A 72,089-nucleotide genomic window follows, 5' to 3' on the forward strand; every position below is an offset into this window, starting at 1 on the left:
TGATAATTATAATGAATAGTAGCTATAGCGTTTATACCGTGTAGTAGATGTTCTGATTAATGTCCTTTAGCCTGATCACACCATTGCAATTATAATAAAGTTTTGGGTTTTTTTTTTTCTTTGCTTACATATATATAGTTTAGTTTGCCATCCGTAACCCTGCAGGACATTTATCACTGCTGGGTTTTTTCAGGTTTTCCAGTGTATTGTCTCATACTTTTTTTTTTTTGGAGGGAGGGGGCTTGTGAATTTAATAACACACAAAGCAAAACTGTTACAAGAAAAGCTCCTAGAGCACCTGATTAAACTTGTAGCCCATTTACCTCTTTATTCTCTTTCCTCCTGAGCCTTCTCCAAGCACATTGGTTTCATAGTTTTGCGGTTGAGCTGCAAAGCTGAAGCTCTACAGCAGCACCTGTCTACCTGTGGCTCTCAAGGCTCCACCAGCCAGGATCAGCATTTCATATCAGATAATCTTGTTAGAGGGTGGGAAGAAATGCAGGCTGACAGCAGGACAAGCAGGAGCAGCAGCAGAGTTGTGGCGAATTCCTGGTATGTGGGTGTCCCACAGCGCATGACAGGACCAGTCTCACAGGGGACAGCAATGGCGCGAGGATGCAGGAAGGGCATCCTGTCTTTGCTGTGGAAACCAGGAGCTGCTCTGAAGTAAAATAGGCTACTTGCTTGGAGGCTGCTTCTATTTGCCAATTAGTAGCATCTCCTATCTAGGTAACAACCTACAAGACTAAGTGATGACCCTCCCTTTAGGGTCCTCAGCAGGGAGGCTCACAAGTGCCTAACTAACACTGCGGGGTCAGTGAGTCACAGGACAAACTGAGAAGGAATAAAAGACCTCGCAAGAGCTGGGAATTCAGAAGTCACTAAAGATGACTGGCAAATGAAAGGGACTGATGAGGTGGTAATTGCAGCAGAATCACTCCCTCTCTGGTCTAAATAGGTCCAGGGCTAGAGACTAAGCAAGAAAGAAGAGCTATGATCCGATCTGATCGGGTCTGACTCATCTCTGCGAAGACAACATTCACATGACAGAGAAAGGAAATGGAGTAGCTCTGGAGGCAAGGTTAGAAAATGCAGGGAAGGGACTGAATTTATGTAGCTGAAAGACACTGAGGAAGATGCAAATTGACTCTCAAGCTTTACATAACACAGGCTCTTCTGGACGACATTGTTTAGTCTGGCCATATTTAAATATGGAATAATCTATTTGCATTTGTTACAGGCAATCACCTTTCCAACAAGTTAGCTACACATATCTAAGGAAAAGAAGTAAAAGTGCTTAATCAGTGTTATGAATCAGATAACTGCTTCCAATTTACTGATATGAAGTGTATTTACCGCGCTCTGGACTGTTTCAGATACAGATAGATGAGCTGAAAAAGCCATTCTGACTAGCAAAATATTTCTTGAATTATTACTTGTGTTACAAAACATCATCTTTTATTTTAGGAATCTTTCCAATTTTTCTGGTTTAGCAGGAAACAATCCGCTAAGTGTAGCTCACTGATACAAAAATTTGCAACTGGCCCGTGCTGACCAAGGCGAGAGGCTAGGAAACAAAGTAGGGAATTACAAGGGTAAATTCATGCACCCGAGATATGCCAGCCAAACTGGATCACCCTGAATGTGGTTTTACACAGGGCTGTTATACCCTTCAGCCATTCAGGTACAACACAATTTGACTAATTACTAAGGCCCACGCTACTGATTACTAATCACAGTAGAACTTTGCAAAGCAACTGTATTTCTGCAGCATGCTTGCTGCTTGTCTATTGATCCAGATGTCCCTGGAGTCGGTCTTGCTCAAGTTACTTATCTATGATGCCAGATGACACTGGGAGGGTTTCAAAGATGTGCTAGAGGGGCTAGGATGCTGGCTTTATCTTGGTTGTCCGTGGGTATCCTTTATCCTTTGTGGACAGCTCTAAGCTTCCAAGAAAGCCCATATTTCCAGGGACCGGTTGTCCTTTAGTTGGTTTTACATAAGCATGAACAAATACCAAAGTCTCCAGTAAAATTCCACTATCTCATTACATTGCAGTGTATAATGTGAGCTAATATACATTAACAAAGTTCATACACTTTCATGTTATAAAGACTGATTGATATAATAGTTAGGGAAATGAATTTTCATTACACCACTCAATCACCTCTGCAGAGCAGCTGAGACAAGTCAGTAAGTGCAAATTGTCCCTGGTGGCTTTCATGGGATCCACATACACAATTCCCACCTATAACTGTTTACATTACAATGCACACTCGTGATTTTTAGTCCTTTGTTATATCAAGTCATCTTTTTTTTTTCAGACAGAAGCTTACTTAGTTGTTCCTTACGTGAAAGCTGAGAGCAAAGTACCTTTGATCACCCTTTTTACCTTTCACTGAACCTTTTCCACTACTGTTCTGTCTTTCCTGAGCTGAGGGAACTCGGAACCACACACAGCTTTCAAGATGTGGTCAAATCATGAATTTACAGAGCAGCACAAGGATGCTTTGTTCTCTGTTTCTTTTCAAATCCCAGCATACAGCTTGTATTTCTGAACTCTATTAAGCACTGAAGTGAGGTTTTCACAGAAATGCATTGGTAATTCCAAGATTTTGCTCCTGCACAGTACTAGTCAGTTTGGAGCTCATCATTTTATATTTGAAGCTAGGATCTTCTTCCCCACTGTGCATCACTTTTATCTCTCCAGAATGTAATCTGCCATTTTACTGCCTAGTTATTCAGGCTCATAAGGCCCTTCTGCAGATCTTCAGTGGGCTTTTAAGTCACTGAAAAGCTTGAAATCACCAGAAGGCAGTCACTTGAGTGCCCAGCTCCTTTTCCAAGTCACTTGTGAGCATGTTGAGCAGGGCCAAGCACAGATCGCTACAGCAGTGCACCTGTGACCTCTGTACAAGTACCGCACACCCACTCCCACCCCCTGCGCTCCATCTTTAGCCAGTTATTCATTCCAAGACACTTTGGTCGTATGCCATTACTGCTTAGTTTCTTTGACAGCCTTTGTCAAAAGCCTTCTAGCAATCCCAACAGGCTCTGTCAGCCAGAAGACCTTCACAAATTTTAAGACTGTCCAATAAACTACAGTGTTCCAAACTCCACTATTAACAGTGTTTTGTTGCACTGCTGATCAAAAGATGTAACAGGCTCTGAGGGCAACATCTCATTTTGTAACTAAAAAATTAATAGTTGAAAGGATTCTTTTTTTCCCAGAGTTCCCTGTCTGATAGCTTTCACCTTGCCTTTCCTTTTTTGTGACCTGAAGAGTTTACCCCAAAATCTGAGATTCCCTGAAGATCCGTGTTCACGTCTAGACAACCGTTAAGGGCAGGTCAAGCCCTGATTCCAATCATTCCAATACGGAATTGATTGCAAGATGTAACTTACTTGTGGTTCCTCTTATCACACAGAAACCATGCTAACAGGACAGTCAGCAAAAGAGTTTAACTTTGAAGTCACGTACCAAAAAGTTCCATTTTAAAGACGACATCGGAAAGACTTTGGCCCCTATATTAAATATGGCTTTCTGTTTAAGCGGCGTGGTTAGATACTGCAGTGACTTTAAAGGTACTGTTAGAGGGCAAGATGCTGGTGATTAAAATCCTATTTTGTCCCTTCAAATTTTACTAAGAACAATTTATTTAAAGAGAAATTTGGATTTTATAGGAAGCATCTGAAAATATGCAACTACTACATCATCATGCTACTTCACTGAGCAATCCCTGGTGAAATGGATGCCCGCACCATACACTAATACAGCCCGGTGGTATCAGGGGGAATGTAGAGAGATTATTAGAGAGATCTGTAGATATAGATTATATAGATATATAGATTTATAGATATAGATTTATAGATATATAGATTAGAGGGATATGTAGAGATTAGAGGGATCAACAGCTCCTCCTTCGGCCTGTGGTCTTGTCGGAGCCCTTGAGGGATGGCCAGCAGGCAACAACCCTCCGGCCGGCACACCTTCTTCAATACCCTCGCCTGCCATCTTGCAGGTGCTTCAACGCCGGCCCAGCCTCTTCCCCATACGGCCCGTACCGCCTTGCCTGCGCGGTGCCGGGTCCCCACACGGGTGCGGGGGCTCCTCGAGGTGTCACCTCAGGCCCGATGCCCTCCCCGCCGGGCCGGGGCGCGCACGGCGCCTGCGCGGCGGCGCGCGGGGCGCCTCAGTAGAGCTCTACACGGCGCCGCCGGCGGGAGCGTTGACGCGGCGCCGGCCAATGGGGGGGCGCGGCGCCGCAGCGGCCGCTGAGGTCAGTTCCGTCGCCGCGGTGGGGCCGTGCTGAGGCGGCGGCGGTGGCGGCAGGGGGCTCGCCCTCGCCGGGGTAAGTACTTCAAGGCTGGAGCGGGCGGGCGCCGCGAGCCGGGGAGGATGAGGGTCGGCGTCGCTTTTCTTGTGCTCCTGGAGAGAAGGGGAGCTGCTGGCGGGGTTTGCCCCTGAGGGAGGCAGCCCTTTTTTCCCTCCTCTGAGCCAGGTAAGGCCCCCCGCCCCCCAACCCTCGGCCTGCGCCGGCCGGCCCAGCGCCGTGGCTGCCGGCTGCCCGCCGCCGCCCTGCCAGCCCGCCCGTCCCGGGGGGGCCGGGGGTCCCGCTGGCGGCGAGCGCGGGCTGTGGCCCGGCGGCCCGCGCGATGCTGCCCCCTGGCGGCCGGCGGTGGCGCTGCGCGGCGGAGCCGCCTCTCCGGTGGTGGTGACGGCGGCGGCGGCGGGCGGAGGTCTGTGAGGCCTGCGGAGGGTCCGCCACTCGCCCGGGCAGCGACGGGGCTCGGCCTCCGGAGACGGGCCCTGAGCGAGAGAGGCCTCCTTTCCCCGGAGAGGCGGCAACACTTAAGCGCGGGTGGGCTGGATGCCCAAGAAAATGGGATTATTTTTTTGGTGTTGGCTGGCGGGTGCTGCTGGCTTGTGGACGCCATCAGGCTGCTTTGGACTCGACTGGACTGCAAAGCTGTTGTCCACGTTTGTCGTCTTGGTCTTCTTCCTGAAGAAGAAAGACGCTTTCGGGTTAGTAAGTGTATTGCTGAGCAAAATAGAACATCCTGTATTTTGTATGTAAATTGTATTCTTTAGACAACTATTGTTTAGAGAGTTCTATTTGGGCATAAGATCCTCTTAATTAAATCCTACATTAAATTTTCTTGCAAGAGAAGTCATCATAAAAAAGTACTACACTGGACACTCAAGATAATTTAGATGTATAAAATGACTTGGATTTCTTCGAAATAAATGATCTGAATAATCTAATGTTATCACAGATGTAGTTTAAGTGTCCCCAAATATACGTTTAATAAAAAAGTCTGGTTTAGTATTAAGACAACTAGTAGTATTCCACAGGATTTTGCTAGCATCCTCTTCTGCATTGTTACTACAGTAAAAGGTTAGTTAAGGTCCTTTTCTTACAAATACTTCTGTGTGCGGCTAATTTTAGCAGGAATTAAATCTGTAGAAATGCGTTTTAGCATCTACATGAGTGTTTTTAGAACTGGACAGAGGGGAATATGTACTTTTAATGGGACTCTCCCCCCTCCTCTCCCATTTTCTTTTGTGCCATACTTCATTGCTTTGTTGCTTGCAGGCCGTAAAGCTTAGAGTAAGGTAGTGCTAAATCCTAGTCAGTGTGCTTTGGATCTACAGATGGATTTTTTTTTTTTTTTTTTGTGAAATGCTGAAATGTGCAGCATGAATTTAAAAGTTGTTCATACATGTAATGATAAACAACTGTATAAACATCTCTCAGTACTCTCTAAAACACTGCTTTTGATGTAGTAGTTATTTGAGAGTGTGTTGGTTAGCTTATTGGAAGAAGACCACCAAGCAATTGAGTGGATATGCCAGAAATGTGTCTTTCAGGCACAAATAAAGCTAGGCCTCAGTCCTAGAGCCACAGAGAAGCAGACCTCCATTTCAGTAGAGTACTGTGTAGTACATACATGTATATACCTGCCTTTATACAATGCCAATAAATGCCAAACAACTGGATGTTTTTTCACTTGTGCATTTGAAAAATAGTGATTTACTTTTAATCGGTATTTTGCATAACTTTATAATACAGTATTAAAAATCTTGAATGTAAGTAGTTTTTTTCTGTAGAGTGAAATAACTGTATTTTATAATAAAAGTGAGCTCTAAAAACCTGATGCATGTTCCTTGCTCTTCTTAATTCTCTGCATTGTCATTCTTTATTCATTTTGATGGAAAAACTTGTGTGTGAATTTCAGATGCAAAAAGTGTTATGACTGTGTGATTAGCTGTTATTGTAAAACAAAGCATCTTTTTAAGAAGAAACAATTTTAGGTAAAACTTCTTTGTTGTATTTAACTTGTTTGTTTTTAATGCGAAATCCATTCTTTTAATTCATACAATATGTTACACTTGAGTGAAGCACTTTGGATCTCTCCCAGTCATTGGGCCTAAAATCAGTGATTGATAATTGGTGTCTGTGTAGTTGGGTCAGTAAAAACAGTTAGCTTTGCTTAACAGAGAGAGTCAGTTGACGTTAAATGGGTAGTATGTGACATATACATAATTGTAAGATACAGACAAGATAATTTTAAACTTATACAGAGATTTAAGTTTTTTACAGAGACTCAAATTGTACACACTGCATCTTCCTGATAGTGTCTTCCAGTTCTGTTTAAACGTCTTTCTCTTAGGAGATAATTTATATACCAACGTGGGCCTTGATTGTTGGATGCATTCTGTGAACTTGGTGTGTGAGGTGTGTGCTGTGCTGAATCTTTGCTGATCTTATTTATTTGATCACATATGAAGAATGCATGCTGCTCAGCCCACCCGTTTCATTGTTAGCAGAATTGAGATAAAAAAAGGAACTAAAACACTGGAAAATGAAATATTTTTCTTTGAAGTGATAAACAACGTATTAATGTATTTGAAGTAAATGGAAATTTCAGGGGTAGACACTGGCAATTCCTCTCTGAGTGTGGCCACATTAGTGGTTTGTAGTCTACTGCAGTGCAGAAAATCTTCTATTGATGAATTTAGCATAGGCTGCAGAAGATGTCTTCCTATTTTTCTTGGTTTTAGTTGATCTTTGTGTTCTAACCTATTTACGTACATGAGATAGCCACTGTTTAGAATGCGTTTTGACTCCTGCGGATCTATTGATCGCTTTGTCTTGAGCAGCAACATTCCAGATACACCAGTGTTGTGTGAAAGGTGGGACTATTTGCTTTTATTAAGTGCCTGACTTTTTAATGTCACTGTATTGCGGGTGTTTGGTAGAAGGAGTACATGAGAAAGTTTGGTTTATATTCCTTCTGTTGTCCTTTTTCCATGTACCTCCTAAGTTTTTTGCTTCCAATTTTTTTCAAAACCAGGACCTCTAAATTTTTTTAATTTTTCGTAATTCAGGTACCTTATTGTATTTAGGAGTATTTTTACAAGCTTTTTCTGAATCCATTCCTGTCAAGACAGTGACTGGAATTGATTTTAACACTCCTAGTATCTCTTACTCCATTCTTCATCTATCTTGTTCTTGTGTTTGCCATTCAGATTCCATATAGACTTTTGGGTCTTCCTTTAATGATATCTTTGGATTGGTTTCTGTGCTCTGCACTCATAACTTGAAAAATCATGTATGTGTCTTCTAACTCAATCTTTTGAAGCATGCCTCTGCTAACCCTTTAAATACCAAAACAAATCTTCAGGGGAATTAATTCCATTCGCCACCCTCTCTTCCCCACTCCCTGCATTGGTACGGGGTGAATGGATGCAGGATCACACTACCTGTCTGTGTACATTGATGATCTCATTTTTCTGAAGTAACCAGAAAAAACAAATAGTTGTTTTTCAATATAAGAATGAAATTAGAATGTATTTTTGGGCTTGTTTTATCCAGGATAATGATAAAATGGATCTATTTGCATTAAAATGTGTCTTATTAACTAATCGATGTTTGGGAAAGATTGGTGAATAACTAGGGAGGCAACAGCGATGTCACTTCAGCATCAACCTGTTATTCAGTTCTTTTTCACATTGTACTGGGTTTGGCTGTGATGGAGTTAAATTTTTTCATAGCAGCCTGTATAGTGTTGTGGATCTGTGGCTAAAACAGTGTTGATAACACTGTGTTTTGCCTGTTGCTGAACAGCATTTGCACAATGCCAGGATTTTCTCCCCCCTCCTACCTCTGCTACAGTGAGTAGGCATGGGGTGGGCAAGAGACTGGGAGGACGTAGCGCTGGGAGAGCTGACCACATTTGGCCAGGGGGATAGTCCATACCATATAATGTCATGCTCAGCAAATGAAAACTGGAAGTAGAGGAAGGGGGAGGGGGGTTGGCTTCTAAGGTGGCTGTTGCTTGGAGACTGGCTGGGCATTGGCCTGCTTGTGGAAGGTGGTGAGGGATTTCCTTTGCACCACCTCCCTGTGTCTTTCCTTCACCTATTAAACTGCCTTTGTCCCAACCCATAAGCTTTCTCCTCTTTTTCTCCAGTTCACTTCTCTTCCTACTCAGGGAGGGAGGGGTGGGGAGCCGGTGGGTGGCTGCGTTGCTGCTTGGCTGCTGACTGGGATCAACCCACTGCACAGCTGTTATGTAGGTGCAGTAGCTCCAACAGCATTCAAAACCTGGATTCTAGCAACGTGGTATTTGTCACAGGTCTGAATGAAAGCTTGGTTTGGGAATTATATACCTATTTGTTTTCACTTTCATATATAAAGCTGTTTTATTTAGGAAAGTTTAGAATGATTACTACACTGTTCTTTGAATTACCTCTTTTAAATGTTTTTAGTGTCCTCTTGGACTGAGTAGTCCAGATCTGTCTGGTAAATTGGAGTGTTCTTAAAATGTTTGACAGTGTTTCTTTATTGCTCTTTAAAGGTGGTGGATCCTTTCTCATGTTGTCCTATAAGGTGAAGTTCGCAGTATTTAAAAACATCTAAGAAAAACTCCGTGTTTTTAATACTGTGTGTGTTTGGTGGTGTTTTTTTTGTGGTGGTGGTTTTTTTTTTTTTTTTTTTTTTTTTTTGTGGCCAAGGATGTTGATGGCATAAAGTGCTTTATGCTTATCTTTTGGTCAGTTCATATGGAGGGCAGTTTCAGTATCGATGGATAGCTGTTAACAGAAAAAAAAGGCAAATATTGATCTAACTTCACCCTTTCATTTCCGATCCAATTTTTGTTCTTTCTTAAAGCTGCATAGAAATCTTCAAAGCATCTTTGGTCTGGATCTTGATCTTATCAAGAATTCTTACTGTCTTTCTCATGAAATAAACCAGTGGATCTCCTGAACATAGGCCTAGCATCACAGTTGTGCATCAGCACAAATGTCTTAAGCCTAAGAAGTGATGTTGGCAGGGGAAGAATTGTCCATCTGATACTACCAGAAGCTTTTGTTTTTCTTTCCTCTTTAGAATCTGGATAATAGAGAGCATAATGTTACCAACATTAGAATTGCTTAAAAAAAAAATCTTCAGATTATGATACAGTAGTCATATATACTTTCCTTCTTCCTGGGAGGCTGCCATTGATTGTTTTTCACATTGGGATGTGAAGGTTTTTAACATAGTAATCTCATCCCATTGCAATGCAGACAGCTGTACATGCCTAAGAGCTGCCTTCTAATGAGTTTTACAGGTGCGCAGGCACCCATCTGCTAAAGAGTGAAAAGCCCATTATGTTGTCCCTAACCAGTTTTCTAACTTGTTTTTACTGTTGTTTGATGTTACGTTGGTACACTTGCTCATTGCAGAGCCCCATCTTTAAGGCAGCATTCCTATAGCAGTCAGGGATGTTGGCAGATGGAGCACAGGGAGAAGCAAGAATAACTTTCTGGATCAGGTGCTTACTTCTGTCAAGCCAATGTGGAGGTGTACCATAGTGTAAAGTTTTCCCTCATTCATGTAGGGTTATTGTAATAGGATGCTACTTAGGTGCTTTTGGAGTCCAAATCAGACCCTGCTCTCTGTAGGTAGACTTGGACAGGAGCTGGATTTCAGGAGCTACAGAAGTAGAACCCTTCTGTATAATGTATTGAAATGTGAAGGAATTTAGAAATAACCTAATGAAATAGGGTCTATATGTGAATGTAGATCTGTGCAACAGTATAAATGAGAGTGTTTAAATAAAAAAGATGTTGAGTTGATAATACTGGTTACTGTTAGCTCTGGACTTTGTTTTATGTATGTCTCAAAAGGCTAATTTAGTTTTTGATTTTCCAAATAACAGTGGTCTCATAGTCTTGGCAAAAGCTTGAAGGCTGAGATCTTGTTCATGTTAAATACAGAAAATAGGCAGTGAGAGTGCTGGAACCTGTGGGGCCAAATATACTATACAAGTTAATGTGGTGGTTTTACACTGATACTACTGTTCTCCTTCTGCCTTCCATGGCATTGCTTATTTTGCTTGATTGACACATTATGTATCATGAGGATGGAGTGAATTATTTATATGCTTGTCCACATACATAGAAGTGATTACACTGTGCTATTAATAGAAGTGAAAGTAATTAATTTTGCAGCCGCAGATTGTTTTGACTTCATTACTTTTAGAACATGTGAAGTATAAACCACATCTTGTTATGAATTAGCATCAAGGCTGTTTGGATCTGAAACATTGGCACTGATTAGAAAAGAACTTCCTTCTGTACTTTAGGAATAGCCATGCTAACTTAAAAATTCCTTTATTTAAAAACAAACTTGCAGTTGTGTGTTTCTAGTAACCATTGTAGTCGCTCTCCTTTTTCCTGCTAGGATTCACAAACAACTGTCACCTGTAGTGTTTCATAATATCTTTTCCTGAGTTAAGGGCTGTATATGAACTGAAATCATATTCTGCTGCTCGGTTCTGTTACCAAGTGTCTTCCTTGTTAGGCTTATAGATTCATTTCTTAAATGTAAAATTTTTCATGACATGGAAGAAATAGCATGAACTCTTTGGGTTTTGATGCATAGCAGATAATTTTTAAGAATTTATGAACATTTTGAATAAGAGCCAACGCCAAAGAATTATTTGATTTGGTATGTTTTGCTTAGAGTTAATGGTTGTATGTGCAGAATACAATCAGTGGTATATTAACAGTAGACTTGCACTCTGTAATTCAGCTGTAGTCCACTAGTAGTTCAATTACTAGTTTGTTGTATTTCAGCTATCGGTGAATAGTAACTGACTTAATCTTCTGTTTTTTATTCCTTAGTGCTGCAAGTTGATTGAATAAAATTAAGAACGTGGAATATAATATGGATGCAGTTCCTTGAGCACCATTTCCTCCAAAGTGTGTATTCTGCAGATTGGTGACCTGAATGATTGATTGATAAGCAGCATACACAAGACTAATATCAAGAAAACATTCTGTTGCTGCTGTGTTTGACAAAACTGGTGCAAAGTCACGTCTTCTGAAATGCAGTTGAAAAAAATGAGGGAAATTTTACCAAGATTGTACCCTGGACAAGTTAATGATAAAAATAATTCCTTAACTACGTCCCCAAAGCAATCTTCTGAGGATAAAACAAATCCATCAAAAGGGGATGATGACCAAAACTGCTGTTACCAAGGCACTGAGGCTGAGAACAATAAGTTGTCACTGATAAGCTGTATAAAATGCAGAAATGTTCAGAAAATTTCAATGCAAGATATAGAAAAGCATAAGAAACTTGGGTGGACTGAAGACAAAAATTTCATCTGTAAGAAGTGCAGTCATATTACACCACCAGCTTTCCATTTTGTTCCCGAGGGTGCCAATGGTGTAGACTTTGAAAAACTTGAAAAAAAATCCCCAAGTAAAACCCAGGAAACATTTAAAGTTAAAAACTTTCTGCCAGGTAAATACTACTGTGATAAATGCAGATTTTCAACAAAGGATCCTTTACAGTATAAAAAGCATGTAGGTCAACATGAAGAAATTAAATTTGTTTGTTCTTACTGTAGTAATGTATCCTACACCAAAGGAGAATTCCAGAGACATTTGGTGAAACACACTGGAACTTTTCCATATCAGTGTGAATACTGTGATTATGGTGCTGTTAGACATGACTATATAGTAAAACATACGAGAAGAGTACACGAAACACCCACAAAACGGCTGTCAAATACTATTATAAACCACAAGCAAAAGAAGCTGAGTCGGAGCACTTTATTTGAAAAGCACAAATATGATAAAATTCCTTTTCAGAATGAAGTTTCAAATTCATCTTCAAATATGGTTTGCGACATTCCAGGTAAAGCAACTAAAACAGTCTCTTCGTCTCGTGATGTAGAATGTAGCATAAACACAGCGTCAGCCCAGGATAAAACAGTATTGGAGCCATCTGAAATAAGCGTGTGTGAGAATCAAAGTGTGGAAGTTGAGGTTTATTCTCCAAAAACAGAGCCTTTACAACCTGGGATGCCTTTAACAGTAATTGCACCGTCTGAACTTGTAGTTCCTTCTAACTGTTTAGCTCAGATAGTAGAGATTAAAATAGTGAATGGAGCACAACAGCTGGTTCTTAAACTAATTCCTATGAAAGAAGCAACTTACAAACCTGTGAATGGTGCTGAAGAGGACCATGAGAATCAAGGTATAGAACAATCGGCAGAAGGAAAGAAAACATCTTCTGTGTCTCAAAATGAGTTACTAACCATGGAAGTGAATGTAGACAAATTATCCAGTGTTAGTAACCAGCTTAATTTGGATAGTACGTATGACAAGAATTCTGAATGTCTTTGTTTTTATGATTCCCAACTCGCAGACTCTAACTCTGTACCAATACAGAGGGAAGATGCGTCAAAATTATGCTTTCATTTGGTGAAGGGTATTGATGTCCATTCAGGTGTTATAGAACTTTGTTCTCCATCTCTGGTGATAAATAGTACTGAAAAAAAAAGTGATCTTAAATCCTCAAGATGGGAAGTAGATGGAAAAAACTTACATTACGACTTGTATTGCTATGAAGAAGCTGTGGATATACCCCCTCCAAAATATGCTGCTGTTTCTGAAGATAAAAGTTCCAAGAATGTTTCAGTAGAGGCTGCTCAGGAGGGCAAAAATTTCTCCTCTTCTGCAGTCCTTAAACAAAAGGATGCATTGCCTCTACATAGGGATGACAAAGAATGTAGGAGTCTGGCAGTCAGCTCTACAGAAACACATTTAGCTGGTAAGGGTTTTGATAAAAAATCTGTTACACTTTCTGAAGCAGGAAAAAACTTTCATGTCACTAAAACTCCACTTTGTGAGGACATGACTTCTGGCTTTAGCAAAGTAAAGACTGCTGTAAGTCAAAAGAACAATCTTCTGGAATCATTAGAACTACAGAAGGTAGAAAACAAGGACAACACTTTCGAGGGACCTGTTATTTCGTCTGTATTTTCTCTTAGCTCTGGGTCTGAAAACGTTCCAGAGGGTATCAGATGGGATGACACAACATGCAATAAGAAGTCAGCAACAATCCTGTGTAGAAAGATCGCTCAGCTCATGTCTGCTGCTGAACCTAACATGAAATCCGTGCCTTTGAGATGTCAAGCTTCTAGTAAAAAGGTATTTTTTCCTCAAGAAAATTCAGCCAGCTGTGACAGAGTTGTTCCTGCCACTGAGCTGGAACAGTCTTTGCCTCAAGTGCACGGTGGAAGCAGTGTAATTAGTAATGAAGAACACAGTAAAGATCAGTTGCTTACATTTGCTAGAACATCTAAAAGCAGGGTAACTAAAAATTCCCATGTCGCTACTCCAGTGTTTATCCCCAAAGGGACAATGCTGAGAGTGCTGAATGCTACTAGCAGTCAAAACTCAAACGGAATGGAAAACAGCAGTGAAACATCAGCTCCTTCTGTGTATTGCAATGAAATGTTTCTGCCTCGACCGGTTCCTGTCAGTGTTTCTGAGACACGTAGCAGTGATTTGCCATGTTTGCCTAATCAGAGTGAACCAAATGCTCAGTCCCGAAGTATAACACTCAGGCAAAGACCAAAGCGAGAGGCAAGTGTTAAAAATAATAGCAAACAAACTGATGCAAGTAGGCAAAGCAAACACTATTCGAAAAGTCAACTAGGTCCTAAAAATAAGGCGAAACAAGCAGGCTGCAGGGAGCTTCCTAAGAGGAAAGCAAGAACTCAGTCGGAAACCAGTTCAGGTTCTGACACGATGTATCTGTTGACAGCAAGACGTCTTCGACTTGTCCCTCTGAGAATGGATCAGCTGATAAAATGTCCTCGTCGCAACCAGCCAGTTGTGGTACTAAACCATCCTGACGTTGACTCGCCAGAGATAATTAATGTCATGAAGACTATCAACAAGTATAAAGGTCAAGTCCTGAAAGTGGTTCTGTCAGAAAGGACAAGTAGTTTTCTTGGTGTCAAACGCTATCGAAAGCGTCTTACTCTTCAGAATGCTGAGACAGGAAATCAAACAAAAAAGCAGAATATGCTAAAAATGAAACTGAAAAAGACCCATAAAAACAACTACCAGGTAGTGGAATCTTCGCCAGCTGAAACACTTCACTGTATGTTTAAGTGTTGGTTTTGTGGAAGAGTATATGTGGACCAAGAAGAATGGATAAGTCATGGGCAGAGGCACTTGATAGAGGCAACCAAGGGTTGGGATGTTCTTTCTCTTCCAGCAAAAAAGCATTAAGTGAGAGACTGGGAGGTGGAGGGGGGGTTCTCCTCTTAATGAGTATTACTAACTTGCCTGGAAAGGAAGATTGAAATAACTGCTTTATTTTGCCAAAAGGTCTCTACTGTTAGCAAAGTGGGAGAGGAGAGCAGGGTTAGATACAGAGAAGTCAGTAGTGAGGGTTGAGCACTGCTTTGCACTCTCATATTTGAAATTTGTTTTGGAGGTCAACTTCATCTGTTTCGTAGGAGAAATTTGAAAAAGATTTGCTATGCAAACATCTTTCTAGTTACCATTCTGTGTGCTAGGATACTGTGCTGTAACTGGTTTGTGCTAGGTCTGTAGGGATTAAAATCTTAGAAGATGAGATATTTGTAAATTTAACAGGGTTTAGTTTGCTTTATTACAGCATGATGTTTCAGAGATTGAGCATACGTGTACTGAAAAACACCTTTGATCCTCTGGGCAGCAAATGTGTATCATAGATTTTACTGGTAAATGAAGCACCATGCATAAAAAGTAAAACTGAAATGCAGGTACTCGTTTCTGTGAAACACAAGCATTTCTGCGGGCTTCAGAGGAGATACAAGGTTGTAAATGAATCTATGGGATCAGAGTTACTTCCACTAGGTCAGATGGCACTAAAAAGTTTAATTTTGTTTATTTAGTCTTAGTCTTTACCTAGCCTGTATTGCGTAGATCTGAGAGAGCAGAACGCTGTCAGCTTTGTCCTGAGCAGGCAAAGCCAGAGATATCATCAGGCTTGGACAGGTAGGAGAGCACTTTTCTCTGTATGGTCTCAAGGCTGTTCTGAAATCAAAGGCAGTAATGATCAGACATAAACCCTCTACCACCATGTGTGTGTGGCCTGATAGAAACACATTTGCAGAATAGGGCATTTGGTTAGAACTCTAGTTGGTGAGTTAATGCCTATTTACATGAGGAACTCGCTGAAGATGAAGACTTTTCAAAATGAAAAACCGTGTTGCACAGCTTTTACATTGACAGTGTTGAACCAGGTTTTCAATGCAATCTTTCATCCTTCTTAATATTAAGAATTTAGAGGTTGTTAGAATATATTTTTTGTAGGCCTCAATTCATACAAGCATGTGCCTAGTTACATATGTAGATCTAACGTATATCTGCTGACTTCAGTGAAGTGTAAACGATGCTTAAACACTTTCTTAATTCAGGGCCAAATTTCAAGTTTTTAGTGAAGAGGAGGGATGGATGAAACTGAAGTCTAATGTTTCTGTATGTGAACAATAAATGTTTTTCTTCATCTTGTGAATTTTAAATCATTTTAAAATCATACAGAGTGAACTATATTGAAGCACATATTTGCAGTTAAAATAACTTACATTTTTACAGATACGAAAGTCAATACTGACTCTAATGCTGGATGTGTGTTCTGTGTTTGAGCTGGGGCTCCTCTTGGAAAACCTGTTAATTCCTAATGCTTTTCACTGTTGGTGCAATTTTGTAAACAGTTTAAGCTGGGAATATATTTTTTTAATATACTCCAGCAGATTATACGTTGTTTTGATAAGGTATGTAGCGTATCTGCATTGAAATGTAAATATTTTAAAACTACATCTGACTGAGGCTTATTTTCAAAGCAAGTTACAACATTGCTTTCCCATCATTTTGCAATACAGTGTTAAAATCCTTCAGATAGTTGGTGCTTTAAGTCAGATCTTTTTTGTCATGTACACATGGAGAATTTTTCTATCATTTGTATCTGACTAATATATTTCACAGAACAAACTTCCTTTTGTCTGTTTTGTCAGTAATAATGAAAAGACAGTTCTCATTTTGTATCCAAATGGAATTATATTTTTTTAGATGGGTACACTAGAGGGTTTTTTTCACTTCATATACTTTGATGCCAAATCTAACAGTACTATTTGCGTTTTGGATCGTGAAAACAGCTTCCGTTGAAATTATGGCATTTCACATATAATAAATACTGAAATCATTAACATAAGAAAAGAAAAAGGTTAAAATTCCTCCTTTGTTTTAACTCCTTCAGTCCAGGTTACCGTTTGAGTTAATTTTGCTTCTGTAGAAGCTACTAAATAAATAGTTTTGAATTTGCTTGGTAAGAGTTGTCACTGGCAAAATTAGAACATTCCTCATGAAAGCTGTACTGGGGGGGGGAATGGGGGAAGTGTTGCCGCTCAGCTTTATAAACTCTTCAGTGGTTTGAGCATACTAGTAATGCTTGTCTTTTGTAAGCAAGTTTACTGTTTGAGTAAACATATGCAAAGCTTTGTATGTCACTACCATAATCTACTATCTAAGTTGTTAAACTGTGGGTTTTTTTCTCATGGGTTTAATTTAGAAAATATTTGTTTTGTTTTGACATGAAAACCTTTTGTAAGTTAAATTGTATGGTGGCTATGAAACTCTTAAAGCAGATTACATCATGTCTCTCTTCCTTTTTATGAGCTCTGCCAAACTCAGCAGCTTATGTTTTGTTAATTTTCATTTTTATTATTAGATAATGTCATGTCAGAATAATTTCCTTCAAGTTTAACAGTCTCAGTGGTTTGAGAGAAATAATTATAATGAATGTTCTCTTGCAATTTTGATGCAGCATTTAGAAATAAAAAGATTGCAAGGAAAAATAACAGCCAACTGCTAAATTTTTTTAGAGCTAGTTTGTGCTAGTACATACTATACCATAAATTGGGTTGGAATATCATATTTTGGGCTTGAATGTTTTTATTATTCTTGTTCCTGTTCTGTAAGGATAAAGTAACTGAGGTTTCTTCCTTGCTATATTCCAGTTACCAAGTCAAACTTGTGAGTGTGCTTAGAAAGGAAGATTATGGATGCTTTGCAGAAAAATACTGAAGTTTGCCTTTCCTATTTATAATGAATTTAGTTAAGCCTTCCAAAACTCAAATTATATGAATAAATATTACTGTTGTTTGCTTGAAAAATACCACCTTCTTGTTGTCTTTGATACTTATTTGAACATATTTTCTTGCTGAGTTTGAAGCACGTCTGCTATTCCTACTGATGATTTTTGTCTCTATATTTGCACATGGGTTGAATTCAAAGGGACTGTTTGTATAATGGTCTTACTATGTGCGTGTTTGAAGGCTCAGATATGGAATACAAGTATCTGCTACGTAAGCTAAAGAATAAGTGTTATTTAAGTAATAGAATTTATGTAATTAAAGCTAGCCTTATAATCTCCAATACTTATGAGCATAGACTGATACCCACTGACGTCAGTGCCTGCTGAGCGCAACTTGTTACTGTGCAGACACATATGCACACCAGAGGAAATTGTTAAGTAGTGAGTACTCAGATAAATAGCATTTCATGTGTATTTTTAAAAATAAGAGTATTTTTTCTGTGATTGTAGTATGCTTTATTAGGTTTTGCTACTAAGAGCTTCAGCGACATTTAGGTAAGCAAGACTAAGTTTGGGTTTTGTCTTGTGTTAGAAGGTAGAGTGCAAGATAAGCAAGTTGCTCAATCATTGTCAAGATACCAAGAGTCAGTCTCTCTCAGTCACTTTTCTGTGAATTAATCCAATGGCATATACTTTACCTGTATTCTCAAAGTTAAAAACAAATTACAAGAATCCAAAAATGGAGTAGATCTGTATCCTCAGTTGGAGAGAAGGCTTTTAGTGGGGCATTTAGACTTCATAGTATTACGGGGAGCTCCTCACTCAAAGGCAAATGTGATTTTTTGAGACATTTAAATAATTGTTCTATTTACATCTGTACAAACACATCAGTGACGTTATTAAGGCAGAAAGCATCTTTTGTGCGACTTGAATGGATATGTAAGGTAGCATTGTTCTCTCTGGATTCCTGATTTATCCTTTCCGTCAATGAGTGTGATGGGAACATATTTGTAGAAGTCAATGATCTCTTTCACAGAATTAAATTTCTGGGGGAAAAAGAAAAGCTGTAATCAGTGACTGAAGGTGAAATTGCTATATGGTTTTATCTATAACATTAAAAGACTTGCAAATGGTACTAGAAATAGGTAATATTTTGCATAGAATTATGATTAGATTAGATGGAAGCAATCATAAAGGAAAAGCACCAGATTTTAATCCTCTTATTTCCTTTGTGTGTCTCTGTCTTGTGTAGGAGAAAGCAGCTGGCTAAGATGTCTAAGCCCTGAGAATGCAGTGTCACCTGTAAAAGGTTGCGATGCCAGATGTCATGATAGATTTTGAGAAGACGAAGCAACTGTAAATTATTACTAACTTTACCCTGTCAGAAGTTACGCTTAATTAGTAGTGGATGATACTTTTCACTGCAAGTTTCTTTGCACCTTCTTAAATGTACCTTTTATTTTCCCATTCTGTTTACTGAGGAAGTTGCTATAAAATCCTTTTCAAGTATGAAATAAGAGGGGTCTCAGCAGGCTTTTAGTCTTGTTCTCTGCTGTTCAAAACAATGACATCCCCCAAGCCTGTTCCTAAAACGATAAAGCTGTGGTTCGAGATTCCTGAACTGATCAAGCAGCAACGGAAAGCTATCCAAGGTATTTATCCTCACCTCTCCTGGTTGGAGTCTCTTAATCCTGCCATTCCCAGGGTTAGCAGTCCGTCACTTTAAATACTTCTCTTCCCTGTGGGTAACTTGTGAGCTCTCATCGTCACACCACTGAGGTGTCTCCTCTTGAGCTATTCTTTGGACTCATTGGTATTAAATCACTAGAACTGTACACAGTAATGCAAGCCTACTGTGACATTAACGCTTAACGCTCTATCTATGTTATATTTACTGTAAGCGTGGGCATTCATTGTATATGTGATAATATCTTATGGTAATCTCTGTCATCTCCAGCTGATCCACACCCAGTTAATAACACAGAATCTGACTAAATCTGTGATTTGTTGAAACTGTTCCTTTATTAAGATGAAAATGATTTGATCTCAAAACCAGTGTGCTAATTTTTTAAAGTTTTGTTTTGATAATTTTTACTTGCATACATTTGTTCCATTTTGCTGTTTTGTCTTTTGCCTTATGTTCAAGATCCCTATTGCTACTAGAAATCTAGGCAAGATTATGGTTTGTATTTCATGCCCTGCCAAAGTAATCCTGACTTTTTTTATTTTAAACTTACTCTTTATCAGCATGAGTTCTTTTTCTGTTTTCTAATGTTTTTTGTTCGTTGGAAAGATAAAAAGTCTTACTGTAATCGTTCATCTGCTTTGGAAATTTAGTGTGTCTTCCCTTGGCTAATTTATTCATTACTGTACCTTATAGCTACAGATTTTTGGTTATGAGGGAAAATCTCAGGTGTTTTCCTATTTCATCCTGTACTCTTACTTGAGTTAGAGTTAAAATACTAAGCTCTGAGTCTTTTCATGGCTGCTGAAACATGAAGCTGACTTAAACATCATAGTGATGAGCACTGATGGCCCAGAATTTTAGGTCCTCGGCCCTTTTAATGGAAACAAGCTTTGTTAGGCATAAAGACACCTAAAGACTTAAAGATTAAGAGAATGTAATACTACAGAATTGTTCATTTCCCGTCACTGTCTGAAGAGACTCAAACTGATCTCTGCTGTTTTAGGAATGTCCCATCTGCTGGTCTGCAGACTGTTCCGGGGAGACAGGAATAGGGTCTCAAGGAAAGGAAAGCTGTGGTTAAGAATTGTGTGTGGGTGCTGATAGGACTCTGGATTATGTCACACATCCTGAATGAGAACTGTTTGTCCTTGAACTTTCATTTAAGCTGCAGACAAGATGTTTACCTTGTAAACATATCTCAGTTGGAAGTATTAGTGTCTCCTGACAAGTGTTTGTAGTGTCCCCTCCCCGTTTTTCCTGGCAGTAACTTTTGACACAACGCTGTTAGTGAAAGGTGTTGTGGAAGTGCTCCCTCATCTACTCTTAACCAGTCAGGCCAGTTTAATGGCTGATTAAGGTAGTTTGAGCTGATCCATTTGACTCACTTTGAAATGAACGGAGTTGAGTTGATGTGACTTGTATGACTGATGGTTTGAAAATGAAAAGTGGCTGCAAATAGTGGTAGGGAGTATTAAGGATGGAGAAAACATCTGTGGCCACAACAGCGAGATCTGGAGATACACAGAAGCTTAGAGCATGGCCCAATGTGTAAAACAGGCACTGTGCTGAAGAGGAGTCTACTCCTGCTTTTGATTTTTTGTTTGTTTGGTTTTAGTTACTGCATTGTGAGTTGAGCCTGATGCTGGAGACATGCTGAAAACGTATTTTGTGTGTGGCAGATCTTAATTTTGCAAAGGCAATCAGGAAAAAGATTTAAATTGTGTCATGATCCGCTTCAAATGTGAGCAAGGTTTTGATTTCTTTATCTTCAAAAGAACTGTGTACATGAAAAGAAGTAGCATTGCAGGTATCTCTGGGTCTTTAATATTGAAAACTGACTGGAGTGGTGGAAGGCAACAGCCAAGTAGAGGGTGCTCAGGAGAGCAATTCTGAATGTAAATGCCTAAATTCCATGTATGGCCCATTTGGGGATCTGGTCTTTATAGCTTTATGTGATTTGGCCTTTAGTGAGCTCAGTATAATACATGAAACATGTATGTAGATACGAACATCTGTGGCGAAATCGCTAGCAAAAGATACAGCACTACTAACAGTGTGTGTTTGTTGTTTTTTTTTCTTCTGCTTGTATTCATTATATTCCAGCTTGATACTAATTTAGATGCGTGGGACTTCAGTTACTTGCCATTTATCACCATCACATTGACAGAGAAGTAACAATTTTTAAAAATAAACACAAATATGAGGATCAATGGTTTCCCTACCCCCACCCTCCCTCCCCATGGCCTTAGAGGGCTATATGAGAGTTAATGATGCACTCATGAAAGTTGAATTAAATACATTAAAAAAAATTTGTTACTCAAAAGTCTTTTTTGGTCACATGAAGTGTTAATACCTGGTAAACTGTATATGAAAAAATCAAGAGTTGTAATAGGATAATGAAAACTTTGGATAATGATGTGTAGAAAAAACCCAGGTTTTTCATGGATGGAAGTAGACTCATCCTAAAGTGAAAACATGCTGCAGAGAATCAGTAAGATTGAACCTTTGAATAAAATGAACAACTGGGGAGAAATGCAATATGTCTGCACCTGCTTCTTGTTGTTTAGTTTGCTTTCTCTTTAGCTGGTGAAGAGGGAATATTCAGCTAATCTAGATAAAGCAGCTGGTGTGTCTGCATCGCGTGCTAAAAAATGTGGTGTAACAAAGAGGGACGATAGAGAGTGCTCTCGAAAGCTTTTTAACAGGCGTTGGAAAATTACAGGCAGCAATTTTGCTGTAATTCACAGCCTTACAAATTGTTTTCACCCTCCTGAGATAAGAACCTTAAGCGAGGTGCAGAAACTGAGACAGCAGTTTTCAAGAAGTGGCATTTTCAGGGCATCCTTTCAGACTGCCTGAGATGGAAGCAGCTCTGCTGAGCAAGGTGGGTGCCATTAATTGTTCATTATTTCATATGTGTTTCACGCCTAGTCCAGTGTTAATTGTCACGTCTGCTTCTGAGAATAATGCATGGAAGTGGCAGGCTGTCATTTCTGTGGCTCCCTGGTACTACACAGAGCTGATTAGCAAAACACCTCTGAGGTTTTTCTGTTGTAGTTGATCTACGGAAGGATTTCTGAATTCAAGAGAAACAATACTCAGTATTTAAAAAGGTGGCTTAAGGTAATATGTCATGATTACCAGGTTTGGCCTGGTAGAGCCAAGTCTTACATGTACCGTTGGTTATTAACTGGATGCTTGAAACCCTTATTCAGGAATTGTAACTTTACAATTTGACTGTTGTCAGCCCAGACCCGCTGTTTAAGATACAGAGTTTCTGTGCACAAGTTGGAACAAACAACAAAGCCATATATTTTGGTGTTTCCTGATTTGGCAGGAATTGTGTTCTCTTTCCTTTTCCGTAATAATTGTTGGAATTGTTTACATATTCTTCAGGTAATTTTCTAGTTACTTTAATTGTTAAATCCGTTAAAATGATGAAAATTTAGTTGTATGTCTTTATTCTGTAGTGTACTGTGCACATGCTACATTATCCTAGAGCGTCTCATAATTCAGTTCCATTCCATATTTTCAGTCAGTCATTGTTTCTAATCTGAGCCTTTTTTTTTTTTTTTTAATCAGGGCCATTACAGGAAGACTAAACAATGTAATAGCCATGGAAAACTAAACTTACTTTCACCTAAATTATACTAAAACTCCAGAAAATTATCTGGGAGGTTCAGGTCAGAAATGCAGCTGATGTTTTACAGAGGACTGATGGCTCACCACAGCAGTGCCAGGGTAATGGTAGCTGCAGTACAGTTCTTGATTTGTTCTACCCTTCTTCTTCTTGCATTGTTTCAGTGTGCTTGAACGTTGAAGGATATTTTTCCCCTCATTATTGAACCATTATTCCTGAAGAACAACTTGCCAGCAAACCTTGCCCCTCATCTCGGAAAGCTAGTAAATCCTATCCCACGTTTTCTAATAAGAATCCAAATTTAAATCTTGGACCTGCCAAATTTGTCAAGTTAGCTTGGGTCAGTTTTGATTTCAGTTTGGTTTTTTTTTTTTTTAAATTCTATAATATCTACAGATAATTTTTAAAACTATTGACATGCATAAAAAAGCCATTAACTGAAGATTTAGCTACAGAGGCTTTGCTGCTTCACTTTAGTTGGATTTCTTTCTGTCATTTACATAGCTAATAACATTCATAGTAGTTTGTTGATTTGCTTTTTTACTGTGCAAAAGTCTTCCCTTTTGCTGAATTTCATGCTCAGCTGAGCATTCTTTAAGTTCCTTTTTTTTTTTTTTGCAAGTATCAGATCTCTATAGAGATGACTGTTTCAGTTTTAATTGTTTTTCTTGTGTGAAAGACCTACAAATACAGTATTTGTTATTTAACTCTATAGGTAGAATAAGAATTAGGCTGTTATCATTAATATAATTGAATTTAATTATGTAAAAAAAGCATTGCTAATCTAAAGGGATTTTCTAATGGAAATTTACCATATCTGAAAGACTGATTGGTGGGGACCCATGTGATTTAATTGCTTCTGAATATCCATGACAATTTTTGTCCTATTTTCTCATTTTTTGAAAGATATTGATTCCCCTTTTGCTATATGAGAGACAGACAATAGGAGACATTAAGCAGTAACAATAGTAACAGGCCATACTGTCACATATGTGGAGTTGTACATATTTAAAAATATCTGTGTATATTATAACAAGCTAAAAAATATGCTAAAATAATATGTACGCCTAGAAAGGGAGGGATTTTCTTTCCCCCTTACTTTGCAGGTGCCACTTAGAGGAGGTAGAAGTATCATAATTACTTAGGAAATTTTCACATTTACTGAAATCTGAATTTGAACATGGTATGTAAAATATGGTTTTAAATTATTATCTTGGAGTTGCTTGAAACTTTGACATACTTGAAATGAGAGTATTGTAAAAGAAACTTTAATGAAACAGCGAGTTTGTTATGTGGGAGAGTTTATAATTAATCTTTAGTATTAAGAACTAGTGAAGTGTGACACAAAAGCAGTAGACTAACGTTAGGTGGGATTTTTACTTACATCTTCTCCTCGGAGCCCTGTTCCCAGTGCGTATTGTTGGCTCTCTTCCAAAAAACGTACTTTAATGTTGTATACTTTTCTTCCATAGTAGACAACCAAAACATACGGTTCAGCGTTTGATTTCTTTGAACAATCTCTAACCAAGAATGTCTCATCCTGTATGACACGGATTTAAATTATGGATTGTGTGGTTAGTTCACAAAAAAACACTTGTAAGCCATCGTGGACAGTTTACAGACACTCTCTCCAAGAGTTTACTCCCCAGGTTCTGAGATACATTGTACTTACAGTGTTTTCCTGTAACAGTGCCTTCTCTGCTTCATGGCGATCATATTCTCCAATGTACCATTCGTATTTGTTTAAATCCTTAATTTTAAGATAGCAAAAGCAGCATATAGAAATTAACCACAGCTGGCAGAAGCAAAAGCCAGTGAAAACAGATTAATCTGTATTTAAAGCAAGTTTAACACAGTTTATAAAAATAATTGCAGTACATCTGTAGCGAGAAGTCCTGTTAGGAAACCTGAATCAAATTAGACAAGTAAATTCTTATCCCTGATTTCAAGAGCTTATCTTGGACTGTTTTCAGGGGTGCTGGATACCCACAGCTTTTGGACCATTTAACTTTGTGAGGAAATGTTTTCAGTAAACCGCAGTTCTTACGGTCTGTGTGTGCCTTATAACGATAATCCTGTTTTCTAAAAACCTGTCTCTTTGGGAAGGGAAGCGTTCTTTACCTTTTCAGTGGGTTGGGTAAGAGACTGCATTTCCCGTTTAAGAAGTGAATGTTTTGATTTGTCTTTGTGTGCTGTATACGGTGTAGGAGATGGTGACCTCTTCACTGATGAGTTCTCCACATTTAACGTGGACCCTATAAAAGTAAATTCAGAAGGAAACAAAGTTGTGGGTTTGTTTTTGTTTTAAACTTAAGTTATCAGTTCATTATACCCCACCAGTTTTACTTACTAAGTCTGAAAATAGCATTTACAGTTTGGAAGTACAGTATTGCTATATGAACCTTTAAAATCTAGAGTTGTCGGTTATGACTGGTCTGTGCAAATGCAGCACCAGTGACTGCAGATTCATGCCCCAAGAGATTTAACACATTAGTTTCCTGATGTTTTTTAATTGACCTTGCTCTGCCAGGTTCTTGCACGCATAAACATAACAAAATATTAAAGATAAACTTAATAAAATAGCAAATGCTAAATCAAATAATAAATATAGGACTTTGGTATTCTACAAGTGTAATGGTTCATTCTGTATTGCTTTTGCCTTTTGAGCTCCTTGTGTTTGTGGTGGATCAGAGCTGCTGTTACGTTGTACCGTATTAAAGCCCCTTCTTATCTCATTGCCAGCCGGCGCTGTTTCCACCCAGTTGTTGAAACCTGAAAGGGTTCAGAGGTTCTGCTGTGCTGATGGATTTCGGTCTGCTCTGGGACTAGTTTCAACTAGTGAACTTAGGACCAAGAAGTGAGGTTGCTCTTGCATTAAGAGGAAGATGAGGGAGGGTGGTGGTCCCCGGCGGTGTGTTCCAGCTCCATACTGCCCTGCTGAGAAGGCAGCCGGCTGAGGGAGCTTGCACAGCTGAAAACCATCCACCCAAAGCAGATGTGATTCACCGTCTGTAGATTTAGGGCTGCCATTTGTCGGCCAGATCTGGCTCTCCAGGTCACTGGGGAGCCCTGAGTGTTCAGGAGATGGGGCAGGAGGAGATGTTGGAGGGTTGGGCTGAGCCTGATTAGGATGCAGCAGAAACAGCCCAAGAAAAGCAATAGTGTACCTTCAAGGTAGAGGTCAAGTGCAGCTTGCAAGTACACAACATGGGGGAAAAATGCTTAACTGAAGATAAAACCCCATCATATCCTGCTCTACAACAGAAAGCATTTTTGTTTGTTTTATGCAGTGCTGATGGGAGGAATGACCTAGTGTCTATTGTAAGAGTAAATGAGAAAAATGTGATTATCAGTGGCTTCCATCTTTTCCTTCTGGTTACCATCACAAAAGACAGTACTGTTTGCCAAAATGTTATGTTTTATCCATTGTTCATGCTTTATCAGTTTATTATTTTTCTGCTCATATATAGCATATGACAGAATATTAAAGATATTCTACTTGGGAGACGTTCTTTTACAGAAGAAGAATAATTTTCACTGTTTCACAACATCCACTTATCTCAGTAGACGAACAGCCATGATCTTCAGCAGGCAATCGGTCCATTCAGCAATGAAATCACTGCTCTAAGGGTCTGGGATCAGACATTTACATTATGTTTCTGCAATCAGTTTGAGTTGTCAAAATGTGAGTATGTCACTGTTCAGCTTATTGGATCCTGATTTTGGTGTTTGTATTCACATTGCGGTTTTGGTGCTATCACCAGATACTGTATTTTTAAAAAGAAGCCCCACAGCGAGGCCATGTTTGCTTTGTGACCCGTGCCGTTGCATGTTGTGTAGAATTTTTTTTCTGGTATCTCTTAAACTGTGGCACAAGAACTGGAAAATTCTCTTGTAGTGCTCATGGTCTGGGTCTGGCTGGGATGGAGTTAACAACAGCTCACCAAGAAATTAAAAGAGTGTCTTAGGTTTTTGAACCTAAGAAAAAAATCTAGAAAATCATTTGTTTTCAACAATAAAAGCAAAAAACATCAGAGAAATGCGTACTTACATAGTATACAAATGGATATTTTTATGAACTTAATATTTCTTCTTTAAATATTTTTTTAATCCAGATATGGACTTGAAAGGAAATTGTAGGATAGCAGGGGAAAAGGCCACTTGGTTTCTCTGTCTCCATTGTTTCATGAGGGCAAGGAATTTAGGGGGGGGGGGGGGGGGAGCGAGTGAGTAGGTTGTACTGTCCCAGAGAGCCTGAATGGCCAAGAGCAGCGGTGGGGATGGTAGGAAGTATCTGAAGATGTGTGGGCACCTAGGAAAAAAACTGAGAGACTGCTGAGAGAAGTAGCAGAGACCTAGGTGAACTTTGTGGATTCTGTAAAGACAGATTTTTAGTTGGTAGCTGGAGGAGAGTGTGTGGAGTTGCACCCCCAGCACAAAAAGGATGTTAATAACCAGAAGTGATTCAGCCAGGGGCCACCACCAGAATCCGGAAGCTGGAGCCTGTGAAACAAATCTGGGGGAGGTGGGCTTGTTTATCCCGGCAATGACCAAAGTTAAGGTGAATCCTACTTTATCTGAACACGTAATAATGTCCATATTTTCCTCCTGCTTTTGCCTTAAATTCATGTTATGCAGCTCATGGGCTCTTGGCACAGCTTAGTGGGTTTAATATAAACGGGCATTTGCAGAGGCAGTTAAAGGAAAATATAAAAGTATAGTAAGGTAGTCAAGGACAGCAGGAGGGTACCAGCGTGGATGATTCCTGTAGCTCCACTGTCCCCAAAGCCCCTGGGTCTCCCAAGGTATGACCTCTCTTTTTAAGGACTGGAGATGCAGCATGAGCTAACTTGGCTGGTGTGTTTTAATGACATTCAGAAAACCAAAAAGACCAAGATCATGTTATTTATATGTACTCCGTCTGAGGTATAGATATGCCTCTTTATCAATGAATCTGTTTGTGAAAGACAAGTATATCCCAGAGTTTCCTTTACAGCCTCTTTAGTATGCATTTCTGCAAAAAGAAATAGTATTTACAAAACAGAATGATAGGTGTTTTCTTTTTCATACACAATTCTTACTGTGAAATTTGACCAATAAAGGGATTTTGCTTTTCAAAAGTCTGTAAGTATATGCTGGGGTGTTTTTCTGTTTTTGGGGGGGTTTATGGAACTGCCTTTTAAGGCAGGTGTAACTATATTGAAGGGTAGGGATGAGCCATATAAGTTTTGGATTAAATACTAATAAGGCCATATTTTTCTAAAAGAAATAAGGTAGAAGGGTTGGTGGACAGCAGATACAATATCATATGACAGCAAGAAGCTAACACAAATTTTAGTAGTGTTTGTAGAAGTATCGTGTTCAAGATTAGGGAGACAGTGTCCATATGAAGAAAGTGATGCTGCTCCCATGTGTTGCATTCAGATCTGAGAATCTTAAAAGAAATCCAGGGAAATGAGCCACAATTCCTGGGCAACCTGTACCACAGGCCCTTTCTTGACAGGGCACTCCACCAATGGTAATGTTGACTTCCAGCACATTCCCCTAGGTAAATCCACACAGTTCAGGGGATGTCCTATTTCCAACCATAATTATTTGTCAGACCTGCTTGATAATGGCACCTCTAGGTCCTTCCCTCTAGGAATCTAGGATAAATCTAAAGCAATTTCTTCAAAGATAGTGTAGTTGTTAACACAAAGGCATTAAACCCATAGTAGCTGCTCTATAATGTCCTGAACATCTGTGGCTTCCGTTTAGCCCAGCTGATTGGATCTCTACCTGGAAGAGCAGAGACTGTTGTGCTCACAGCATGCTCTTTCTCTGTGGGTGTCTCTTTGGATGCTCAACTTGAATTCTCTTCCTCTCCCTGTTGTCCTTCAGTGGCGTGTCCAAATCCCTTTCCTTTTCCAGGTGTGAGGGTCTGCAGTGGTTTAACACTTGCATTCTAGGTTGGGCATTTCTTAGCTTGAACCAGGCACAGGGTACAGCCGAGCAGGTAACTCTGCTTGTTTCTTCACTGCTACTGACTGTGCCTTTGTTCTAGTTGTTTAACAATCCCTTTGCACTAACTCCGTGCATTGAAAATCCCCAGCACAGACATACACACATAGAAACACGAATCTGTTTCTTATTGTTATTTCTCCCCACCTGGTTTAGTTTTCAAAACAATCTTTGATTCTTACCTGAGGTGCAAAGGCTTTTAGAGCTGCGTGTACATTGAAGGCTAGGAGAAAGCAATGAAGGAAAGTAACGTCAGAAAAAATATTTCTGTCAGTGGCAAGTATTGAAGTTAGAGTCAAATTTAGAGAGCAATGCATAGCTGTGCTTCCCCCGAATACCCCTTCCTCTACTGGTTGCAGCTTTGGGCCTTCCTGGGTTTTGGGTGTTAATTTTATATTTAGCATCTTTTGAATGATTTCCCTTCCATTAATTTCACCAGTCACTTTTTGAAGTTACATAAATTTTTACTCTCCACAAGAGTATTTGGCGAGCCTTTCATGTTTGAACTGCATTTGTAGAGAAGCACAATTTGCTTTTGTTCAGTCTGAGCCTGTCTCCCTGCTAATTTCACCTAATGTTCCCAGTCCTTCTGTAGGAAGACCCAGGGAGCAGTTGTTCCCTGTCCTTTCTGATTTTTCTAGACCGCTGCTGAGTACGCAGCTGGTATTTTGTTGTGCTGTTAATTAGAACGGTTCCACTGGGAAGAGCACCGACCAAATAAGTTCAAGTGAGAGGCACTGGTACCATACAAGAAGAAACAAAATACTGGAGGTCACAAATACTGTCACATTGACTCCAGACAATAATTTTATCTCGGAGAAATGGCACCATTGTAAACAGGACCAGGTGAGGGATTCAGTATTTGTCTAGGAAATGTGGGATCATCCATATGCTTCCTATACTTTTGGGTTTTGTTGAGTATTTTAGGAGGATATAGATTTTAATGCACGTTTAGAAAAGAAAGATTTGTGTAGGTTAGAAAAGAAAAATGGAAGCAACTCTGTCAGATTTCTATGGAGGAATAATTGGCCTTTGAAAGGCCAAGTATGTATTCTTTGTATATAAAAATAGAAAATAAGAGGGAGAGGAAATGCTGAGGCTGGAGATGGGAGAGCCTCTTTATACAGTATATTAATGACCTAATATGGAAAGTGAGACAAAAATGTAAGACAGTAGTATGTTATTAAAGATAAAAATTGAACGTGGAATTACAATAGCTTGAAAGCAATTCCCAAAGATGGTTCTTGTCATGCATCAAGGGAAAACATATATCACTACATGGCATCAGAAAGTGGTATCATCTTGCTTTTATTGCACAGTGAAGTATAATTTTCTAGGGCAGAATTTTTAGTCCTTGAAGCATCCAGTAAAAAATTTATGAAATTCTTAGATTCTTACCTGGCTTCAGGATGATGCTTTGGTTTATACTGTTGTGGTTGAAAAGATATTTCAGGTTTCTTCCCCAAATCTGTAGCTATTCATAAAAAGAATAAGAGCTTAGTATTTCCTCTTATGTGTAGCTTTGACAATATCTAGCAACTACTGCAAAATAAATTCACTTAATTAAATTCATATGTGTGTGTGGGGGGGCAGTTCAATAGAGAAAGCTAATAGGCTGCAGTCAGTCTGGCTTAAATGAGTCAGCTAATGATTTCAGTGGGGAAACATTTATACTAGTACTGAATGTTACATGGTGAACGTTACAGGTTTTGCTGATGCCAAATAATGGTTTAACATAATGGTAAATAATGCAGAATGCTGTACTGGAAGTATACAGAGGGTTCATAAATCCTTTTTATAGGACAGGATAGATAGGCATTGAGTGTATTAATGCAATCAATACTATTTCTAGCTCAATATCAGGAAATTGTGCCTTAACCTGCAAAAGGAAATGCCAGAGGAAATTATGAACACATTAACACAGGGGTGTAAACAGCACAAAAATCATGTAGCCTGTGTCTGTCTTCAAAGTATTTCAGATTAACAGGTTTTCTTTTTTTTTTTTATGGACCTTCATGCACACATACACAAGTGGCTTCACAAGAAGTGGCTTGAGCTGTTTTTTCCAAGCTGTATATACATCTAAAGAACTGATACATTTTTAAAACTTTTTTTTTTTTAAAAAAAAAAAATACAACATCTTGCTTTTTGTAGCTTTAAAAACCTAAAGCTTTTAAAAATCTTTCTTTCAAACAAAGATGCTCTGTACAGATCCAGTCTTTTTGGGATATTCTTCCCACATTTTTTTAGGTTCCAACACTCTTATTTTCCCCAGGACCTTAAGACTTTGATTTGCTTAGAATAAATGTGATACCCTGCTTCCCCAAATAGCTGTAGTTAATGCCAAGTTAAATTCCTTTTTTCTGCTACGTCTTCCACAACTGTTGAGGTCACTCTAAATCTCTCTGCTCTCAGGAGACTTATACCTGGGGGATGTCTCTTACTCATTTAAATAGAGAGCCAGACAGCCTGATGTTACATAGCAGGATAGATGTCAGGTTCCTGTACTGATCAATTCAGCTGGAGTTTTAATGATAGAATACATAGTTCTTGAAACACGAACAAAAGACAGCCAATTAATATTGTATTATTAAATACTAACCTTGTTCTCTTCCAGGTGCCTATATAAAATAATAAGATAGACAGTAAATATTTTTCTTTTGATTAGCAACTTCAACTTACCCCAACAGACCAAACTATATTTTTATTTTAAAACAATTTATAGACATTAAATCATTAATGTATGATCCCTTTGTCAGAAACTCAGGCTTAACTCTGATCTCAGTCCACTGGCAACAGTGAGAACTGAATTTTTAGGGTTTTAAGTGAACATAGAGTTTACTGCAATGATCACCATTTTGTGATGACTATTGTGCATCAGTTTAGCTTTCAATATGGTTTTCCTTCATTGATCTTGTATTAAATCAAGACATTGATTTTGATTGACTGGAGATACGCTATCCAAAGATTAAAATCAGTCATTTCTTTTCAGGCACCTTAACTGACAGTACAATTATTTTTACTGTCATGGCAGACACTTCATTCAAAATGACTGTGGGGAGAGTCTAAATTCAGCATATTATGTTACAAAGACGTGAATGATAGGTGTCTAAAGACTGGAGTTTTACTCATAAACTTTCACTGTATTTTTGTATTATTGTGATTCACATGGGAATAGTAATTATTTTGTTTGTCTATTTGATACACACAAGACTATAATACATAAATTCTAAAGAGAAGAATTTTTTTCTCTTTGTAGGTGTTGCACTTTGAGTCTTCCTTAAAATGTTTTCCCATTGCTTAGAAATTCATAGTCTCATTCGGGTCAGAAGGGACCTAGGCAGGTCTCTAGTCCAAGCTCCTTCATAAAGCATGGTGAACTGCGAGATGAGACCTGGGCTCAGAGCTTTGTCCTGATGGGTCTTGCAAACCTCCAGAACATAGATTTCACAGCTTCTCAAGGCAATGTGTTCCAACACCCTCATAATTATTTTTTCTTCCTTATTTCTGGTTGAAAACACTGTCATTTCAAGATAATTGCCTCTTATACTTCCACTGTGCACTCTGTAAAGTGCCAGGCTCTGCCTTCTTTATAATTGCCTCTTAGGCAGTGGCAGGCTGCTGCTGGGTTCCAGGCTAAGGGAGCCCAGCTCCATCAGCATCATTTCACAGAGCAGGTGCTCATGCCCTGGTGACCCTCTGTTGACCCACTCTGTCAACAGCAGCCTTGTGTGGTACCCCAGGTGCTGTCTAACGAGTGATGAGCAAGAGAATAGTCCATTCCCTTTATCTCTTGGCTATGCTTCTGTTGACGCAGCTCGATACGCTGTTAGCCTTTATGGCCACCAAGGGCACACCAGTGGCTCGTGTTCAGCCTGTGGTCCCCAGGTCCTTTTGAGCAAAGTTGCTGCCACGGGGGTTAGTCCACCCCAGGGCAGGATTTTGTATTTGTCCATTCCAGTTTCAGCAGGTTCCTCTTGACCCTTTCCTACAGCCTGTCTGGGTCCTGGTGAAGGGCAGTCCCGCTCTCAGACCTATGGACGTGTCACTTGGTGCCTGAAACCCTGACAGAGGAACACTCAATCTCTTCCCCTGGGTCACGATGAAACTATTTATGTCTTCAGATCTCTATGAATGGGAAGTGATCCAAATTACATTTAATCTTTTCCATGTTACGAGATATAAAATATCTCTCCGTAAGGTGTAGCCAAGCTAAGGGCCTGTTAGGAGCTGCAGTGTTTGTGCAGCTGTACAGTGTCCAGCCAGAAATATTAATTGCAGATGTAAGATATTTATTGTTATTGGGGGTGTTTTCATATTTGGTTTGTAACGAGTCAGCATGTAGGACAAGACAAAGCTTTTTGTGTTAAAATATTATCTTTCTTGCTAATGTATAGTTTTTTTAGCTTTAAATGTTAATTATGATATTGCAATCAAACCATGTTTCGTAATGATCTTTCGAACCAGAAGAGTTTTTAAGCATGGGAGGAGTGGGGTTTGGGAGTCTCACAGTCATAACTGTGGAGAAGAAAAACTCAAAGATTTTGAAAGTTAGAGCTAGACCAGTCTATAGATTTGTGCTACAGCCCGCGGTGGTAGGAAATGGCTGGGCTAAACGAGCAGAGAGAGTCCTTTTCTTTCCTCTGTTCCCTTGCAATGAGAAATAAAAACAATGCAATAGAAACAGTGCAGTAAATAGGACATTCAGTAAGAAACACAAAATGCCGTAAATTATAACCTGTCTCTCAGTTTTACAAACGTCTTTTAACACTCTTCATTGTTGTAGGGGCTGTATCTCAATACATTTTGAAGGAAACCACTTGTCAAAACTAAACCCCTTTATTGCTAAACCCATTTCCTCTGCTTTACTTCATTGGCCCAAGCAGAAATTGAAGGAACTTGTGAAAAACTTTTTTACAGAAACTGGAACAAAAAAATTTTTAAATCACTTGCTTTTACCAGTCTCTGTGTAAAAGTTACTGCTTTCTGCTTTATATATGCCTAGAGGTGCATTTCCAGCATTGCCTCTCTCAGGATGTGCCAGCTGGCATGGGGGTCACCAGTGGCAGGGTTGCAGGTGGCTGTGCTGGGAGGAGAGGTGGTCACCTTGGAGGTGCAGGGAGGGAGGGAATAGCCTTTTTAGCCTCTGTCAGACAGGGGAACTCAGAGCTGCTGCTTCAGCATCACTGGTGTGGAGACCATACGCGTCTTTGCGGTGCCGGGAGCCCAGAGCTGCCCTTGGTGGAGCTTTGCAGCCCAGCTGTGAGGAAGGTGGGTCGCAAGCTGGAGGATGAGGCCAGTGGGAGAGGAACTGGGGGGACATACTGGGGCTCACAGGGCTGCCCACAGTTCAGGAGGTTTGAGGACATAGTGGAGTGTGAGCTTGGGCAGGTGGACTGTGCTGGGCTCAGAGGATGGTGAGGACCGTGCATCACTGTGGTCCCCACCTCGCTGGGGAGGGCGTCAGGGGGTTTGGGTGGGGGAAGCTGTAGGACCACACAGGTGCCTGAGCAGCAGTGTGGTGGCCCCCGTGGTTGTTGCCAGAGCTATTTTACAGGCAAAGCTGCCGTTTGTCTGAGGTGACAGGTTTTGCAGGATGTGTGAGAGGCCCTAGGGAAGGAAAAGGGAAGGAAAGGAAGAAGGGAGCTAGGTGTATGTGTGCGTAATAGGTGAGGTTTATTCTGGGTATAAAATTCATCAATTTTTTTTTTCTCTTATTGAAAACGATCATCTTATTTCTGAAGTAACCTTGTATTTACATCACAGTGACACTACTCCACTCCTCTGTTGACCTTATAATTTCAGTTTTCTGCTTCTAAAAATCTATGTGGAATCTCTGTTTCTTTGAAAGAGAGTGTCTCACCTGCTGCTCACTGTTCATAGGCATCCACAGCATCTTTTATGTGGGTGCTTACGCTTTTATGTGGGTACTTGGGAAGGTAGCTTTGCACTGTGTGTATGTTTTAATTTCTGCAAGCAACTTCAGGAACGTGCCTGCCATTCAGAGAGTAGCAGTATTGAAAATGCTACAAACATTAAAGATAGATATGCTTATTACTGAAAGTTAATATGATTCTTATAGCATTTTTACCTAATAGGCTAAAATACAAGAGAGGATGCGCAGCCGTAGTATGTATATGGTTCTTATGGTCCTAATATATACAAAGATATATATTATATATATCTGTCTCCCATAACATCCTCATTGGAAAACTAAGGAAGTGTGGGCTGGATGAGGGGACAGTGAGGTGGATTGAGAACTGGCTGTGTGACAGGACCCAAAGGGTAATGGTTAATGGAACAGGTTCAAGCTGGAGGCCTGTAACCAGTGGTGTCCCCCAGGGGTCAATACTTGGTCCAGTCCTGTTCAACATATTCATCAGTGACCTGGACGAGGGGACAGAGTGTTTCCTCAGTAAGTTTGCTGATGATACCAAGTTGGGTGGGGTGGCTGACACCCCGGAGGGCCGTGCTGCCATCCAGAGAGACCTGGACAGGCTGGAGAGCTGGGCAAGGAAGAACCTCATGAGGTTCAACAGGGAAAAGTGTAAGGTGCTACACCTGGGCAAGAAGAATGTCAGGCACCAATACAGGTTAGGCGTGGACCTGCTGGAGCTAAGCTCTGAAGAGAAAGATCTGGGAGTCCTGGTAGACAGCAAAATGACAATGAGCAAGCAATGTGCTCTTGTGGCCAGGAAGGCCAACGGAATCCTGGGCTGCATAGGGAAGAGTGTGGCTAGTAGGTCGAGGGAAGTCATTCTCCCCCTCTACTCTGCACTGGTGAGGCCACAACTGGAGTATTGCATCCAGTTCTGGGCTCCCCAATTCAAGAGGGATAGGGAACTACTGGAAAGAGTCCAGCGAAGGGCAACAAAGATGATTAAGGGATTGGAGCATCTCCCTTATGAAGAAAGGCTAAGAGAGCTGGGACTCTTTAGCCTGGAGAAGAGAAGGCTGAGGGGAGACCTTATTAATGCCTATAAGTATCTGAAGGGTGGGTTGAAGGAGGAGGGAGCCAGACTCTTTTCAGTGGTTCCCAGTGACAGGACGAGGGGCAACGGGCACAAGTTGGAACATAAGAGGTTCCACTCGAATATGAGAAAGAATTTCTTCACGGTGAGGGTGACAGAGCCCTGGAACAGGCTGCCCAGGGAGGTTGTGGAGTCCCCTTCTTTGGAGATTTTCAAGACCCGCCTGGATGCAGTCCTGAGTAGCATTCTCTAAGCAATCCTGCTTCAGCAGGGGAGTTGGACTAGATGATCTATACGGTCCCTTCCAACTCTAAAAAAATTCAGTGAAATTCAGTGAAAAGATGATTACTTACTTCGTTTAGTTCCTTAACAGATAGTTGTCTGGAAAAGAAAGAATTATATGCAAAACTTTTAATTGTCATAAAATAAAAATCACTTTGAGTACTTTGATTACATTATCACTGAAAATTAACAGCCCTTGGCAAGGGAAGGATTTTATTACAGCTATAGAAATTCAGAGACTGGTTATTTTTTTACATAAATTATTTGCAGGAGAAGGTTATGGACTTTCATAAAAAAGAATAACATCCACTGAATTCATTATAGTAAATGAGAAAAGTCTTTGTTAAGGATTTATTCTGGGAGGAGGGGAGAAGAGATATGAATGATTATCAGCTTCCTTCAACACTTTTCCTCTCATGACAAAAAGTCTTATTATGAACTTTAAAGTCAGCTATAAATGGAGGTAAGTTCCTTGAAGACTGAAGAGGTTCAAAAATGAAACATTCACAAAGACAGAATGGAAAGTGTAGAGGAAAGAAGATGCAAACCAGGGAAAGAGGAATGGAGACTGCACCTCATGGTCCTGATTCATCTAGGTGTTTAGACATTTTTCTGCCTTCTCCTGATATGCCTGATCAACAGGAATCTCCTTCCTGGAGAAGGTTCGTCAGAAAATATTCTCCCCCCAAAAGGAACAATGTATTGAGGCTGACATCTTTTATTAGATGTCCTAGGTATGATGGACACTCGTGCTTTTCAGCAGCATGTATCTTATAATCAAAGAGATAGAGGACCAGATTTTAGAAGTTATTTAGTAACGTAAGGTGTGGATAAGTGTCTAGTAGTTTTTTGAAGGCTCCAGGATTTAGTTTACTGCTTAGCTTACCTCCTGGATTGAGAAAACATGAACTTATTTTGCTGAATCAGTCACAGAGAATGCAAAATGTTTTCTATACATGGTATAGAAAACCCTAGGAGCTATTTTTCAACACTCGTTCAGCGAGAAGGGGACTCTTCCTTGTGCCTATGCTGAAAACATCAGCATGGAGGGTTAAAGAGGCAAGAAATTTGGGAGTGATCTGTTAGGGGGAAGTTTCAGGAAGGCTAGGAGAAAGGAGAGGAACTGTTTTGGGTTGGGATAGTTGCTTTTGTGTTAGCTTCTGCAAGTTGTCAGCAAGGTCATTATTGGATGTGTGAAAGCCTGTATTCAGGACATCAGGTACACGGTAAGGTTAAGCAATAGTAAAGGTGTGCTTGCAGGGGTGGCCTCTGCCACGAGGGGTCATGCCACTCATATGACCTGCTTACCACCGGCATGTAAAAATTTAAATCTCACGAAAGCTTCTAAGATACATTCCAGGATCCTACACATGCCTGTAATTTTTATGAGGCTATTTATAGAGTGTATAAATAATGATGTGTTTAATTTCATAAGTCTTCCAAATCTTGTCAGAAAACAGGACTTGCACTGCTAAATCACGTCTGTGGTTTGACAGCTTTGCTTACAGTCTAGCAGATAACGGCTGTAGCGCCGTACTCCTCCACACTGCAGCTCATACGTATGTTTTCTCCTTACAAAGCTGTCACTGGACTGAAGATGTGTGAGAAAGAATTTGAGTTCAGTGCTTGAGTGGGAAATTTGTAAAGTGCCTTCCCCAGATCATGTGTGGTCTTTATCTCTTACTCATGTGATTAAAAAAACCAAAACTCTAGTGCAATTTAAAAAACCCAAACCTATTAGAAATATTTTTGTATCTATAACTGCAGTGTGGAGTTTGGTGGTTATGATTTTTGCTGCTGCTTTTTAATTCTAGCATAAGAAATGACATGCATTTATATTGCAGATTTTGGTTTTATAATAGGACCTTTCAAGTCCAAGCGCTTTGCATACTGATGTCTGCTGGCAAACACGGCTTATAACAATTCTCAGAGAGCTTTCAATGTATGTGCTGCCCTACAGAGGGAGGGGATCAGTCATGGGATTTGGAACTTTGCAGCTGTGGGTCAGGTCAGGCACCTGAATAGGAAGCTACTTCATATTAATAAAAGGTCTTATAACCAACAGCTTTTGGAACCTAATCCATGCAAGAATTTAAGCATCATTCAGGAAAAAAAAAAACCACCATACTTAAAGCTTGCTCCTTAATATACTTAACTTTAAGCAGAAGATGAATTCATTGATTTGTTAGTTTGTTTTTTTTTTTTTTTTTTCCCACGGGATTTGTAGTGACCTCTGTAAAATGAAGCAAAATTCCATCCTGATGGACTGAAATTGAAACTATTTATGGAAGAATGGACAGGAATGTCACAGCTCGGTTTTGCCCAAACTTTTGGCTGCAATAGGTTTTCGCCGAGAGGCATTTGAGTATTGTACCCTGTGTCCCCTGGATGTCTGTCATTCCTCTTCCCAGCATGTGCCCACCATCATCCCCACTTACGAATGCGCATTTTGGTCACACAGCAAGAGCACATATGTGTCTCGTTACACGTCAGGCAGCAGCATGTGTGTGTGCTCGTGTGACTACATACGTGTGTTATGTGAAAAAAGCAGGCAGTCTCATAACCTGCCATACGCGTATGCTCAGTCGTAGGGCAAGAAGGGACTCATAGTCTGGATTGCATTGGTCTCGTGGGCTGGAGCAAGACTTCTGGCTACAGGTTGGTCATTTCTTTTGCTGAATGTAATGTCCTTGGGATGCGGAGTGTGTTTCTGTATCTCTGGTGTGGTCAGTGTATTTCCCCATCACTTCATTCACCAACCGTGCGATTGTTTCTACTTAGAAGTTGTTGCAAAACCTCTAAATGTTAGTAAGAAAAAAGCGGGACAAACCTTAAATGAAGTGTTCGTGAAAGTTCCGCCCACTTTTCTACTCCTTTACTTCTTTACCATTATTTTAGCAGCTTTTTCTTTAAAAAATGCTAGTGTCACATTACGCTAAATACTACTTCTCTCAATTACTCACAGCTGTCCAAAGAATAACTTTTTTTTCTTAAGTAAAAGCAGAGGTGCGGTGGACGTAAAGTCTCATGGTTTGACCGGGGAGAGTGTTTTGATTCTCAGCGATCGAGGATGAGGAATGCACCCGTACCTTGTGACTTTTGCTGATATTGGAAAGGTATGAGCTTGGCTGAGCGTTTTCCTCATGTGGAAGAACTGGCCGCTTATCTTCGGCTCTGGAGGAAGTGGCTGATATTGCTTTGGCAGTGTCTTCAGAGGCCTAGGGAAGTCAAAGGAGAATTTAATATAACTGTTTAGGGAATAAAGGAGGCAGAGAGACTGTGTTGTAAGTGCAAGCTTAAGAAGTAAAACACCGGAATTTTCTGAGAGCATGTCAGTGTATTTGTACTGAGCTTAGCTCAGGTCCAGGAGCTTCTTGGGGCCCTTCAATAGCAACAGTAATTTTGGATAATAGTCTACATTTGCAAGACATTACTGTACTGTGTTACGTGCCACTTAATGCTGCTTCCGTGGGCTTCGCTTGTGTGTGCCAAGTACAGCTCTCCAGTGTTGATCTTTCTGGGTGGATGTGGCTGTGCATCAGGCCCAGTCGGGGAACAAGCTGCAGTTCAGACACACAGGAAAAAATGCTCTTCCTCACGGAAAACTCACAGCTAACACCAGCCCGGGGCTTTCTGGCAGATGTGGGCAGGCTCTGCCTGTACTCTGAGACCTGCCAGTCGTAGCCCAGCTCCAGCTGGGATAATTAAGACCCATTCTGGTCACCATAAAGCAGATAGAAGCAAATAGCAAAATATTGTGGAATAATGAAATCAGAATGTTCTTATTTCTGTGCTTTTACAGTTTTGAATTTGTGAAGCTATGCTGTCCTTTTATGGTCTTATTTTGTATTTTAACTTAAAGAATAATCTGACTATGTCTGCGAATCATGCGAAAATGCGAATCATATGTTAAATTTGCTTACAGCTTTTATGGCAGTCGGTATAGGCACTGAGGAATAAACTTGTCAGTCCTGGATGACTTTTTAGAAGTATGTCTTAATTATAGCACATATCATTGTTTGGGGCTGAAAAGATCAAGAAACGATTACTTGTTTGTGGGCATATAATAGGAAAATATATTCATGGAATATATTTGGTCTGTGTTCTATGGGAGTAAGTGGCAATATTCCAGTTGATTTCTATGGACACTATTTAGACTTGTAGCAAAAAATTGGCAGAAAGATTTAAGAGGCAATGAAGTCAATATTATCATGGTGAACAGAGACGAAGGCACCAGTACAAATAGATGGAAGATTTTTTTCCCAACAATTTATATCTGGGTTGAACCACATTCAAGGTTTCTAGGCTTTTGACTTGGTGGTGGGCTCAGCCAAGTTGATTTTAGAGATGCAGGCCAAGCTCCAGCTATCAACAATAATGGCTCATGTTTTGTTCTCCTAATTTCACTTCAGAAGCTAAAAAAGTCCAAACAGAGCCAGGCAATAAAAGGATGCTGGCTCACTTCCAGACATCTCGTTACCATGAGTGTTACAGATGGACATGAGCGCTCATTAGCACTGAGTTCCCGAGGAACAACGGATAAGTGATCTCATAAGTGATCTTACCGTGGGGGAGGCACAGGGTTCTGGAAAAGAGAGGAAACAAAAATCTGTGTAAACTTCTTTCCTTGTTTTACTAAGAGAAATGTAAAAAGTTTAGATTAAGCAGACATGGCTGTGTCAACAGTTAAAGGGTTTATGCACTCTACAAAACATAACATCATACTTTAAAATCCCATTTTAAAGTCACTGAGGGGTAAAAGACATTTACATAAACCATGAATGCGAAAAAGTGAGATAATGAAGGACTGCAGATACGAGTTCTCTTATCCTTTAGTTAGTGCTAGGAAAATTGCAGTGAGCTTTTAAAAATATATTCAATGGCAAAATGACCTGTAAAAATTTTTATTGATAAAAGATTCTGCTTACCTGGGGTCCATGTATTTTCACTCTTTCTCCTAAAAATAATTATTAATAATTGTTAATGGAGTGCTTTCCATATAATTCACAAATAAAGGTACAGCTTTATTCTGGTATTGTTATTATTATTGGCTAGTCCAGTCCTATCCTTCCCCCTCCCCAGCTCTACCTCCAGAATTCTTTGCTCCAAGGTCATGTCACTCTCTCCATACCTAACATTCTACCTAACGCATCTGTGTCTCCATAACTTTTCCTGCTATTGAATGGGAAGCATTAATTTCTATGAAGCTGGGGCTGGAAGCTTCAGAGGTTCAGTGGGAGGTGGTTGTGTGTGGGAACGAAGGCAAGTCACAGCCTAGACATCAGAGGGAGGTCACTGGACAGCACTGGGTGTGTGTCATCTCCATGAACTGTTATGGACCTGAGGCCAACAGGCTCTGAATGAGGATTTTGTTCAATCTGTACTTTATTTAGCCTTTTTTAAGGATGGACTTGTGGATGGGTTCAGATGCAATTTGTGACTCCTCAACCATTTGTGCTTCTCTACATAAGTTCTCTCACACTAAGTGCACTTAGCTAATTATGCTGATCATAGAGGGGTTGAGAGTCTTCTTGCGCTGTAGCCAACTAGATCTTTTTAATACCACTCACAAACAGGCATTTTATAAGAGGCATAACTAGGAATTAAAGCAGGAGAAAACAAGTATTTTTGTTTGGGTTTTTTTTTGGTTTTTTTTAAAAACTTAAAATATAAAATAAAGGAAATAAAAAAAATCATCATGATACTTGATAAAAAAGAGTGTACTTTGACTTTACCTCTGGCTTTCAGAATGAAATGCTTGAGGGTGATATTTTTTCAGGTATTGTAAATTTAAATATTGTTCAGTGTTTTTATATACATGCTTGTCAAGTTGTTTAGGATGCATTTTTTGTCTGTTTCGATTTTTGTATAGGAATTTTAAAAAGTCTTGAAAAATCAATGAAAGTAAGTCTGGTTTTATTTTTTTGTTTTCAAATTTAACAAAATATGACAGATTATATAGATGAACATAGGTCATCTTGCTAATAAAGAAATGAATTTGACTCTCTTTGCATTAGATTTTGATTTTGAAAATATTTTCATAAGTTCTACATACTGAAGTCCTAACTAATACAAAAAGACATACAATATATCTTAAGTTCTCCTTCAAGTAAACCATAACAAATTTATCTGAATAAAATAATGGCACCTTAAATGTTTAACAGTTCTAGAAAAAACTGCTGACAAAAATTCTTCTGTGCTGTTCATGCCATCTTGTGGCAAAGCCATTTAATAGCACTGGGTATGTTAACATTTAATAACAGTGGGGTTGTTATCTAAAAATAATAGATTCCTCTGTAAGCACTATTAGCTCAAGATGTACTAAAATATAAGTTGCATTTTCAAACAGCAGAGTTTACCTGATTGCACTGTCTTTGGTTCATCTTTCTTAACGTCAGCACACATCTCATGGAGGCAGACAAACATCTAAATCCAACCTAGTAAATCCTGGTGGAATTTATAGCTTTATCTAAACTGGCAAACTGCCAGTGGGACCTTTGCTACTAATTTCTGCAGGTTTTGAAGCTGGTTTACTGGAATTTCTCTCAGTTCAGCTTTTTTACAAGCTACATCAGGATTTTTTTAGAAGAGTCAGTTGAACCTTTCATTTTGCAAACTTTATAGTGCTTACTTTCTCTTAATTTGTAGGAATTATTGGGCTCTATGTTTTGTATTATGGTATGAACTAAAAGGAAAAAAAAAATAAACATTCCATTTTGCATGGAATTTTTTGTGTTATTTTTCTGGTTGATGAAATGTAACACTTAGTTTCTGCAAATCAGCTGTTCCAGCAAACATAGAAAGAATCATATTTCCCTGACTTGACAATTGCATTCTTTTTGACAATATTTAGCATATAGTTTGAAGATTTGGAAATGATAAGAGAAAAAGTATAATTCCCTTTCAAGCTTAATCAGATATTTTATCCTTCAGCAGTTGACTTAATGAGATATTGCTACATCTAAAGTATATGAAATATAAAAAAGTATACAGAAAAGTATATAGAAACCTGCATTTAAAATAATCTTATGATTGAGTGAAATGATCAATTAAAGAATTAAGTTAGACACCTCATTAGATTCTTGATGAATAAGATAGCAGTCTGTCTCCAATTTCACCACAAAAACCAAAACAGAAAAAACCAAAAATAAAAGATATATTTGTAACTCAAAATTATAGCATTTTGAAGCAAATTTACAGTTAATGGTAAAGCAGTGGAGAAAAAAATGTTAGGTGATAGACCATATAATTAGCATATTCTTAGTGGGAGAACATTGTCAAAAAGCTTTTGTAAATAGTTGCCCTAGGATGTAAGTCCTTAGTAGGAATTGCTAAAGTTGATATTAATATTTAAAAATATTTATTAGATTACTCTTTACAGTAATTTCATACAAAATGCCAGAGAAAGACAGGGAGCCAAAAAGCTTGAGATGATAAGAAGAAGTAAAGCATAGCAGGGATCTTGTAGCCTTTGGTGGAACAGTTCAGGAGACACAGGCTTCCCCCCGACCCTTCTCATGTAGGGAAATTGTAGGGAAAAAGAAAACTTGATTTTTAAATTGAGTGGCTTTTTTCCCTCCTGGCTTAAGGATTGGGGAGCTCATGAGATAAAGTGTATCTCCTTTTATTATTTATCTATTTATTTTTATTAATTATTTTGATGTTAAGTAGTTGAAACAGTATTGCGAATTTTGTAGTATGATTATTTTGAAATGTGGCTGCTGTTCTGAAAACCATGTCTATTCTGTCACCTGCAATCTCTGCTTATGTACAAAAGCAGAGATTGAAACACTATTTCTGATGGGAGAAACAGGTAGAATTTTTTTTTTCATTTTACCTCTAACACTTGGCACGCTCCTCCCCTCCAGAGCAGATGTGTGTTTCTGTTAAAAAAAAACAAAACAAAACAAAACCAAGACAAAACACAATAAAGATGTGGTGTTAGTCATCATACTGGCTGAAACCATGGCTGCTCTTGGCTGGGATGCCTCTAATGCATGGCAGGTCCCCGGCAGTCAACAAGTGAAATCAAGTGGCGAGAACATTGGTGCAAAGTGAAACAGGAGCGGGTCACATGAACTTGTGCAACCTTGTACAATCGAAAGTGAGGTGGCTAAGACTTTAAATAGGCTGCACTTAACTTTAAATAGTGTTAGAGAAAAGGGGAAATCTGTTTGTGACTAGGGTTTAAGTTCTTTACTTACAGCCGGGTAGTGAGGGGACTGAGATGTGTGCTGGTTGTTTGTTGGGGAAGTGGTACCTGAAGGCCTTAAACAACGTTTGTCTGTAAAAGAGGAAGAAAAAGCAAGCCTGAGTAATCCAGCAATACTATGTTTTAAGAAGAAGAGGTTTTAATGTTCAAAATATGTTTTTCAGATCAGATCTTGCCATTTGATTTTTTCCTTTTCAGAACTTCCCCATTATTTTAGTAGCTGCGCTGAGGACATAAGCATGACCCTGGTGATAGTTTTATGGTTAATCTCCTCACTGGGGTTAAAAGAACCAACAAAAGCCTTCATAGGCTGGTACACAGTTGAGGCAGACATTTGACCTAAACTGTGAATAATTAGTGAATTTGTTTTCATTTGAACCTTTGTTCTTGGCAGCACCATTGTGTTCTTGGTTTGTGAGGGGTGTGGGGTGATTTACTCTCTAGAGAGCTTTTTAATTTTTATTTTAGCTTTTAATGAATACTACACCTATGGCCATCTAAAAGAAATGCACAGGTTGTACACTAGCATATGTTTCTGAGTCATTAATTTTATATCTCAAGGGCATTGTTATTTGTCTAGGAAAGATGGCAAAATAGGATGTAAGCATCGAATTTTGCCCTTCTGAAATACATTTTCAGACCTCTCGTCACTCTTGTAACCTGCCACGTTATAGTTACTGGACATAACACAAAGGCAAAAAGCAGCTTTTTGTTTAATGTGTTTTCTCTGAAATGACAAAACAAAAATGGTGTCTTTTTGGTATTTCAGGATGGTCTTACTAAACAATACAACATGCTGACTGAAAGTCTTTACTACTAACCATGATAAAAACAGTATTTGGAATTTATTTCAGATTTCCAAATTTAATATGCAAATGGGTCTTTTAGGCAGAATATCTGGATGTTCAGCCTAATTGTGATCTGCTCACACGCTGATAAATTTAGTCAAATTAAAAGCCATCTATTTGTTTAGACAACAAACTAACTTCCACTAAAATCGGTAGACAAATCTCTGCTGAGTTTGATTTGAACTGCAGCAAGCTTTCATACATATATTGATCCTGTATTTTCAGATATTTTTGGTTTCTGGTTTCCATTCTTCCTCGTCTAGAATTTCCCCCCAGTGTTTTAATGATTTAAAACCTCCACAGAGTGTTTATAATGTCTTCCAGCAATTGATAGCCAGGATGATATTTCGCTTCTGTAAACGGGATATTAATTGGCTATGTATGTTTGTGCATTAAATGTAACTTAGAATGGCTTTAGTAAACCAAAAGTTGATTAATGCAGCTATCTTGCAAGGTTAAGAATGGCTGAGAAATACACTCAAAGTAATTGCTTATTACCGCTATTGAAAGCAGCAGAGAATGCCTTTAAAAAGAATACTACATTTCTTCATCTGCACATTATCATCTGGTGGGAGGTTTCATGTATTCTTTAATATGTTTTCCATCTTAAAGGTTTCTAGGCTTAAATATCAGTGGGTTTTTCGGAAACAGCTGTGGGTTTGACCAGCCAGTTTTTTGCACATTCCAGGTGGGATGGGGATTTCTCCCATGAAGGTAATACTAAAATTAAATAAGCAGCATGTAATTATTAATTTAACATAATTGAATGGTAAAACGGATAATTGTTCAGCATGAAGATGCAGACAAAGCTCTTCTCTTGTTCCTGCCCACCAGTGTTTTATTTTTCAGTTGAACCATTTCATTTTAAAAAATATCTGGATTGAAAATCCCGAGTCTGTACCGCTAGGTTTGGCACATCTTCCACAGACAGCAAAATTTACCTGCGTATTCAGATTCCTGTAGAGGTTTTGCAGGAAGGATTCTCAAAGCATGAATGGCCTCCAGAGTGGAAGAATTTACAACCTCATAATCACCTTCTTCCTCCTCGGGTACTTTGGAGTCACTCTTGCCCTTCATTGTCAAATCTTTGTTCTGGATAGAAGAGATACACAGATAATACAAATAAATTGAAGTTCAAGATTAATTTCATATTTGGAAATATTTGATTACCAGAACCAGACTATTTGGTGCATATGAAATTTTCTTATGGAAATCGAAGGGTTGGAAAGTAGTTGAGCAAGCTTTTGAGGATCTAAATTTTTGATTTAGATTCATAAAATAGCTACGTGAGAGGCAGTTTAGGTCTCTCTCTGTCACTACTCTTGAAAATACAATGAGAGTGTTTAATTTTATGATCATTGCAGACATTTGAAATTGTGCCTTTCATTATAATCAAAGAATGGTTTGGTTTGGAAGGGACCTTAAAGATCATCTAGTTCCACCCCGCCTGCCATGGGCAGGGACACCTCCCACTAGACCAGGCTGCTCAAAGCCCCATCCAGCCTGGCCTTGAACACCACCAAGGATGGAGCATATGGTATTTGTATTGTACTGGCTGTTTAAATATGTCACTTGCAAGAATATATTAACTAGCTCATCACAAATATTACAACTTAAAATAAAAACATGAACTGTTTTTGAGAATTTATGCTAGCAAACATGCAGCCCAAGTGAAGGTGATAGCAAGTATGTATTGAGCAGTGGAGTCCACAGAAATGTGGTGCTGAGAGTGACTCCGGATGTCTCTGGATATGTCCGTACACTTGTACTAGGTTTGTTCAAGATTAATTTCTAGAGTCCTTCTCCACCCTTCATGCTCACTGTTTACACGTTGGAACATAACTGCTGGATTCCTTTGGGAGGAGACATGTACAACCAGCACAAAGCTGAGATTACTGCTGAGTCAACTCAGCTGAGGGCAGCCAGTGGCTTTGCAAGTCGTATTTTGCTACCAGAGGGAGTACACGTGCATCCATGCACTTGGATCTTTCCTGGTGTTTGTTTTAATCTCTTCTTGAACTCTAGTAATGGGGAGTCAATAGCTTCCTGAGGTGTCGTCTTCCACTAGTTAACTGTCCTTTCAGTTCATGCTTTTTCTCTTGAGTGCTACGAATTAAACCAACTTGTTTTATCCTCCAAGGACACTAAAAAAAATTGATTACTATCCACTTTGTTTCAACCTTTATTATGCTTAATGCCTATAATTATATTTCTTTTTAGTCTTCTCACTAAGCAAGTACAATTCTTTAAAGCTTTCCTGGGTTGGCAACTAACTTAAAAGATGCTGAACCTCGTGTCCCCAGTATTACTCTCCTGTGAACTTTCTCCAGGTTGTACACATCTTTATTACAACAACAAACTGACCTCCAAGAAGTGTTCTTGACGTTACATTTGAGGGTGAGGTTTACCTTTTTATAACTGTACCTGAAACCAATACCACCACACCCTAGACAGACCCCTGCAGAATGCCTGGGTTTGTAGGCTATTCTGCTGCAGAGCTCTTCCCAGTTCAGTAGCAGACTGAGGGTGGATATATTTTTTTTCAATCAATTGTGCAAACACTTCACACATTTTCATCTGGACCAGGTTTCTACTTGTGGGACCATCTTCTGAGAAATGTCAAAGACCTAACAAAAATCAAGATAAACCACATCTACTCTTTTCTTTCTCCCCATTATGGTTGTATTTCTGCCGAGAAAGAAGTTACTTTGGTTTGATGAGTTGAAGAGATGTTCTTTATGCTCACATTAGCAATGTTTTACATAATCAGACTTATTATTTCCAAAACATGCTTTCAAACTAACTTTGTTTAATAGTCTCTCCAGGTATCCAATGAACCCTCAGGATCTGCTTTCATTCCTGTAAGAAATTGGGGTTAGCACTGTTCATTTCCATTCCTTTAGGAGCTCAGGACTTCTTGGAGAGTTCCCAAAGATAATCAATTAATAATTAATTCCCTGTCCTGCTCTGCGCTATTGCTGCCTTCTAGTTGGTGTTAATTCCATATAGCATCTGATTGTAATTAACCTTTCTATGAAACCTGAAGCAGCCAAAGTATTGATTACATCAACCTTCTTTAGTCATCCTTTACTTGTTCAATTTACTTACTAAGCAGTAGACCTGGGCTTTCTTTTAATCTTTCTTATTTGAGAGGTATCTGCAGTCTTTTCTTATATTTTCTTATTTACCTTTTCTTATATTTTCTTATAGATAGCTGAAACTCAAAACCAGCTTTCAGATACAGATGGGAAGACACTGAAATGTGTGCTGTTAGATTTTCAGCTTTCATTTGCACTGGTTACATATTAAACCTTGAGGTTTCTGACTTAACATACTTGTTCAGCTTGACTCCTGTTATTTTCATATGATCTTATGATAAAAGTGTATTTTATATCCATACCATAAATGGAGGATTGACTAGTGAGTGAGCCACTTCTGTAATCTGGCTCTCACTAATCCAAAGTAAAATTCTTATATATACTTCAAAATCCTCATGTTTTATTTTGTGTTAACAACCAGTGAGAATTAAGTTTTCTGTTACCAGCGTTATAGCCAAGACGATATCAACACACATCAAGAAGTGAAAGAAAAGTAAAATTTTAGGAAGAATGTTGTGATACTTACAAGATGGTAGGTATTAGCAGGAGTAGTCCTTCTGTTTTCTGTACGAAATGGAGAAAAAATGTCAGCAGGTGTCATTTTGTAGAAATTGGTACAATAACTAATAACTTATATAAGGGAATAAAAATCTGTGAACTGCACAGTGTTTTACAGATACTAAGCCAAAGGAGATGAAGCAAATCCACCCGCGAGTTTGCTGACCTGTGCAATGCATGAGGAAGTAGCTGTGTGGAAATGGGATTCGCAACTACTAGCATGGCTAAGCCCGCCCACAGAAAACACTCAGAGAAGGATGTGCTTCAACTCCTTTCTCTCTTCTGAGTTTTGATGCTTGGTGCAAAACTGTAAGGGCTCACTCTGGTGCACTTGGGGATCCTGGTCTGGAAATCCCTCTTCTGAACAGAAATATGTATTGTTCATTTAGTGGCAGAGGGAAATCTGACCTCCTGCTTTCAGACTGAACTGGAAAATGTCTTGTGCTGATGCCTTTTCTGTAGTAGCGCAGCACTGGGCCAGGAGATTGGAGTCCTGGTTTCAGCCTGAGAAGCTCCAAATTCATATTTCCCAAACTGAGAACACTCCAACCACCAGGCTATAAACTCTTTTAGGTAGTGGCTGTCTGCTCCATGGTAGTAGTCTCATGGTATAGCCAGGAGAGCATCAGCTCCAGGGCCAAAGAGCTGGTGAACAGGAGAGTGTGTTTACTTGAGAAAAGACTCCCAAGTTCTGCCCTTACCCTGATTTGCACATTTAATCCAGTGACTGTTTAATGCAAAACTGCCATGGTATGTCCTTGCCCAGTATGTGCTCTTGTTCTGGGCTGCTGAAGCAATCCTTGCTTAGGCTGCCTGTAGACTCAAAAATCTTGCATCTGTGGCTGCACAATAGCCTGATTTCAAAAGCAGAGCATGAAATTCCTTCTTTTAAGCTTAACCTATAACATACAATTACAGCATGCTCTAATGCTTAGGAGGACGGTAGAATTGTGGACTTTTTTTTGTGCCAAGGAGAGAGTTGAAACCAGACCCAGTTCTTGCCCAGGTGTTGTACCCTGTGCAAGTGTGAAAGATGGGCAGCAACCTCCAACCCCCGCTTCCAGCTGTGTTTTAAAAGAAGCCAGTCTTCACCTAAACAGCCTCTTTACATTTGTCACTATTGTTCTTTTAAGGTCTGAATACTGCATGAGCCTGGCATTGCAGAGTTTTATATACCCCAGCAGATGGCATTGAATGTTCATTTATTCAATATACATAGACTTTTATCTTTGCTCCGAGGGCATTCACAGGGGGAAGGGAGAGTTATTCATGCAAACTAGTTGTCTGATTTTCTGTTTAGTTATGCTAGTGCAGATCAGAAGAAAACCCAGTTAAATCCACAGTATTACCAAGGGAAACTGAGGCAGATGAGAGGATAATTAGGTGGTACTGATATAATAATGAAAAAAGGCAATCAGTGTCTTAAATTGTAGCTTTTTCACTTCTGTTAATTAAAAAAATGCTTATTCTATCCTCCACAATAAGAAATGAATAATAGTGGTAAATGTCAAAGCTATTAGCTGTGTGTTTCATGGCTTAATGCTAAAACGAGACTGTTTGACACAAGTCTTTGGGGTGATTTATTACTATCCAACATCAGTTTACAATTTGATGTCCAGGTTAGTTTATTATCTATTTTGTTAGACTGGGATCACCAGAGTTTGGAGGAAATCCAGCCCTCCCTCTCCTTTTCTTCTAATGCCTCCTTTGCACAGCACGTGTGAAAGGAAGAGGCAGCGTCGCTCCTCTCCTGCGGGCATTCCCTTTACATAAGGTGAATGCCCAAATATTTGCTCTGTGCCAGCTGAGGACTGCAAACCGACCAGAAACCGCTCCTCCTGTTATTTAAGAATGACATTTTGGTAGTGAAGATGAATATTTCATTCTGTCAGCTATGCTGCACATATGGGGCCTTCAGAATGAGAAGTGCTGCATGCCATCCGGGTGGTGGAAGACGGTCAAAGAGGCTCACTGCTTGAGGGGAGACAATTTCTGCTATTTCCTATATATATATCACCCTGGAACATCCAATTTCCTGGCTTCTGGTGCACTGGCTGTTTTACAGGGATGAAAGAGGACAGAATCTTTGTGCCAGGTAGTTGCAATTAGCTGGACCTTCTGGCATCAATATCTTTTCACTGCAGGCTGGAGACCTACGGCTGGCAGGAGTCAGAGTCTTCTCAAGCTGTAGAGACTGATCATATTTTATTCAGTCTGAAAATTTTTTGTTGCTTTGCTACATCCTCTGTCGAATTAATAAATGGAGTATATCAGTTATAACAATAGTAAGGTGTTACGTTTCTATGGCATATGCGTGGGTGTGTTTCTGCCAGTTGACGGAGAATGCCTGATGTCAAAGGACAAAAGGGAAGACATTAATTTCTCTTTAATTTGCAAAGGAATATAATTGTGTGCATTTTGTGGTAACCTTGCCTGCTTTTCATAGTGACCTAAAAAAAGTCTGTTCAAAAGGGTGACAGGTTAGCAATTTGTACGTGAAAACCCAACGTCAGAAATGTAGCCCTTCTTTAAATAAGAAAGCAGAAGGTAAATCTGTTCCCACTGACTTCCGTGAGCCTGAGAGTGGTTTTTTGAGTCACTGTTTGTGGTGTTTCAGCCGGTGACAGAAAGCGATAAAGTGTTGTGGGTTATATTTTAATAAACCTTGTGATCCTGACAGGGTGTCTCCTAACCACTTCAATAGAAAAAAACAAGTGAGGCTGGAAATGCTGCAAGGAAGAACCTGCACAGGAGTTTTCAGAGTCACTTTTTTTCTCTCTGGTCCAAAAGTATGGTGTAAAAACTTGTCCTGTTAAGTATATTGCCATCTTCCTCTAGCCTCTAGAGGGGTTAGGCAAGACAAATAGAAGCTTCCTGAATTGCATAGGTTTAATTCCAAGATGAAGCAAAAGACTAGGCAGGCTTCACTTCAGAGAATGTGAAAAAGGCATGTGAATAAATGGTGAGCTTTTGTGGCATGAGCAGCTGTCCTTGGAGAATAAAAGATTTGCAGTAAGATGATTGACTGCTGCGTTTTATTTTTCCAGAACTGCTCTTTCCAGCCCTAGATATAAATCTTCTGTATTACATTGATACTGAATGTATTTAAGCAAACTTCACATAACACAATAAACACATGGTATACAAATAAATTTATCTTGCTAGTTGTGCCCTTATTTAGTTAAATAATTTTATATGCTTTAAATTAAATATCTCTTAGGTCAGCTGCAGTTGTGAAATGCAGTATCATTTTCCACTGACTTAAGTAGGAGCAGTGTTTTACTTATGAAATCAATGTGATTTAAATGCTTACTATTGACCATAATCTGTAGTGGCATTGGATTTAGAGATCCTGCGTCATTGTCCTGTTGTTTTGGAACAGCATACAGTAAAAAGATGGGAGTCCTTCATGAGTTTGCAGAAGAGGAAAAAGAAAAGTTCCCTGAGTTGCTTTCTAGAAGCCATCAGCCAGTGTGATGTTTTCAGTCTCCAATAAGAGGATGATTTATTGGTGGCTTTTTGCAGTGTATAATATCACAAAGCCAACATCTTTTTTGGGCACCCTGGAAGTAAACATCCTTTTGCTTTCTTCATTAGTGGGTATCCAATTTCCAATTAGTGGATATCCATTTCTTTTCCTCTTTTCTTACAATTAATTTTAATTCTTACAATGTTCTGATCCTTTACACCTTGCATGTTACAAACTGCCACTGACTCTCAGTAATAAGTATGGTAAAAAGACATGCTGTACTACTTCCCTTTTCAGTACTGAAAGAATTTTACCTTTTGGATGAATATCCATTACTGCACGTATGTTTGGGCAGGATCTAAAGACAAAAAAAAAAAAAAAGAAAAAAGCAATCCACTTTAATATTAGAAATTGGCATTGTTCTGTGAAACTTCTGAAAGAGTCTAGCTTAACAGAATGAGTGAAAGCTGCAAGGATGATAATTAAATTTGAAAAATTATTTGGCAGATTTGGAAGTTCAACAGTCTTGAGTCAAACCTTAGATTTTTGTTCACTTACAGCTCCAAGTTTGGTGCAGTTACAGAGAGCTCTACTCATTTTGTAAACATTCATTTTAGACATAAATATTGTAACAGCCTTATTGATGTTTTAGCATATTCAGTATATTGTTTGAGGGCTGAATTTGCTTAGGGAGATAGGAGCTAAACCTCTCTTTTAGCATGCAGCTGTGCCACTGCACATGGCTCCCTTCCCATTCTGCCAGCCGGCAGAATAAGTACAACAATTTCCTCTAGTCCTAATGTGGTATTACAGCCATAGGGAATGTATGAGATATATTGAGTGTGGAAGAGACACATAATTGGGTCTTGACTTTACTCTGGTGTCCTGGATGATGGTTCTCTTGCCATCACCCTCTTTACCCACTGGACCTTAGCTCTGTATCAGCCTGTCCAGTGACATTCATGCATCATTGCAGTAGTAGTACTTAATACTCCAAAAAACCAGCAAGAAATATTTTGCAATGAAGATGTGGCCAGGGATCACATGAGGACTGCATTAATGCACACTTATTTTATCTAGTATCTAAGCATCCATCTTTGGACTTGCCCAAAGTTTGTGAAATACCAACACAAATCTTTGAGTTTCAACGGCCCCGCTCTCAGAATTACAAGATAATTTAGGTTAGCAGCAGCTTTTGAACAAAGAGTGAAGCTCAGTGGTTTCCTGTTCAGTGAGCAGGCTGTAAACCGCACTAGAGTCATCTGGTCTTTCACTGTCTGCTGCTTAAAGCATGGGCGCATCAATAATGAAGCTCTTATTGATGTTACTTATCAGTGCTTTGAAAAGTAATGTATTTACTTACTTATTCTTTGGCAAAGTTGTCTTCCTGCTGTTTGAATCTGCTGGGTGATGGACTATTGTTTTCCTGTTAGCTCTGACACAATTGAACAAAGTTTACTGTTAGCAAGCGGCAGTAAGTGGGGAAGAAATGTGAGTGCGAGCAGAGTCAAAAAACAAGTTTTCAAATCTGGGAAAAACTTAAATGTAAAAGACTCCCTTCCTCTTTACCTCAGACATTTCCATTCTCTGAATATTTTGCTGATTTTCTTGTTGTCTTCAACTATTTGGAAAAAAGAACAACTGCCTCCTGCTGAGGGAATGAAAAGCTGAAAACTGAATTCCTGCATCCAGTGTTTTGGTTTCTTTAGAGTAGGGTCTTAAACTCTTGTACAACTGAATAGGAATTAAAACCCAGGGGCACCTATCCAAGATCTCTATTGCTTGTAAAATACTTGCTAAACATCAGCAATGTAGCTGTCAAAGTCACAGAGACCAGTTCTCTTGGCCTCTCTACTTCTAGTTGCTCTTGAGCCCCACTTAGAAAGAGAGCTCCTTATTTTAGTCATGTAAAATAACACTGATCTGTAAATCCTTGAAACAAACACTGAGATGATTTTGACTTTTACCCATTGACTACCAGAGACTTCGGTGTTTACAGCAAAGGAGTTAGGATTGTCTCACCAAATAATTCCTACAGATTGTACAGATGGTCATGTTCTCTTGCACAATGTCACTTGGACCTAGTCCTACCCAAATTCCTTTAAATTCATAGATCCTATGATTGGTGTTGTCAAATCAAGTTGCAATATTTCTTTATAAACATGCCCCTAAATCCTATTTAAAAAACAAGCTCCCCCTTTAATCAATATTTGAAGGTGCAATTAATTTTTCTGTCACTGTGGAAATACTGAAGGGCAGAAATGCAGAGACAAATTTTACAAGAATGAGAAGATTTTATTTTCATCTCCAAGCACAAGAGGTATGCTTGGAAAGTTGCTCTAACTGTAGAGGATTTTGATTTAATGGTGAATTGTATTCTGCTGAGTTATATCCCTGGAACATCAGGAATACAAAGAGGTAGCTGTTTTCTGCTGTCTCTATGCCCTTTATCATTCATGTATAATTTTTTTGTCCTTTAAAAGAACAATGTCATTCTTTGGAAAACTGTTCCCTCATCTCCCCCAAAGGCAGTGTGTATTACAATGCAAAAGTCTATTGCATATCAATATTATACATACAGTGAACATAATTTTTTGTGTTTGAATTTTACTGCAACCCTCCCTGACCCTTCTGGTGGCGAATTTCCCAATGTGCACCTGAAGAGTGAATGTTCTGCAAGTTCTCCCTTGCCTGCAGCAGGGAACTATTTCAGTCTGTTCAGTCTGATTTTGTCTGCCTGTGAGATGCAGCACTGAGGTTCAATACCTCTTTTGCTGGCAGCTTCCATGCGTCCTTCAGTATACTACAAACATGTTACTGGTAACTAATAGCATAAATGGCTCAGAAGTACAGGATTTGTCAGGAACTTACCGTGGGTTCAGTCTGTGAGGACATTTGGCACCTTTTGGGTGATCTGTGTTAATAAAATCCCCACCTTGCCTAAAATGATTACAAGAATTCTTTTTGACCATTTTGGCTTTAAAATACAGCTATGCCATTTTCAAAATCTCCACATCTATTTATAGGGCCAAACCATTTCTCCTTCACAGGATTTTCTTCATTCTCTTGTCAATGCTACGGCAACATTGCTCCCTCCTTCTGCAAAAAGGTGAGATTTTTTTTTTTTGTATGCAATTTAAGACACTTTCACTTCTTTTAACTTCAAGGGAATGGGGAATTTCTTTTAACTATGTTCTATAACTTTTTCCATTTAAGATACTCATTCCAGACTGGCCAGATAGAAACCCCTAAATTGTGTGTCCATGATAGTGCAGTTTAGTGGCACAGACAAAGCAGCAATACCCATTCGGCTCAAGAGTCAAGTTTCATTATGTATGGCCAGAAGATATTCTGGGGAAAAAAATCCAGGGTAGGCTTAATTTTAAGTGATGATTGACCAACATTTAACTGCAGACAGATTGTAATGGAGCACCTACAGAAATACAGATGACATTTACATTAATGTCAACTGAATTCATCTTAATGGGTTCTGTTGCAATAAATTGTGATTCATTTATGATGAATTGGATATAAATTTTTTATTTCAAAAACCTTAAAATTTCCAAGAGTCATGAAATTATTAGGTAAGTTGTAAGACATTTACTCCATTTGAAAGTTTATTTACTTCACAGCATTTAAAGGTATTATTACTGGGGTAAATTTTACTTGCCAGGAATAGAAGATTAAAAGAGAGAAAAGTCCATTTTGTCTTATCTTAATTCTCTCTCTTTTCTTCCATTTCAAGAGTGAAATAACAACAAAAGTAGCTATCATATTAAATAGCTCTGCTCTGATTGCAATACTTTATGTGAAACAGTTAAATATTGTCTGATGCTTTGTTCAATCAGTTACTACTTTCCAGAGGCCCTGCCATACTCATGTGTCAAATCCTTCATGAGAGACTGTAAATGGCATAATTTGGCCCAAAATATTCAGTTCCTTATTGATTAAACATGTCTGCAGTTATCTGGTTTTGTAGTTACTTATTTTTGCAGTTATTTGCGTATTTATTTTGTTTTGCAGAAATGTTTGAGAACTGCTATCAAAGAAGAGATCCTCCCTGTGCCAGATGATTGGCAATTGCAAAGTCAGTCCCAGTCCAAAGGATGCATAAAAGCAAGAGAAAAGAGGTGGATGCAACTGACAAATGGGGGGTAAAACAACAAGCTGAAGGTGAAAAAAATATTTTTCTAGAAGGAAAGGAATAAAATATGGAGCCTGCAACTCTCTGCTGACTGCAGACATCTGAAGGCGGTCAGTGCCTCATTTGAAAATCCAGGCACCTGTCAGGCCCACGGAGAGAGAAAACCACCATTGTATCATTACTACTATTGAAAGAGGTCAGTATTATATTTTATGGGCTACTTAAAGGATCCTACTGTTTATCACCTTGATTATCCCAATCCATGGCTTAAAGCTATTTTCTGAATAAATGTTTACCAGGGTGATTATTAAGGGATACCGCCATTCAGAAGCCAGCTTGTTTCCTGAAATGGCGGCTGAAGGTGGTACGTGCACTGCACGTGGCAGTGTGGTTGGGTTTGGGGGGCACTTTGCAATCACTCTGTTACACGGTAGTTTGAAAGTGCCTTGCACTGTTCATTTTGTTTCCTGGTAACATCTGTCTCTGTAGATGCTGTTACTTAATAGTCGAGTTCGAGTTGGGAGGAGGCTTAGCCACCTCTGCTGTGATCCTGGTTAAGCAAAACCGAAGTCAGTAGGGCAGAAGTGATTTAAAAATAGTTTAAATCTAACAACAGATAACGTTGTCAAAAAACCCTAAGGGAGCACATAGCAGAGAGTTCACTTCTGGAAGTGATGCATGTAAGTAAGAGAGATCACGAACCTGACTTGTTTGGGCTATCTCGTTATCAAAGATAAGCTTGGGTTTCAAAGTTGCCTGAACTTGGCATGCTTTGCCATTTTTGGTGCCTGGGTATATGCTGCCCGGCCTCCAGGTGCTGCTCGGGAGGGAAATAGGTCTTTTGCAGATCTTGGGCTGCAGTTCTTTGGGGTGGTCCCTGCAGAGTTAGGTATCTCGAAGCAGTGTCCAAAATCTCAAATTTGCTGATCAGGGAGCTGCCCTGAGCTAGCAAAGAGCAGCTGCCTGGAATCACAGCCTCAGGGGTTGCCCAGGCTGCAGAGGAGGTGCATCCCATACCTGCGGCATGCAGCTGGGAGCATAAGGCAGACCCTTGCTTCTAAGCAAAAGCGAAGGGTAGCTATCCATCATCTTTTGTATGAAGTAATCCAGTGATTAGAGGAGGTATGTTGCTTAGCACCTCGGTCATTGCTGTATTCTGCTTATATTTGCTCTCCTCTCAGCTTTTAAGCGGGACGGACTCCGTTTTCTTCAGAGCAGCCCGTATGGTGCTGTGCTTTGGATTTGTGACCAGGACAGTGCTGATAACACACCTCTGTTGGGGCTGTTGCTGAGCAGTGTTTGCAGAGCAGGAAGAATTTCTCTTTTCCCCTGTTCTTCCCTCCCAGCCAGCAGGCTGGGGGTGGGCAAGAGGTTGGGAGGGGACACAGGTGGGACAGCTGATCCCAACTGACCACGGGGATAGTCCATCCCATCTGACATCGAGCTCAGCAACAGACACTGATGGAGGGGTTTTTTTGGAGTTAGCCACTGCTCAGTGATTGCCTTCACACCACTTTGAGTTTTTTTCTTTCTCTTTCCTTCGCTTACTAAACTGTCTTTATCTCAACCCACCTCAAGATTTCTCACTTTGCTCTTCCATCTCCTCCCCATTCAGCGGTGGGGAGGGAGCGAGTGGCTTGGTGGGTCCTGGCCACCAGCCACGGTCAGCCCCTCGCATGCCCACGGGCAGGCAGAGCGGTGAAGGAAGGGAATGAGAAGGGAAGGGAGGGAAGAGGCACTTGATCTTCAGCTGTGGCAGGGGTTTCAGGATCACGGTTTTGACGCAGGCATATAAACATCGTCCAGGTCTGAGGCAAAGGCCTAACCACTTTTCTAAAACATGTCCCAGATACTGCCCTAAAATGGAGCTTTTTTTGTTTTTTCTTTTAATTTATAAAGGTCAGTTTTATGAATCAGTAATAAGATCACCCATGGAAACATTGTACTCGGTGTCGCAACATCAGAAGAAAAACGCTGTAAAACAGATGTTCATATGATTAACGTATTTAAACTACTACAGCAGTGGTCCTCCAAGCGTGTCATGTCAGAGGAGACTTGTTCTGGTGTTTTTTAACCTCAAGTAAATGTTAGGAACACAATAACAAATATTAAAGGCTATGTTCTCTTAGCATAATTATGTAACTGATCACTTGCAAAACTATTTAAAAATTATGATGGGCACAATTCATTTGAATTATTTTCTTCAAAAAAGAGTACGCTAGGTTTCCCTGGCAACCTTTAAAATTATATGTATAAACACACCAACCAATCAGCATAATATCAGTTCAAATAATCCCACAGAAACACAAATACAATGAACATTAATTAATTATTGTGCTGGTTAAATGCAGATTTTAGAAATGTCAAATAGAAACATTTCCTTAGTGCCAAACTGCATTAACAAGCTGCAAAATGCCAGCTCTTTGTGAGCCCACATACAAAATATTAAAAGATACTAAAACTAGCTTTATCAGGGAACCAGGTTCCCTGGTGAATAGGTTATGAATCTTACTTCTCTGGTACTGGTTAATACAGGTATTCAGGCTGACAATTAGGGTACACAGAATGCACTTTTATTTCTATTACAGCCTCATCTAGTTTGGAATTCCTGTAATGAATCCCAGCCAGGTGACTTTGTGTTGGGTGGGAGAGATTAAAAAGAGAAAAAAATGATAACCCGTTGTGGCTGAAGGAAAGGATGGCACTATACTAAGGCATATTTCAAGCCAAATGTTCATGATCTTGTAGGAGAAGAAAATATTTTACTCAACCTTAACTGTAAATACTCACAGAGACGGCCCTTTTAAACCATTACTGTTGCAAAACTGAGATTTGTTTTTTTGGTGCTGTGCGTGACGCCATGCTGTGCAGAGAAATGCCTGGAAAAGATCGGGTGTTTGGCATGGGTTTCTTCCCACATCTCTTTTATCGACTCAGACAAAACATATTCACACAGCAACAGAGTGTTTTGGGACGCTTCAAGCCAAATGCTGCAATATAATCTGAACCACATTGCAAAGATTCCTCGGGGAGGTGTGGCATGAAAATTTTGCCCCTGACTAGAATAAAATAGTGTGAACTGAGCCTGCCTCCTCCTTGTCTTTCCCTTCCTATATGTCTCCTTAATGGTATACATTGCACAAGGCAGTACCACGCAGCTTCATTAATAATATATACTTGTTTAAGCATAACATCTCCCACCTCAGTCCACACACTTGAGACCAGCATGCATTTAGTCAGGTTCATGTGGTTTGAACTACTAATAAATTGTCAGGCAGTGACTTGCTGGCTGAAGAGATGCTGTCAGGAGAGACAGGGGCTGTGGGTACCTGAAAGGTAACCGTAGACATTTGAAACTTGGAGGAACGCTAGTGGGAGGCTTTGGTACCCGTGGTTACTGTTTGTATTACTGTGCATGTTTATGCCAAGCACTCTCTTATCTACAATAGCAGCTCTGCCATGGCACAGTATAGAGCAGGGAGATTAGGCAAACAGTGGATTGAAATAGAAATGCTTATTAAGTGCGAATAAATAATATGGTCTCTCAGTAAGTTTTGCTAAACTCACCTGAAATCATGTATTCTATGAGAAGACGAGGGAAACCACAAATGAACTGAATCTATCATGTGGGTAGGGTTTTCACATTTTTCATTCCAAGCAGTTAAATACTAAAGTGAGTGGGCATAACAGAAAAAAGTCTTAAATGCATGTAAAATGGTTTATAGTAACATAATAATAATAATAAAAAGATGCTCTTGAAGCACTGTGGTTTGTGACCGTAGAAATGGGAGTCATTCAATTACAATGCCTCATCTGAATTTGGTCCTGGGATGATATTAACACTTTGTAGAGGCTTAGGGTTACATCACTGCCACCATTTTCGTTTCTGTGCAACCCCTTGAGATTGCTCACGTCTAAATGGTAGAGATTTTCTTCTGGAATAAAGAACAAGGATGTGAATGGGAAATGAATGTGTTTTACTTTTTCATGAAGATCCTGGTAACACAGGCAGTCTCAGAGGACACACAAAATTTGAGAACATTCCATCTAGAGATAATTCTGCCTGCACTATATGTCTTTCAGAATGTTCATATATATATTTAAAATTATTTTCTCTTTTGCCTTTTTCTTATAAGTAGTATAGTTTTCAGGCTTGTTCTGTGCTGTTACCTACCAAGTTATTTTTATTGGCTTTTTAAATCCATACGTCAGGATACATGGCTTGTCTCTGCCCTTGCATCTTGTATTGAAGAGTGCAAATCCCTATGCACCTGGGGAAGTCAGAGGGAAAGATATTTAACTCAATTCTTTCACTAGTGCTTGAAATCTTGGGGTTACCATCTACCAGACCTCTTGGGGACTGCTTGGTGTGAAAAAGGAAGCTAAGGCCTTCTAGCTTTCTGCTTGCCTAAGGAATACCTAGGAATCCCAGGCTCAGTGGTCAGAGAAGCTGAAGGTTTCTTATCTCCCTCCTCGTCTGCAGATGAGCAACATCCTGGGAGCAGACAAGAAGCCAGGCAGATGATATCTTATCTCAGAGGATGCGTTGCTGGCTGCAGCTACTTGCTAGAGAATCTGGGGAGGTGCCGTATGACCCAGCACTGCCCAGGTGTTGTCATTATTTGTATAGCTCTTTCTAGCATATACCAGAATCTGGCAATCTTCCCCATAATCCCAGGCGAACCTGCTGTTTCAGCAGACATTTGACTCAGAGCTAAGTGCCTGAATCAAAATTCCCTCCTTATTCCTGTTATACTGATGGTTTGCTGCTTCTCTACAACAGCAAATCATAAAATAACCTGAGCAGACCTATTGCACATGAGAGGCAAGTAACGAGATAGAACTCAAAGAAAATGCCATTTCTGTACTTCCTTGCTATCTGCTGTCAGGAAGGAGCTAGTAGGTAAGCAGCTTTAATTTAATTTCACTCTATCTGAGCTAAGGTGGAGTAATATGCATAGGAACATAATAATGCAAGTGCTTCAACCTTCCATCACAGATACAGAGTCTAACCTAAAGTATGGCTCCTGGTACCTAGGGAGAATAAAATTACCCTGCCCCAGGTAGGAGAGAAATATGTATCTGGAGAAAAGAACAGCATACACTGAAGCACTCCAGTTTATAGCTACAGCACTGTAAACGTATATCCATCCGCATCCTTAGTATCTGTGAACCCGGCAGCATTACACTGTAGTTACAGGTTGCCAAAGAAATCCAGTTTATAGACGGATGAAAATGATTTCTCCAAACATTCTCACAGGAGTGGTTTCCATGCTGTGCTAGAGGTCATGCTGCATAGTAGTCATTCTTCCAAGTAAAAATGAAAGCAAACAAGTACCTTCATAGATGGTTCTTTCATTTATATGCATGTTGCTGGAGTTTTTGAGTCATCAGCAAAGAGCAAATAAAAATAATTAATTTGATGATTTTAATTTTTTTTTTTTTCAAATTACTTCTTTGTGTTTGTTTTTTTTTTTTTTTTTTTTTAGAAAAACAGCCATCAACATTTCTTAAGTGCAAAGTTCCTCATGGAGGACAATAAATAGTAAAACAGTGGTTTCTGTAGGGGTATATCTATCAGTATCTATTAATTACCTGTAAATTTCACAGAATATTTTGGTGTCTTCATTAAGCAATCTATAGAACTCACGCTGAGAAATCAAATGTAAGAAATGCTACAATTTGGCAGAAAGAGAAGGGGCTTTGCTGAGTAGCTTATATTTGCTTATTTAAACATTCATATTGCTCAGGTTGGGGTCCTGAAATATAAATTACGTGTTTGAATTAACCTGCTGTTGACTGAAGGTAGGCATTCCTGTTTGAAAAGACTGGCTTTTCTCTAGCTCTAGCTAAGTGCCCCTGAAAAAAACCAACAAACCTCCACTTAACAGATTTTTTTTCTCTCTCTTTCTCTCTCTCTTTCAATTATGCAACTTGATGTAAAAAACGATGTTCTTGACCAGTCCTAGTCCTTGTCTGTTCCTGATTAATTGTACGCTCCAATCTGGAGCGTTTAAACTCTACGGAAGTCATGGCTGGGTATCTTCTCAGCACTACCAGGTACCCAATCATGGTGCTTCCTGGGGTTTCAGTTCATGCTGCCTGACAGCTACAGGCATGTACATAGGTGAAATGTTGGATGTCTACATGAAAAGCTTACCAAGAGAGGGACTGGGATGGAACAGACCATGCTGTCTCTGAAGCCTTTGTGAATAACGGCCTGATTCTGGCAGTTGGCAAAAATGAAAACAGGACAGATTGTACAAGCAGCACAATGTTCCTTTTAGGAAAGATTTCTTAAATCATCACTTTCAATTGCAGTCTAATATTTAATCCTTGTCCCAGTTCTTCTCTCCTTGAAAGCCATTCAACAGAAGCAGAAACATCCAGGAACCACAAACAAGCTAATCCATGAATAGCTGAGTACTCAGGCTTTTGATAATAGATTGGAAAACAGTTAGCTCCAGTTTGTCTGTTATGCAGGAGGATTTGAAAGTGATAAAACTTAAACAGTCCTCAAGTTGTCCATCCTTTCTGCAGTGAAGTGGTCTTGAAATCAGACCACTAATGGGGCTTGGCTCCACACTGGGCTAGTTAATTTCTTGCAGTTATGTTTAATGGTTTATTTCTTATTTCTGTATTTATTTCTTGCACGTAGCAACTTTAGTTGCTATGAGACATTGCTGAGAGGAGCAGAGACCAAACATAGTGTTTTCGTATCTGGGGAGAGCACAATGGGTAGGCTACTTTGCAAAAAACAATAGTGCTAACTTAATGGCATAACCTTCTCAAAACACCTCCTTCACATCTCCTACTTCTGCAGTTAATGGCAGAATTGTTAATATTACATCATTTCATCAGCAAGTTAGTTCATAATCTAATGAATGACCTAGAGCCAAGTAAGTTTATGGGAAAATTCCCATTGATTTCAAAACGGTCTTGATCAGATGCCTATAATACCTGCCTTTGCAGTAGATGTCAGTTCAAAACAAGGATTGTAAATATACTGCTTTTCCACCTTGCCATTTTCAATATGGGTACCTTAACTGCATGAATTCTCTTGTATGCACATGCTATTGCATAGATACACACTTGGGCTAAATTAAGGCATATAGCAAAATTAACTGGAGATTCACCATACAGTCATAACGTGACACTTAAGAAAACTTTATCTCAAGTGTCTAATGTTCAGGTACCATGCCTAGTGAAACCAAACACCGATCTTCATGCCCAAATTAAACAACACAAGGTTAAATGTCAAGGAAACATGTCCAAAATATCTGCAAAGAAAAACTTATGCTGGGATGGGCAGTCAAATGAAAACTTGTAGGCTCCACTACAGGGAAGAAGATACTTCAGCAGTATCTTTGGTGAAAGCTGAAAAGAGTTATGGTAGGTTTTAAAGTAAAGATTAAACCTTTTGCAACAAATGAAAGTTTCATTCAATAACATCTATATATCCAAAATGTCCATTTTTGGTATTCTTTCCCCCATTAGAATATGGAACAGAACATAGAGAAAGAGGCCCAGGAGAATCAAAAGAAAAATGACATTTGTCCTCGTCTGTCTTGGCCATCACTACAAAACTATTCCACAAACTCTCTACTCTGCTCAGCGTGTGTATACACTTTTTCAAATTAATTAGTTTCTGTTAATGAAAACATCTATTCGCAGGTTGTTTGATTTTGCATTCATGTGCGTCAGTAATTTTTTTTTTCCTTCCTGCTGTCAATATGTCAGTGATAACCACAGAGATAGTCCCTTTTGACAGCAATAGACATTTCATGTTGGAGACAGAGAGCTGCAAAAGTCTTGTATTTTTCTCTGGGGATGTCACCAGTAGCATCATCAGAATGCTACTGAAAGGAGAATGAACGTGTTGGCAGCTTAAAGGCTGCCAAATGTGAGCACATGCTGGAAGAAGGGGAGATTATTTTACTTTACTAACATGAATTAACATACTAAAAACTGGTTTATAATAATGCATTATTAATCCTGCAACATACTCCTATAATACAGTTGTCTTTAATGTTTCTATAAAATCTATTACAGTAAAAAAATGAACAAACTGAATTTTCATGATGCCCCCAGAGGAAGGCTAGATAAGTTTGAGGAATTACTCCTTCCTTCCCTACTGCAGAGAACATTACTTCATTTGTTTAAAGATATGCTTTTTTTTTTTTTTTAAATGGAAGGCTTTGCATAAATCAATTTGCATGATCAATTTTTCTTGTTGTGACAGCAGACTCAAAGGTTCTTCACTGGTTATATAGTACCCTCATAGTTTCAGTTAATCCACTGTGACAGTATGAGTGCAGGCTTTGCCACTTGCTCCTGCCGGTGTTCGAAATGTTACCAGCAGAATTACTTCCAAAGATCAAGTCAATAGTGCTGCACCCAGGCAGCACCAGTGGTCACCTAAGAAAAATGCGGTGAAAGACGGGCCAATTTTCCATCCAGGTCAACAGATCACTGGGATCACTAAAGCTCAGATGTTTTGGTTTCAGCTCCAAACATAATACTAGTAAGATCTAACACTCAATAACATCAAGTGCAACCAAAAGGTCTTCGTAAGGAGGACTCACATTCAGGATTTTTCCATGCTAAATTCACCACTGATACATACATACAAAAAATCCATTTTTCTGAAAGAAAAAGTTTAGCCAAGACCCCCATCCTTGCTTTCAACTGATCTGCAAGTTATTCCTGTTCACACCCAGAAGAAAATCACCAGAAAAAGCATTTTCATTTTTTGCCGTTTTGCCTTTTTAGTAAGCTCAACCAATACCTGAATTTTCATTTCCAGCTGGGAAAAAATGTGTCTTAGCCCTATAAAGAGACACTGCAAGACAGTCTATTCTCATCCTAAAACTAAACACAATTTATTCACTCAGCCAGCCACAACTCTTATCCTAGCCTTAACTGATCCAGCAATAAACCGTGCCTTTTACTATACCACTTACTTATTCCCTGCATGGAATTTAGCCTTAACTATAACTTGAGTGAGACCTTCCATAGACCTAACCATGCCGCTGTTGTCAGCCCACTTCCTAATTCTGTGGAGTTTATATGACACAGTTTAAAGCTATATCTGCTCAATCTAGGTCTCGAGCCTCCATCCCACTTCTGAATACTAAGGGTAGCTTGGGGAATCTTGCAAATACTCATCATCATCTACTGTCAGGGCCCTGATGGCACTAATAGGCTTTAATGCTGCTGACCAGCCTCATCTGGGGCTTTTCCCCACCCCTGCCCATAGCTCAGGTGCCCCATTTCAGCTCAGCTGGGGGCCATCAGACCCTTCCCAATGAATGTTGTCATAGAAGTTTCAATCTTCAGCTCAGTCATAACCATGCCCATGTCTGCGAAGGGACTCTGTTGATTCAGTCCGCAGCCCACAAAAAGACTTCCCAGCCTGACCTTGAACCTGCCTAGCAACTACTGGGCTGTGTGTGACCCTGATTACTCTTATCAGACATGATCATAACCCTGTCCAGCAAAACTGACTTCCCAGGTTGGTCTTGGCCCTATTTCCTTGCAATGAACTTGTCTGATCTGGATCCTTGACTGAACCTGGCTACCATCCCTGGGTGTACCCTGCTTGTCCTGCTGAGGTGGTATGGTGGGCCCTGGCTAGCAAGGTGGTCATATCATCCCCCTTGGCTCCTGGCTCTGCAGCCCTTGGGGTGGTTCTCATCCTAAGTCTACTACTCTGATCAAATCCACTGGAATATTAAATTCAGTTCATGCTTGTCTAATTCCCTCACCTTTGCCCCAGATGTTACTGTCTTTCAACAAACCATATCCATCCACAAAGTCACCTTTAACAATACACATTTGCTGGCCCTGTGTGTCTCACTGGTGTTCAGCAACACAACCATCTTTGCAGAGTCCTGTAATAAGCAAGCTCTGGTTACTTTAGTCTCAAACTCCAGTCCTGGATCTGAATGCGTCCCATTTAAATTCAAACGTTGCTCCACAATCTCATCGCCACATCTCACCCATCAGCAACTGGATTCACGCTTCTACTGACTGTTTTCATCTCAGTCCCCAGTTCTTTACAGGCAACTGCAGTAGCTTGACAGAGATTCCTGGATACTTGGCTAGACTTGAGACATTTGGCCAGAGTACTATTATAAAGGAAAATGATGAGGTCCATCTTGCCCAGCTTGTTGTATTCCTTTGAGTGATTAGTTCCCTGCTGTGACCAATTTCATGTTTTTAGTAATTTGTCCTGAAATATCTTCAGTTTCTAAAAATAAAGCTAGAGTGATGTTGCATGTAATAAGGGGAACCGCAAAAAATTCAGGAAATTCCAATTCTGTGCTAAAAGCTTAAGGACTGATACCTGCTAAAGCTTTTGTCTCCCAGCCAGGGTTCCCATCTTTCTTTCCCAGGGGCCAGAAATGGCATAAACTCCTTAAAAATAAAAGCTTTTCAGTGCTCACATGTGAATTGAAAGGTGAAATTTTAAACATACATTTTTTTTAAATATAAATGTTTAGTATGTGAGGGAAAGCAGATGAGAAGGAAATCCTGAATGTATTCAGATCAAAACTGCAGGAGCACCAGATCCTCTACCAGTTACTGGAACATTGACCTTAATAAAGCTATGACAACTCACACAAACTGTGTACCTCCTTCTCTGTACAGAGCAGGGAGAGCCATAATGGCTTTGATCTGTATATTTTCCACTCCTCCCAAATGCAGGCTATTCTTATGTTGGATATAAACGGCTCAGAATGAAGAATTAGAATGAAAAAGAATATTGCATTGGGGAAAAAAACAAGAGTAATCAGCATTAAAAGCATGCCTTTGCTGTAACACGGTAAAATAATACTAATGTATTGTTAGAGTATAAGAATTTTTGCCTGCTCCCCCAATCATGTACCACCTAGAATAACATTTTCCAGCATCTCATAGCAATGCCTTACTTTAAAACTTTCAGCATTAACTGGAAAATCCAACTTACTTTAATAATAACAGATGGCTATGAAGTGAATACAGAGCTGTATTTCACTCTTGGGCCTCTGTGGCTATTCAGAAACCACTTGAGTTACACACTCACAGTTAATAACATCAGCAGAGCCACTCCAGTTAATTACAGCATTATTTTTACTCCATAGCTCTCTATTATACTTTAAGTCGCAGTAAGAAAAGGGCAAGCATATAATCCCTCCGAAGACATTGTACTGCTCTTGCTAAAAAGACTGAAAAAGCTTCATAGCTGTAGATAAAATGTAAACCCCAGTATAGAACAAGAGATGCTCTTGAATGTCTCTTGCACAGAGCAGCTTTATTGACAGTAATTCCGGACTGGCTAGACAGCAAACATTGTATTGCTTCTCATTGTGGGCTAGTAAAATGGAATATTGCCTCTTGCCCAGAGGAGGAAGGGAGGAAATGGGAGGTGTAATGAGTATGCAGAAAGGACTCTTAGGAAGCACTGAGCTTTCTCCAGTTTAATTTAGTTTTTCCTCCTGATTTCATCCTATTCTCTACTTTTTTGTCCTCCTTTCATTTAATATCTGAAGCACAGGAAACTTATAAATAAAGCCAAATGAACTAGAATGCTTTGTTCATCAAATAATTAAGAGAAAGTAAAATCAAGCTACTTCACCAAGGAAATCTAAAAAAGTTTTTTAAGAGACCTTTTTGTCAGCAAGGCTGTAAATTATTGACTTAGCTTTTTCATTAAAAATAAAAGGGCAAACTCTTGAAAGTAGAGCTTTATTTCAGAGTAAATAAAACCCATGACTAAAAAATGGAATTGACAGCCCCCCAAAAAGCCTATTCTTAAGGCACCTTTCCACTCCACATGTTGGCTTGATATCCCCTGTAGACAACGGAGCAGCGGGGATTTTTCCTTTTGTGTCCCTTGCACACATCTAGGTTCTCTAGACTCCAAACTCAGAAGGAAAGGAGAATGACGGAACTATGTCTCTGTGGATCAGTGATAAGATAGGGGAGTCTGCGGATTAACCTAGGAAACACTGTTTAAAAATGTATCACAGGGATAATTTAATATTTTTTTCTTTTTTGGACAATATTATGAAATCTGTGATTTTTCCCAGCGTGAACTGAGCTTCCCCTGAATACAGTGTCTGTGTGGTGAAGACTTGTTCCCCCCAGCCTTGCCACATTTACAGAGTGGCAAAAGCCACAACCTTGCTCTTAGACTTCACGTGCCAAGCTGTGTGCTTGAAGTGTTTTGGTTATTTCTGAACAAAGTCTGGGGAACAGTGCTATTTCTCTGTATAGTAGCGCTGGCCTTTTTGTGATTAACGCTGTTCTTGGCTGGGTTGTGAAGTTGTTCCTCGGTATATTGTATTAATATTTCAGAGGCCTTGATTGATCATAGGAACAGTTCTACCTGACATGCTAATAAAGGCAAATCCTACTTTCAGCACCCTTACAAAACTACAGGAGGTATATTTGTGATCCTTTAGAAAGGAAGGCCTCTGACAAATGTAAATAGTTCACAAATGTTAAAATATCTACTTCAGCTAAATAATTTTTTAGAGTCTAGCTATATTTAAAATTGCAAATTGGTGTTATAGATGGCTTCTAATTTATTAAACTGTGTACATTCATAAAACTGATGCTGGAAAACTTTGGATCATAAAACCTAGTGTGTGTTGAAGCTGGCATCGTAATTCTAGCTCTAGTTCCAGCTGTGGCATCTATGCCTTTGAAGTACTCACAGCTGGGGTTGAAGCTCCTCTCTGCAGACAAAGACACCTGCTGTCTTGAAACATTGGCTTTAAATTTGCTGTAGCTTAGTTGGAACTTGACTTAAAGACTTGCTTCTCATTGCAGAGAGACGTCTTTGTATCTACTTCAAAGGCAGGTGATACCACAACATCTTCAGTCTCAGGTGTAGTTAAAGATTCACTCCCAAAGCAAAGGTAAGGCACCAGCCTTAAAACACAGGTCAAAATTCAGTTTATAGCTATGTTACAGTTAGGTGCAAGGATCTTAGCTTAAATTTGAGCCTCTTCCCCATGCAAAATGTCATTTTATCAATTGCAATAATTCTAACGTAGCTATCACCCTCCTGTTTGAATACCTCTACCTGCAGCTCAGCAGGAGTTTTTTTCCAGAACAAGCAGAAAGTAATCTCTCCGGGTTCAGGCTCCTTGGTTGAAAACAGCAGGGATTTCTCTGCTGAGCTACCCCTACCTGTGAGCACTTCAAAAGAGCAGCCGCAGCAGGGGCCGTAGCTGAAACCGAAAGCGGTGGTTTTATCTAGCATGGGAGGTTTTGCGAGTCTTCAGCCTCCAGGGCAACTTGTTCATTTAAAAAATATTTTTTTTAAAGTGATATATTGCATGGATGTTATAAGACCTTGAAGAGGATAATAGTAGCCACGCGCTCTTTCCCTCTGGTCAGCTTTGTGAGAAAATGAAATAAAAAACAGAAAAGAGGATGAGTGCACTGTTCCAGAAACTCTGTGTTAACCCCATTTCTGTACTGCACCCACAGAGCGACAGTGTGTGGAAGGGTGAACCACAAAGGTTGTTTGTTCTCTTTGATGTTATTTTATGATGTAGAAAGAGAGCACCATTTTAGACATTATTTTCCTTCACAATCTTAGTTAAAAATATCAGGAATACTGGGTTATGCCTTTGGTTTTTGTGTTAGAGAACTGACTGTGGAAAGGTTTTGAGAGATTTTGAGAACATTTTCGCTTGCGGATGAAAGAATGGTGACTTTAACACAGTTTAAGCTCATGGATTTAAAGGTATTTTGGTATTTATTTCCCATTGATTTCCAAGTCAGATGGAATAAATGGCTTTGTTTTTCTTATGGTAGGAGAGAAAAGCGTGTGTATGCCTTATGTGCTTTTGTATTATTTCACTGACTATAACTCTGATAATACAAATGCTAAATGAATTTATACTTAGGGGTTTTTTTCCACAAAAAGTATACTGGTCAGGGTCACAGGCATGTGTTTTACTACCGGCAGACCTAGGGAATACAGTAGTTCATTCAGTGATTACAGGATTTCTGTATTTATAGAATGTTGTGTGTCATAGTCCAAATTCATACATTATTGAAATTTTGGATTATTTTTTTTTAAACACCTTCAAAATGATAGACTCACATTGGGTGAGTCCTGCCACTGATCAGTCAGTCTCAAAAAGGTAGGTAAGCTAGGATGGAGAGCTGACTAGCTACATATGTGACATCTACAAAAGCTACAGCAAAGTATATATCTGGTAAACCTGGCAAGACCTCAGGAACTGTTCTTAATTTTCTAAATGTGCTTTGTTCCTTCTTGTTCCTAAGTCCAGTGCCCTGTGAAAATCTAACTTCCCTAAAACATGCATTGTATTTTCTGTGATAGCTCAGAAAATGGGTAATTATGAAGTCTTTTCATTTAGCTAAGCCTGAGCACTGAGAATTAAAAAGTCTCCCTTTCCTCAGCTGAGCAAGAAAAAAATCTGCAAGTGCAGCATAGGTATAATTTTTCAGACAGAGTGACCTGATACTGGCTATTATACATGCTACTTTTCTTTTACTGTAAAGAGTTGACCAGAGTTACCTGCCAGAACATGAGTTTGTGCTAGGCTATTATGTTAGTGCTCCTACACACCCACAAATTCAACCCTCTACCCCATGCGAAAAAACCTAACTGCATACCTTTACTGTAGTTTCTAGAGGGACTTAGGCCAAGCTGAATCCCCTAAAGCTAGTTTTAAATTGAGAGCTGCAAGCCTTGCCTGCTCATGGGGGTCAATGCTCCAGTGGATGGTTTTGCTGAGCAGTGAGCTGCTGTGGGCACATTGCTATCAGTAGTAAGCTAACTAGGTGAAACTAAGTTAGCTATTTCTTTGCAAGATGTGGTAGCTACAGGCTGTTTCTGCAGTAACGTTTTCTTGGTGTTTGGAGTGCCTAAAAATAACCACAACAGAAAACGAAGTACAGAACAAGCTTTTCTATGGAAAAAAGCCTTTTTCGCAGATCCTTATCATTTCTACTGGGGTGGTAGGCAGAAGGTGCGGGTCCCCTGCTCTTTGCGGGAATGTTGTGAGGTGGTCCTGACTGATGGACCCAAACCTGAACAAAGGAGCAAAGGAGTGCCATAGCTTAAAAAAACTCCAACATCCCCCCAACCCCAAACCACAACCTCTTGCTGCTGCTGAAAATAACATCTTCTGAAATATGGCTTCAGTCATAGCCTCTATGACATGCAAAACCTCTAACTAAGAAATTGCATGGCCTCCCTTATGTTCCCTGTGAATTTTAGTTCCTCCCTGAAGCCAACCGATGAAAAAAGTGAAATGTGGTTGTGTTCCTGGAAGAAAACTACTGATTAGCAAATTTCAAAACATGAAGCAAAAAAAGGGCTCAACTATTACTGCCCTCTGAACTGCACAGATCCTACACCAGTCACAGGATGGATTCTTCTATTGAAAAACAGACCCCCACCCCAACTCTGGGAATGGCAGGGGCATTAAAGTAGGTTAGAAGAATGGGGAAACACTAGGAAAAAAAGAGCTGCAGCATAATATTTTTGCATATACATATATGATTCATAGAATCATAGAATGGTTAGATTTGGAACGGACATTGAAGATCATTGAGTTCCAACCCCCCTGCCATGGGCAGGGACACCTCCCACTAGACCAGGTTGCTCAAAGCCCCATCCAGCCTGGTCTTGAACACTTCCAGAGGTGGGGCATCCACAGCTTCTCTGGGCAACCTGTTCCAGTGCCTCACCACCCTCACAGG

General features: G+C 39.5%; 2 protein-coding genes across 2 annotated transcripts; one reads left to right on the forward strand and one right to left on the reverse strand.

Annotated features, from left to right (window-relative positions):
• Positions 1 to 4,307: 4,307 nt before the first annotated feature.
• Positions 4,308 to 14,591, forward strand: ZNF518B (zinc finger protein 518B). Its single transcript, XM_074148038.1, has 2 exons — positions 4,308 to 4,353; positions 11,181 to 14,591. Exon 2 carries the CDS (start codon positions 11,385 to 11,387, stop codon positions 14,589 to 14,591), a length of 3,207 nt encoding a protein of 1,068 aa, XP_074004139.1. The 5' UTR covers positions 4,308 to 4,353; positions 11,181 to 11,384.
• Positions 14,592 to 17,858: 3,267 nt separating this feature from the next.
• Positions 17,859 to 48,913, reverse strand: CLNK (cytokine dependent hematopoietic cell linker). The gene is made up of 15 exons (XM_074148158.1): positions 48,707 to 48,913; positions 46,024 to 46,174; positions 44,227 to 44,306; positions 43,860 to 43,905; positions 40,951 to 40,979; positions 40,588 to 40,607; positions 39,112 to 39,240; positions 36,094 to 36,121; positions 31,372 to 31,390; positions 30,168 to 30,243; positions 28,952 to 28,992; positions 24,891 to 25,024; positions 24,442 to 24,519; positions 24,154 to 24,309; positions 17,859 to 18,488 (listed from the first exon to the last, which is right to left on the reverse strand). Exons 1-15 carry the CDS (start codon positions 48,779 to 48,781, stop codon positions 18,342 to 18,344), a joined length of 1,209 nt encoding a protein of 402 aa, XP_074004259.1. The 5' UTR covers positions 48,782 to 48,913; the 3' UTR covers positions 17,859 to 18,341.
• Positions 48,914 to 72,089: the final 23,176 nt, after the last annotated feature.

Source organism: Numenius arquata, chromosome 5 (genome assembly GCF_964106895.1).
Source record: "Numenius arquata chromosome 5, bNumArq3.hap1.1, whole genome shotgun sequence".
Lineage (NCBI taxonomy): Eukaryota > Metazoa > Chordata > Aves > Charadriiformes > Scolopacidae > Numenius > Numenius arquata.

Bases quoted from the DNA above. Each gene is read 5' to 3' on its own strand.
- ZNF518B (XM_074148038.1), top strand. From the start codon at position 11,385: ATGCAGTTGAAAAAAATGAGGGAAATTTTACCAAGATTGTACCCTGGA.
- CLNK (XM_074148158.1), bottom strand. From the start codon at position 48,781: ATGACACCTGCTGACATTTTTTCTCCATTTCGTACAGAAAACAGAAGG. The intron at 44,307-46,023 runs GTAAATTTTGCT...CCTCTTTTACAG, and splicing joins ACAGGAATCTGAATACGCAG to ACAAACGTTGTTTAAGGCCT. The intron at 40,608-40,950 runs GTAAGCAGAATC...TCTCTTTTCCAG, and splicing joins TGAAAATACATGGACCCCAG to AACCCTGTGCCTCCCCCACG.